This window comes from Lactuca virosa, chromosome 5 (assembly GCF_052849685.1).
Source record: "Lactuca virosa cultivar CGN04683 chromosome 5, Lactuca_virosa_CGN04683_v6, whole genome shotgun sequence".
Classification (NCBI taxonomy): domain Eukaryota; kingdom Viridiplantae; phylum Streptophyta; class Magnoliopsida; order Asterales; family Asteraceae; genus Lactuca; species Lactuca virosa.
The window spans coordinates 97,104,581-97,176,669 of record NC_136430.1 but is presented as its reverse complement, the minus strand read 5'-3'; the positions used below and the strand labels follow the sequence as shown (position 1 = coordinate 97,176,669).

General features: G+C 34.6%; 6 protein-coding genes across 6 annotated transcripts; 3 read left to right on the top strand and 3 right to left on the bottom strand.

Moving 5' to 3' along the window:
• Positions 1-5,394: 5,394 nt before the first annotated feature.
• RRA3 (Nucleotide-diphospho-sugar transferase family protein) lies at positions 5,395-8,272 on the bottom strand. Its single transcript, XM_079051593.1, has 2 exons — positions 7,832-8,272; positions 5,395-6,700 (listed from the first exon to the last, which is right to left on the bottom strand). The coding sequence occupies exons 1-2, from the start codon at positions 8,024-8,026 to the stop codon at positions 5,576-5,578; spliced, it is 1,320 nt and encodes a 439-aa protein (XP_078907719.1). The 5' UTR covers positions 8,027-8,272; the 3' UTR covers positions 5,395-5,575.
• Positions 8,273-29,530: 21,258 nt separating this feature from the next.
• Positions 29,531-30,517, top strand: LOC145111505 (uncharacterized). The gene has a single exon (XM_079047771.1). It carries the CDS (start codon positions 29,531-29,533, stop codon positions 30,515-30,517), a length of 987 nt encoding a protein of 328 aa, XP_078903897.1.
• A 17-nt stretch (positions 30,518-30,534) lies between these two features.
• Positions 30,535-31,278, top strand: LOC145111504 (uncharacterized). The gene has a single exon (XM_079047770.1). It carries the CDS (start codon positions 30,535-30,537, stop codon positions 31,276-31,278), a length of 744 nt encoding a protein of 247 aa, XP_078903896.1.
• Positions 31,279-31,338: 60 nt separating this feature from the next.
• Positions 31,339-31,971, top strand: LOC145111503 (uncharacterized). The gene is made up of 2 exons (XM_079047769.1): positions 31,339-31,444; positions 31,517-31,971. Exons 1-2 carry the CDS (start codon positions 31,339-31,341, stop codon positions 31,969-31,971), a joined length of 561 nt encoding a protein of 186 aa, XP_078903895.1.
• Positions 31,972-33,860: 1,889 nt separating this feature from the next.
• On the bottom strand, positions 33,861-34,941 carry LOC145111502 (uncharacterized). The gene is made up of 2 exons (XM_079047767.1): positions 34,860-34,941; positions 33,861-34,171 (listed from the first exon to the last, which is right to left on the bottom strand). Exons 1-2 carry the CDS (start codon positions 34,939-34,941, stop codon positions 33,861-33,863), a joined length of 393 nt encoding a protein of 130 aa, XP_078903893.1.
• Positions 34,942-35,015: 74 nt separating this feature from the next.
• LOC145111501 (uncharacterized) lies at positions 35,016-38,303 on the bottom strand. Its single transcript, XM_079047766.1, has 5 exons — positions 38,253-38,303; positions 36,198-36,249; positions 35,728-36,040; positions 35,165-35,354; positions 35,016-35,072 (listed from the first exon to the last, which is right to left on the bottom strand). Exons 1-5 carry the CDS (start codon positions 38,301-38,303, stop codon positions 35,016-35,018), a joined length of 663 nt encoding a protein of 220 aa, XP_078903892.1.
• Between the last annotated feature and the right edge of the window lie 33,786 nt (positions 38,304-72,089).

Here is a 72,089-nt window from a genome sequence, read left to right as displayed (position 1 = left end):
CCTCTTCATAGTTCGAATTGTGGGAACAGGGCACATAAAATATTATGGCAGAAGGCTGATAAAGTATCACGTATTTATGTGAGACATTATGCATCGTGTCCAATACGCTTCGGATATAGGATCGATTGCATATGCTATAATATTTGACCATTCTAATATTTTCCAAATGCCTAGGGCATTAAGAGGGAAAAAGGACTAGAAATGGTTTTGACTAAAATAATTAAACAACTATCAAAGGACGATCTGAGGTTCGCTGAGGATTTGTCGCTTGTGAGTAGTTAGAAGTAGAGTACTGGATGGACTATATTGACATTATTATGAATAGATAAGATTCTATTAAGAATGAGTTGTCATATGGCAAATATGGAAATGTTTCCATTAATGGGAGTTGGATATTAAGAAATATGTCTAGATTAGAAACTTTTATGCAAGAAGGATGAATGTGAGACCTCACGTCTATGAAATTGTCTTGTAACAATTTCTGATAGAATACCTTATAATTTCATTAGCCGGGTCTTGGTGACTTTTGTGCTATGACATTACGAAAGAATCATTGCATAAAATGTTAGAATCTAACATATTCTAAAAGTGGCAAGAATTTGGATTGGGGATTGTGAAATGAGTTTCATTGGAAAAGTTTTTCAATTAATCTATTTCACAAAATATGGACCATAGGAAACCAAAGTGTGCATGCTTGGAGCATGGGACAATTGTGGTTATAATTCGAGTAATAAGTTGATTTTCTGGAACAGTAAGCAATGAATAATGAGTAATCAATATGGTGTTTAAATAAAAGTGTTTTTTATTTACGCTCAAAAGTTTTGGGACCATATAGGATTAATATTATTATTGCGTTTCACTTTGCATGTTATGACTTCCAGAATAACTAGGTTATTCGAACCTCCACAATCGGTCATACGTTGGAAGTAGGTATGAAGGAAGACTGTCATGAATCTGTCTGTAGATTGTCTAAAGTGTTTAGACATAACACAAGTTTGCTGCAGAGTTCATGAGTGCTTTGATAGGATTAAAGTATTGGATTAAACCCACGCTCACTCGAATCACTTCATGGTTTTATCACGAATGATTGGTGAGACGATAACATTGTATATTCTTGAAACCGAGACGTGTGAGTTGTTATTTGCTGGTCGGTTGCACATTGATGATAAGTAAACGCACCAGTAACTTGGTGTTATAAAACTTATTGTTGTGTGTGATTCGATTAGTAGGTGCAAGCAAGCATTTGAGTCAAAGTTTATCCATTCCTTTTACCCAAGGTGGGATAAAAGCGATGTCTGTGGGCCCCTCGATGATTTAGTGATGACAAAGGAAAGTGCTTGGCCGGGCCAGGACTGATTTGATTTGTTCAATTAGTCAGTCGTCATAAATCGGAAATCGGGAAACGACACATAGACTGAGAGAATGATTTCAATCCATGTCTCATGTCTATACGATATCTTGAGAATGGAGGAATATATAATCCCTAATCTAAAGGACATGCGTATCTGATAAGATCAGAGTTGACAACGACTTTTGGAAGCTACGATTGCTGATCAGGTTCTGAAGTCATACGCAAAATAGTTATTAGACTTATCCAAGTGGGAGACTGTTGGATTAGTGTCTAAGTCCATAACTATTTTGGTATGTACTTGACCCGATTATGAGCATGGTCCTTTTGGGTTGCCTTCACCATAGCAATATGTAGGATGAATTAAGGAGAGAAAGGTTTAATTATGATTTATTAATATATTATAAGAATAATATATTAAAGGAGAAATCATATATTTTAATTAATATTAGTCAAGAATTAATTAAGAATTAATTTTGTGGCTAAAAGATATTAATTAAATTAAGGGGACTGATATTGTAATTATAAGATAGTTACAAAGTTGGGCTTAGGATCCATTAGATGGCAATGGACGAATTCTATATGGAGGACCATAAAGAAATCGTCCAAGGGCTTTCTGGAATGGTCCATTGGACTGCTTAGGGCTTAAGCAGTCAGATTAGGGTTTCCTAGTTGCAAACCCTAATAGCCTACATGTATATATAGGACCCCTATGCCCCAAAAACGTGAACAAGTGTTCCTCTAGGGTTTCCAGCCGTTTTTGGTGCATCCTCTCTCCTCCCTCTTCATCCAAGTTGCTTAGTGGTGTTTGTGACTCCATTAGAGGTGCAGCATTTGAGGCACTAAGCTTTCTGAAGTCAATCAAAGCAAGGATTGATTGTTATTGCTATATAACAATCAAAGGTAATTACTAAACCCTTATTTCAGTTCTTATTTGATAGATCTAGGGTTTGTAAGTCTTGGATTCATTGCATGTACAATAGAGAAACCTATATCCAAGCATTAGGGTTTGTATGAGCACATAGGATTGTTCTTATGCATAAAACCCATCAATTTTGACGTTTAATAATAGCATATTTGAAATTCTACCTTTATAAATTTACTACAAAACCAAATTACAACTTATTATTTTATTTTAATATGTATCTTTAACTATTTATAAATTTACTAAATTATTAATTTTAATTGTTAAAAATTTTCATTGGATATAATATTTTAATATGTACTCCTTGTCAAAAGTTTTGTCAATAAAATATTAACTATAATTTATTTTTCTTAATAATTGTTTATATATTATAATTTCTAACTAAATAATTTTTGAGTTTCTTTTATAGATTTGGCTAATATATATATATATATATATATATATATATATATATATATATATATATATATATATATATATTTCAAAATATATTGCCTTATGCATATATGCTTAGCGATTGAAAGTATCAGACGGATGTGTTTCTTAGGGTATATATACACAATTAATCTATTAAACTCATTTATAATTATTCTATTTTTATAAAACTGTATTAAATATTTTCAATGATGAATTAGACTATATAAAATCTAATAAAAACATATTTATAAATCTAATTTAATTATGAAATATTTAATATTGGAAAGAAGTTCTTTTTTCCTATTGAAAAGTTTAATAATCACCAAAATTTATATCCAACATAACATTTTACTATGGTAGAATTCTATATATTAATGTTTATACAAGATGTTCAATGTTCAAACCAACCACGACTTGTCTAAAATATTCTTATTGTTCCGTGATTAAGCTCTCATATATGCTTTTAGGCGGCAACTAATGTGGTATGGTTTATCAATTTCAATCTATTAAATGTCAACATGCATGTTATCTCACTCAACAATCTCACCGAACTACGCATTGTAGATGATTTTACTACATTTAGTATTATCGTTTAAAAAACCGTTTAATTGTAATGTAATCTTCTCGTTACCCAACATCGTATAATTAAAGGCAAATTAAATGGAGATTGTGTTTCTTGTTTTTTGCATTAAGATTATTTTGTCTATTAATTAAGACAATTAAAAACGAATAATGTTAAGGAGATGAATTATCAAAAGGAATATCAACGCGTCGGAGATTGGAAATACATTGAAAAGTTGTGTTGTGGGAAGCATGTCTTAAGCTTGCTTTCCTAAGCTAGGACAAGTAATAGTTATGTGTTTATATATACGAAAGGTTGATAAACAAGGCAAAAGGTTCACAATCATACGCTTCAGGACACATGATATAGGAAAACTTGAAGGATGATTAAACTTAGTCGTTATAGGGAACATGTGGCTGACTGCAAATTTAGCCAGGTTCGAATGTTGAAGGAAAACTTGTCTTATGCTGAAATAATCAAAGGGTAGAAGGAGAAAACATAGAGAAAGTAGTAGGTACAGAGACGGAGCGTAGTGAAATGTATATATGATAATCATATATAACTAATATTGCCTATTATATACATATATCTTGTGCAATACCAAGTACATTTATATTGAATGTTGATGCAAATTAAGATAAAAGGTGCTTATAATGTTTAAAATTGTTGATTTGCATAATTAGATCGTTGCCGGTGAAAAAGAGTTAAACTGGAGCCGATTGATGGATTGCAAGAAAGGATTTCTTGAAGATAAATCAAGTGCTAAATAAATTTCCGCACCGCAGTTCACCATAAGTACTCAACGCTTTAAGGTGTAGTTACTTGAGGAATATGTGAGAACAGAAATAAAAAAAATGAAATTTCATTAATATTGACTTAGGGGGTGTTTGGGATTGCTTTTAAACATCAAAAGTCCTTTTTGTAGAAGGCCTTTTTGTAAAAGGACTTTTTGTAAAATAAGCTCTTTAAAAAGTGTTTGGATTAGCAAAAGGACTTTTAACTTAATTTTTACATGTAAAATCATAAAAAGTCACAAAAAGTCAGATTTTTGTGACTTTTTAAAACCCCTCATTTTACTCTCTTCAAAAAGTCATTTTAAAAAGAACTTTTCTATTACCCAAACATCTTTTTGACTTTTTGAAAAAGTTAAAAGTCAAAAGTCATTCTAAAAGCTATCCCAAACACCTCTTGATATAAAAATATTCTTGTTGTTTCCGGTTGTCTTCTTAAAAAAAGGATTTTATTGTGTATTTACGATCCAAACTTGTTTCATATAATTTTGAAGACTAGTTAAAAAATTAGATGCTAACTGATAAAAAAAAATAACGTTTGGTAACACTAACTAATAAGGCAATTGAAATATATAAAATTACATAAAAAAGAATATAGAAGATTGAGTTATTTTATAATTAATAAAAGTTATTAAAAAACTCTCTCGATAGCTCATTGAAAAAGTAGTTTGAATAGATTAAAAAAAAATAGTTTTTAAGCAACTTTTTTTAAGCAACTTTTTGATTTGCCAAACACAACAATCTAAAAAAATCCAAAAAATAAATTAGCTTATAAAAAAGATATAGCATGTCAAACATAACTTTAAAGAGTTCCCAGCTGTTTATTAAATATTTAGAATAAAAGAAATACAAATTCTTGGTTTACTTGTTTGTATTTACATAAATTTTTTCTAAATTCTTGGTTTATATCCAAGGTCAAGTAATGTTAGGCTAGCTTATCTTCAAATTTCATACTAGTCTAGTTTTTGTTTTATTTAAATTTGTTGAAGGATATTGTATTATATAAAAAAAAAATCTAAAATAGTATTAATTATATTCTCAACATAGCACAATCATGGAATGAATCCAAAACACTCCCCAACTGAAATTCCAACAATTATACAAATGAATGGAATTGAATTCAACTCCCAACAACACCATAGCCCATTTGTACCTATGTCATGCATTGGTCTGTAAATTGGTCTGTAAATGAGGCAAATATCAATGGAACAAAAAATTGCAATCTTTTGTCCATTCAAAAAGGTGAAAAAACCATATATATGCAAAGGATGTAAATACCATTAATAACCCTACAACACTTATCCAGTCTCATACAGCCCCACGTAACAAACACAACCTCAAGAAAAACGGATAAAAAACAAAAACGATCATTACTCCAAACAAGAAAAAGAAACATCATTACTTACTAAGGTTAACAAGTATTAAGTATTGAAAAGATTCATCATAGTTCATCATAATACACATACATATTCTTTCAAAATCATTATAAAATTTACCTAATATGGTAAAGTCAAACCATCCTCTTTTCCCATTTACCAATCAGACCCATCAGGAAAGGGCTCAAGTGCATCTTGTTTCCCATTAAAATAAAACTCAAAAACCGCTTTCATCCTCGGTAATTTATCCGGATGATAATTCACATGAACAATAACCGGTTTCAACTTCTTCAAATTCTCATCTTTCCTCACTTCCTTAAACATCACCTTACTATTCATAAACATATACCTATCCATAGTCCTCTTCGAAGCATAAAGACCAATATACCCTGGATGCGAAGGAAAAAACAATTCCTCATTAAAAACTGCTTGATCCCACGCAGGTGGTGGTTTAGAGAGCCTCTCAGCCACACGATCCAACAATTCAATGGCTGGGATCGTTGGCCTCAAATAAAAAAACCCCGAATTATAAACCCAAATTCTCATTGTATGCGCGTATCTAGCCCACCCCATTGAAGGCTCATCAAACACATCGTTATACCCATAAGCTGTAAAGTTATCATGCCCATCTGACATGGACTCCACGTCAGCATCCCGGTAGATGAAATTGAAAGGGTTTTGTATGTAAACGATGTCCACGTCAGATAAAAGAACGCTGTACCCGAGTTGTAGGAATTCCCGTAAGATTCTGAATTTTAGACCGGAAACGGCGTGATTCCCACCGGATTTAGCAACGGAATCGATTCCTTCGTCTGGGTCACGTTTGTAGAACGCGACGTCGTTTTCTTTGCAAAAGTCGACGATTCCGTCGTCGAGAGCGACAACGAGGTAATTGGGGATTCCGGCTTTCTTGATGCTGGAAACGGAGACTTCTAACATGGATTTGACGTTGGAATTGGCTAATGCGACTATGACTTCTTTTTCGGTTGTGAGTTTTTCAAGGATTTTGGCGAGTCTAGGGTTTATGGTGGCGTCCGGGAGGATTGTAGGGTTTATTGTTGTGCCTTTTACTGTTCCAAATGGACCGGGTTTTTGTGGGTTGGATACGGTTGCAATTTGTTGATCGGAATCGGATTGACCGTTTTTTTGTTCAGATGCTTGTAATTTCACGGTTAAGTCCCTGACTTGTTTCTTTAATTCATCGTTTTTGTTGGATAGATCTGTTATTTCTGATTTTAGTTTGTTGATTTCTTCTGTTGATTCACATGAAGTTGATTCGATCTGAAAAAGGAAGAGGAAGAGGGTTTGTATATTAGGTTATGTAATTGGATTATAAAGTATAAACAGCTTATGCTTTTTTTGTAATAATTGAATAGGGGATGAATGAAAATTGAAAAACAATGTCAGATTTCTTTGTTGTTCAAATTAACAAGTAACATTAAGTAAGAAGCAAGTTTTTAGTTTTATTGTTGAACAGGGGATAATTTGAAAACAATGTCAATTTCTTCTTGTGGTTTTATACTCATACAAAGTATACAGATTTCATATTAAAGAACAAAACTGACTAACAAGCAAAACAATTATCATGCAACTAATCTGTAACATATTAAAAGTAAGTCTAAAAATATGGAGTTTGTTTACACTAGTAATGTTAATGATGTGTAATCACTTTAAAATGTAAAGGAACTTATTTAGGATGCTTAATTTCATGTTTAACTAAAAAAGGCCAAAAACAACCATTGAAGGCTTCATTACATTAAGTAAGTCTAAAAATGTGGATTTTGTTTACACTAGTAATGATAATGATCTGTAATCGCTTTAAAATATAAAGGAACTTATTTAGGATGCTTAATTTCATGTTTAACTAAAATAAGGCCAAAAACAACCATTGAAGGCTTCATTACATGTTCTCTTCCCCAATTCACCAACCCTAGTTGCCCTATATGGTAATGGAAAACATATACAATTACACCCTAACAAGAAAGCTAAATTTTGATTCTTGATGTCAGACAGAAGACCTTTCGTCTTAAACACAAATGAATAATGTTATTTATGAAAACGAATTTCCATTTGTAGTATTTGTAGTTAGACATTTCTAAGATCCAGATTAGTTTTACACTGAATAGGAACATGTTGCATTTCAAGTCAATGTGTATCTATTTTATATACAGGAAGGGAGTACACGAAGCTCTTGATTAAATAGATTCAATCCATTCACGGAATTCAAGAGAAACGCTTGATCCGATAAAAAGTCAAAGACTGGTTTTGCACAAAAAAAAAAGTCAACCAATTCTTCAAGTCAAGAAATTGTATTCCTAAGCAACCCATTCAAGCAAGCAAAATAAATACTGAAGATGGAGTAATTTCGTTTAACAATAGAACAGGAGTGACTATGAGTTCAGGAAATTGAACCTTTGGATTCGATTTGGAAAGACGGCGACTCCGAAAATGAGAAGTGGGATTAGATATATCGGAGAAGAGACCATGAGGGTATAATACTGCAAAGATGCATCCCAGTAGAACTCCGATAACAATCGCAACGGCGATTCTAGATCCACGAATCGATTGCGACGCGTTCGTTCCTCTACGACCCACAGGACCCGCCATTGTTCACAGCTTCGGATCTGTGGAGACTTTTGCCTCTCCAAATACAACGTACGACGGCGAAGCTTCGCCAAATGCTTCTAATGACAAAAGGATTATGGGGGAAATGCGAGCGAAACCCTAACAATGGTTTTGACGATTGTTCATCATGGGTTGTGTGCTAGAAATGTTGTACAGAAGGGGAAAGGGATTCGCTGTAGAGTAGATACAAGTTGAATGCCAGACGTGGTTGACTGTTCGTGCTTGGTAAGTTCTGAATCACGATTTAGAATTGTTTTTTTTTTAATCTTTATTTTTATTAATCCAATATTATATCCTTTGTAGTAAATCTTAGTTTAAAATATAATTTTATTTTATATCTATTAAAATTATTATCTTGATTAATTTCAATAAATTAAAATTAAAAATGACTAGCTATTTAATTTCTAGTAAGCAATTCGGCACTTGTTATAGTTTAAAAGATGTAAACTATAAAAAAAATATTATTAATATCGCACCAATGGTAATTCAAGCACGGTAAACTTGTAAATAAATAAACTTTGTTGTAAACATTTTATATTAAAAAATAATAAAAATTACTAATTTCAAGAAATATATAATGCGTTTAAGATTATTTACAGTAAAAACTAAGCATATTTAATACTATTTATTGTTCCCAAAAAATGCATTATACGTAATTTCTATTTTTGTTTGAAGAGTTTGGAGTTTGGTTTTAAGATAATCTATTAACGAAACAAAAAAAATAAAGCGTGTTCAATATATTTGTGATTTTTCAAGATATGTTAAGTACAAATTACAAAGTTATCGAGATAATTTTTTTAATTATGTGTAATATGGAACAAAAATACATAATTCTTTATACAAAACGTTAATAAACAATGTTTTAAAAATCAGTTTGAACCGGCCGGTCAAACCGGTTGTACCGGTATTCGGGGGTGAGAACGGTTCAACTATCACTGGTTTTACGTCGATTTCTGGACGATATTGAACCGGCCGGTTGAACCGGACAAAATAAACCGCTTGAACCGGTTAAACCGAATAAAAACACACGGAAAAAACCATTTGCATAATAAATTTTTATAAATTTTTTCGAATCTATGGAGTTTTCTCTAAATAAAAACATATTGTATATATTATAAAGTTTTTTTTTTGATGTGTTTGTATTCATCTAAAACTATATTTTGTTTCGGTATTATACTTTTTTTTTGACATATATGAATTAATGTAAAACACTGAAACTTATGGTTATGTGTTATTTTAATGCACTTTGAGTGATCCATACCTTATTTTTATGTATATATTTTTAATGTTTGAACTTGTAAACGTCAAATTCATGATTTATATATGTATCTATCTATAGGAAACTAGGAAAAATATGAAAATTATAGAAACCGATTGATCCGGCGGTCAAAGCGGTTGAACCGGAAACCGGTCACCATACGCCCATACCGGTTCAACTAAAAAGCTGGTTTTTAAAACATTGTTAACAAAAGCTCACTACAAGAAAATTTTGATTTAACTACGGAAAAATTCCGTAGCAAAAGCTGAAATTTCGTAGCTAAACCTAAATAACTATGAAAGTTGCTACAGAATTTGCCAATGAGATTCCATAGCAAGATTTCTTGTAGCAAAATGTTTAACTACGGAATTATAGTTCCATAGCAATTTTGCTACGGCCGTTGTTACGCCGTATATCCGTAGCAATTCAACTACTATACACTTCCATCATAATTCCGTAACAATGAATTCTGTAGCGAATTCTGTAGCTATTTTGTTCCGTAGCAAATTCCGTAGCCATTTTTCCGTAGCAAATTCCGTAGTCATTTGTTCCGTAACAAATTTCGTAGTCATTTGTTCCGTAGCAAATTCCGTAGTCATTTGTTCCGTAGCAAATTACGTAGCCATTTTTCCGTAGCAAATTCCGTAGCCATTCGTTCCGTAGCAAATTCCATAGCCATTCGGTCCATTACAAATTTCGTAGCTATTTGTTCCGTAGCAAATTTCGTAGTCATTAGTTTCATAGCAATAGGTTCCGGTGCAAATTTAGTATGATAAAAATATTCAACAAAATCCATTTTTCCAATCATAATATTCATAAAAATATATAAAATATAAATTTAATGGTTACATCAGTTTTATAGATATATTACATCATCGAAAATTCTTCTACAAGGTTGCATAATCATTAATATTAAATATTAATAAGAAATACAGTCACACAATTTAGATTTGAACCACCACGAACACATAAACAACCATATATGCTCAATCAAAATGGCAAAACCTGCAAAATCAAATTTACAATCAACTTGATTAAAATTCAATCTGTTGTACAAATTCCCAATTTTTGACCAACTAAAAATATAAAATCTGAAAATGAACTCAAATTAAAAACAACTTGATTAATATACTCATTTATTAGACACAAGAAACAAAATGAATCACCTTTTAAGCACCATCAAATGCAACATTAGCATGGTTGTCTTTTCTCTTCCCAAGCTGCCACATGATACCAAAAAAGATATGAAACTGTTACATGATACCAAAATGATTGGAAATAAAGTTGAAAACAAATGATAATACAATTATCATAGACACCTAAATAGTGAATATTAACTTATTTCTATAACCATGTTTTAAATCCCAAAAGTGTACATCCTCTGAAATGTCCCTATAATCAGATATAATGCTCTTACATGTTCCTTCAAATCTGTCAAAACCAATACAACTAAATAAGATTAAAGATAACAAGGGTTAAGAAATGGCAACCTACTTTCATTTATTTCTTTGTTATAACATCCTGCTTTTATTTCATCCTATTACAAACTCATAAAAATCTACCCAACTGTATACAAAGTAATTTTCATTGATATTATTTGGTAGTTTTTTCCAAGTATAATGTTCTGATAAGAAAAACTTGAAAGTACAATTCTATAATAAGTAAATAAATGGAAGTGCATTGACACCAAAAAACTTAAGTAAAATAAAATTTAAAATTTACCAAAATTTATTCTTCATATAATATGTATGTTTGTGTGAAATGATCAGTCATTTGCAGCCTACAAGGGTAGTGGAGGTCAAAAAATATAAAATAACAATAATAATAATACAAAAGTCAAAAGTCAAAAAATATAGATTATTAGATAGATGTAGGTACAGATGATTGGGTAGATGATGTAGGTAAGGATGACTGGTTGGATGATGTAGGTATGGATGATGTATGTGTTGATGTGTAACGCCCGTAGATCCGGGCTAGTCAATTTAGAGATAATAGGGGTCGAAAACGACTTTTTGACAAAAGATTATTTAGAATAAATAATCTTAACCAAGTTGTAGAATACGTCTCAAGGGTTTCGTACATATAAAACACGTTGAAATCCGAGTTATAACGAAGAAGTTATGGTCCGTCGAAGTTTTACGGCAAAACCGGCACGACACCGAGAGACATAAATAGTGAATTTACGATGGAGGACTTTTTAGCCTTATAAATCTAAACAAAAGTTGTAGTATACGTTAAACCGAGAACATACAAAAAACGAACGCCCAAATCTGACTTCGTATGAGGAAGTTATGAATTTTCTAAGATTTGGCTTAACAGTGCACAACCCGAAACTCGAATTTTAGATCGAGCGGTTTTTGGCCTACGCGACCTAAATGAGAATTGAATATCTCATTAATAGGAACTCAACGGTAAAAGACAGACGAAAACAGAGTCTGTATGTAGAAGTTATGAATTTTACGCGGACATTTAACAGTATAATCTCCTCGTACTGTTAAATTTAAGATCGGTCGAGATTTAGCCGACGGAGTCAAAATGAAAGTTGTAGATCTTATTTTTACCTACGCGTGGATATAAAGAACGTAAAAAACGGAGATCGTATGTGAAAGTTACGGATTTTAGAAGTCAGAAGTGTGCTGTGCGAAAATGGGTGATGTGGCACAATCTTGGCCATTGCTTTCTCCCCAAGTCTTGCCACTTGATGGTGACATGTGGCACCAAGTTCAGCCATTTTTCACCCTATAAATAGAACCTCTCTCACCCTCATTTTCTTCACACCTTTCCCATTCTTTCTTCTCTTTACTCTCTCTCTAGAACCTCTCTCTAGCCCCAAAACCCCCCGAAAAGCCTAGGGAACCTCCCTAGCACGAGGCGGAAGCCCCGGAGTGCTCGACGGCTCCGAGAAGAAGAGTTTTTCGGCTCGGGAACGCTGCTCCAAGCAAAGCCCGATTTTCTATAAAACCTGTTGTAAGTGAGCTACACCTACGCTATTTTTAATATAGCTTTTATTTAATTATAGTAACGTTATTAGGAACTTATAATAAGTACTTGGGCTATTATCATGGGTTATATAAGTATTTTTTAACGCTTATATAATAGTAATAATAGCTAGACTATTAATTAGTCTCGGCGAATAATATACTAAACTCTAATGGTAATAATACTAGGTTTCGTCGAAGGAAATTATTTTTAAGAAACGAAGCGCTGTCTGAGTTCGGAATCACCACCTTTTCAAGCGAGTGCATGGTCCCCTTCATCTTACACATAGATATGAAGTATTTAATATAAATTACGTGCTATGTGTGCATATTGTCTGAATACTTGCTGTCTATGCTGGGTGAAATATTTTTATACACGTTTTAAATGATTTAAATTGTATATGTATTTTATATCTATAAAACATGTTGGGTAAAACATGGGTAGATGTAATAGTTGCTGTGTGACCAAATAAAATAATGAGAGGCCTCGATATAGATGTTATTGATGATCCAGTCATCTAGCGGAGTATAGATGACGACCACAGACTATTCTAGACAGTCCAGTGGAACGCTACCAGGCTCGCAACCTGTAGGTGTTGATATGAAGTCACATTACACTGAGATTAAGGAGATATAAATCACTAGTGATAATGAATGTAAGTTCTGTTTATGCTTATGTTTCTGTATTGACGATGACATCCCAAATGTTTTAAAATGAATAAAAATACTTTTCTTCGGAAATGCATTGATAACGTATTTATCATGTTTTACTGGGAACAAATTCCGCAACATTTTTATTAAAAGAGGTACTCTGATTTTTATAAAGCATAAACAAAATCGGTCTTTTCTGGCCGTGAAAATGGGGATGTCACAGTTGGTATCAGAGCATTAGTTTAAGCGAACTAGGAATATGGATTTATTTCTAGACTTAAACTTAGAATGCTAAGCAAGGATTGTGAGGAGTGTGTCTAATAAAATTTAGGTAAAGCACCTGAATAGACACAAGCACTAGCTAATTTAGGAAAAATGCCTAACATACTTTTATGTGCTAAATGATTTATGATATGCATTGTATGATCGGATCTATGGTCTGTTGCCGACCGGATCTAGAAACTTTATGTGTTCAGATTTCTAAACGTTTAATTACGGTATTAGAACTAGCATATAACTTTTCGGAGAAATAGGGAGAATTACACGTCGATCGTAAATAAAATCTTTCCTATCTTAATTCTCATCATTGCACACCGAACGTCTGATTTGGTATATAGATCGAAATGGCAAGAACCCGTAGTGGAGCCGGGAATGCAAATGGGAACAGGAATCAACCACCAGTGATTGAACAAATACCTGTTGTAGCAGATGCTCCTGAGCCAATTACAATGGCCGGAGTACAAGCCATGATACGGGCTATGTTGGCTGAACAACGGGAAGAGATGAGGCAAATGTTGCATGAAAATAGGGACGAACCTACAATGCCAGTTGAACAGCCCGAATTGAACGATGGGCAGTCAGAAGGAGGGAACTACAGTGGGACCGTTGGTCAAGCCAACCCACCAATAGTTCGACAAAACAACCAATATGACAGAGTCGAGAGGAATGGATGCAAGTACAAGGATTTTCTGACTTGCAATCCATCGACTTTCACTGGAAAGGAAGATCCGATCGGAGTCATGGATTGGATCTCGGAGATGAAGTTAGCTTTCATGACGTGTGGTTGCAGAGGCAAGTTACAGACCACCTTTGCAGTACGTCAATTCCGAGGAGGTGTTGTGCGCTGGTGGAATACCCTGGGGAAGACTCTGAGCCCCAATGAGCCCCTGCAACTGACATGGGCAGAGTTTTTGGTGCAGTTCAAACGCAAGTACTGCTCAGCCCAAAACCTGCTCGAGCTAGAGAACCAGTTCCTGACCTTGAAGAAAGGAAGCATGTCAATTGATGAATACACCAACAACTTCACAGATAAGATGGAGTTCGCCTTGCGTCTTGTTCCGGATGAGCTGACGAAAATCGACAAGTACGCAAAGGGACTTCCATGGGAGTACGCGGTGCCAGTGCGTCAGGCACCTACTCTGGAGGCAGCTATCTGGGCTGCCAAGTCTGTGGATGATATGATTAAGGGAAGAGCTGCCAACAAGATTGAGGTTGGCAAAAAGAGGAAGTTTGAGGGGTCTACGAGGCCCAATAAGAAGATCAAGTCTGGTTCAAAGGAGTTTAGCGGAGGAGGAAACAAAGTAAAATGGTACGAGAAGTGCAAGAAGAAGCACTTCGGGAAATGTAGCGAGGAAGTGACTTGCTACAAGTGTGGGAAGACCGTACATTACGCCAACGAGTGCACCGCCAGCAAAAGGGTGTGTTATGAATGTCGTGAAGAAGGGCATGTTGCTAAGGATTGCCCAAAGAAGAAAGAGGCGACAAGACCAAACATTCCACCGAAACCGAAGGCAAGAGCGTTCCATATGATCATTGACGAAGAAGATGGAAATAAAAGGGATCAGGAATGAGGATCTATGAAGTAGTCGTGTAAATAGTACCACATGGTGTAGCCTATTAGAGACATAGTATAGGTTGAACTTGAACACCTATGTAATCGTTTCAAGGAATAATATAAAACCTTCGTTTTGTTATCTAATGTGTCAAGTTGATTATGTGATTTTCTTGTATGGTAACTTGGGTGAATTGCAAGACAATACTTGGGACGAGTATGAGTAGGTGTGAAAGGTAGTAGAGGCCTATACTACCGGAAGCACAGGACTCACGCTTGGATCAGGGAAAGTCACAAGGTTACCAAGAAGCTAGTAATTGATACCGTTTTATTCAAATATGTCGTTACCATCGTTTCGGTAATGACTAAGAGGATGATTTTTATTCCGACCCTAGTGGTCATATCGAATTGATTCCTACAACGATAAGTATGTTACGTAGTTCAGAGAACCAAGTTTGATGTAGCATCTAACTTAAGTCGGAAGATTGAAATAAAATATAATCAAAGCGATCGGTAGAGGTATCGCGATAGTTTCTTGTAGCTAGAAATGCTACCTTTTAAGATGTGATTAGAACATGAAAAAATGGATAGTCTGTTCTGGAAGACTCTAAGAGACCTGAGTCTAAGCGTGGGAACATACGATGATAAGTCATTAGAATATGACACATCGGTCCATTTTAGTAATAAAATAACTTATCTTAAGTTTGTTAAGAAGAAGAAGCAGTCTCTAGTAAGGATCGAGATTGTGACTTGAAGGTCATAATTTGGAGTCTAATGTGAGATAGGGAGCAAGTGCAAGATCGAGCACCGCCTGCAATCAGGAAGTCTTAGAGTTAGATATTCGTTCGAAGAAACATCAAAGTTACGGTTATTACTTAGGATGAAGAGATAACGTATGGAGTCATCATGTGAGCCCTGTTTCGTTGATTATTCCGGGACATAATCATCCTAAGGGGGAGATAATTGTAACGCTCGTAGATCCGGGCTAGTCAATTTAGAGATAATAGGGGTCGAAAACGACTTTTTGACAAAAGATTATTTAGAATAAATAATCTTAACCAAGTTGTAGAATACGTCTCAAGGGTTTCGTACATATAAAGAACGTTGAAATCTGAGTTATAACGAAGAAGTTATGGTCCGTCGAAGTTTTACGGCAAAACCGGCACGACACCAGGAGACATAAATAGTGAATTTACGATGGAGGACTTTTTAGCCTTATAAATCTAAACAAAAGTTGTAGTATACGTTAAACCGAGAACATACAAAAAACGAACGCCCAAATCTGACTTCATATGAGGAAGTTATGAATTTTCTAAGATTTGGCTTAACAGTGCACAACCCGAAACTCGAATTTTAGATCGAGCGGTTTTTGGCCTACGCGACCTAAATGAGAATTGAATATCTCATTAATAGGAACTCAACGGTAAAAGACAGACGAAAACAGAGTCCGTATGTAGAAGTTATGAATTTTACGCGGACATTTAACAGTATAATCTCCTCGTACTGTTAAATTTAAGATCGGTCGAGAATTAGCCGACGGAGTCAAAATGAAAGTTGTAAATCTTATTTTTACCTACGCGTGGATATAAAGAACGTAAAAACGGAGATCGTATGTGAAAGTTACGGATTTTAGAAGTCAGAAGTGTGCTGTGCGAAAATGGGTGATGTGGCACAATCTTGGCCATTGCTTTCTCCCCAAGTCTTGCCACTCGATGGTGACATGTGGCACCAAGTTCAGCCATTTTTCACCCTATAAATAGAACCTCTCCCACCCTCATTTTCTTCACACCTTTCCCATTCTTTCTTCTCTTTACTATCTCTCTAGAACCTCTCTCTAGCCCCGAAACCCCCCGAAAAGCCTAGGGAACCTCCCTAGCACGAGGCGGAAGCCCCAGAGTGCTCGACGGCTCCGAGAAGAAGAGCTTTTCTGCTCGGAAACGCTGCTCCAAGCAAAGCCCGGTTTTCTATAAAACCCGCTGTAAGTGAGCTACACATACGCTATTTTTAATATAGCTTTTATTTAATTATAGTAACGTTATTAGGAACTTATAATAAGTACTTGGGCTATTATCATGGGTTATATAAGTATTTTTTAACGCTTATATAATAGTAATAATAGCTAGACTATTAATTAGTCTCGGCGAATAATATACTAAACTCTAGTGGTAATAATACTAGGTTTCGTCGAAGGAAATTATTTTTAAGAAACGAAGCGCTGTCTGAGTTCGGAATCACCACCTTTTCAAGCGAGTGCATGGTCACTTTCATCTTACACATAGATATGAAGTATTTAATATAAATTACGTGTTATGTGTGCATATTGTCTGAATACTTGCTGTCTATGCTGGGTGAAATATTTTTATACACGTTTTAAATGATTTAAATTGTATATGTATTTTATATCTACAAAACGTGTTGGGTAAAACATGGGTAGATGTAATAGTTGCTGTGTGACCAAATAAAATAATGAGAGGCCTCGATATAGATGTTATTGATGATCCAGTCATCTAGCGGAGTATAGATGACGACCACGGACTATTCTAGACAGTCCAGTGGAACGCTAGCAGGCTCGCAACCTGTAGGTGTTTATTTGAACTGTGTGCTCACCAGCAGTACTCCATCCCCCACATGGTTGCCTTATTTGACATGAATTGCTGAGGAACCCCCGAAGCATGTGTTGTCACCCCGATGAAATTCTCTTAGACTAGGTCCCTTGTGTTAGATGTTTTAGGGACGTAAAGTGAGGATAACGGGAACGGGTAATTGGGTTTGTTTGGTTTGATAAAGTTAATAAACTTATTTATTGTGGGTTGAAAACTCTATGTACTCACCAGGTTTCCCAACCTGACCCACTCAGTTTATTTATATCACAGGTGTTGATATGAAGTCACATTACACTGAGATTAAGGAGATATAAATCACTAGTGATAATGAATGTAAGTTCTGTTTATGCTTATGTTTCTGTATTGACGGTGACATCCCAAATGTTTTAAAATGAATAAAAATACTTTTCTTCGGAAATGCATTGATAACGTATTTATCATGTTTTACTGGGAACAAATTCCGCAACATTTTTATTAAAAGAGGTACTCTGATTTTTATAAAGCATAAACAAAATCGGTCTTTTCTGGCCGTGAAAATGGGGATGTCACATGATGATGTGGCACCTATAGTACGAAAATGTGAGACAATCCAACTTAGACACATAGAAAACATATGTGCATCAATGATGGAAATAAGTAATAAAATAAAATTTTGGGAACATACTATTTCCAGACAGGTGGAAGCTTCTTGGTCTTCTTGTAGTAATGAGCAAGTCTGTAAATCCTGCTCCAACAAGAATCAACCTGAATTTGGAATCTTTGTCCTTCCTGTTCCTCTCCAAATGCTTTCTGATAGCAACTGCCTTCTTGATCAAATGGTATAAATCCTCTAGGATTTCAGGAGCAAGCCCTGCCATGTCATCAAATATTAATAACATCAACATATTAAAAAGCACAATAAGGATGAGATTAAGAGAATGCATACCATGTGCCTTGAGAATCCTGAGAATCTTACTCCCAATTACACTGTTCACTTATGCAAATCCATGAGAATCACGAAGGATAACACCAATATGTGATGGGGTTAGACCTTCTTTGCAAACTCACAGATACTGTCTTGAACCTGAAGAATTATGAAAGCAAAGAGTTGTAATCATATTTGGAATTTATAATTAAGCGCTCTCAAATAGGTTACTTAGATACACCAATCACAAAGACATACAGTGTTTTACAGTAAGACCGAAAAGATATGTTGAAGTTGTTGAAATGCACAACAAAAACATCTTCAGCCGATCCAAATTAAAAAAAAGCTGAATAATTGATATCAAGGTAATAGATCTACAGGCAAATAAGTAATTAAATTTGATTATAAAAATTGAGATTTATGCAAATTTTATAAAAAAATTGACCTTAGCATTTGTTTCCCATAGCTTTTGGAGGTTATGATCAAAGAACATTATAGACCAACCTGGTGTCACAACAACCAAGACTTGTTTTTGTACATGACCACATTGGAAAGTTCAGTCAACTACCCCTCTTGCCATGGCTACTCACATCTGCCCAAAGAAACACAAATTTTATTAGGTAACAAGTTTACTTCTGCAAGAACACGAGCCTCACTAAATCCTTCATCCACACACCTAGTGAGGTTCTAAAACCTGGATCAATATGAAAAAAGTAAGTACAAGAAGACAAAGAACATATTCAAAACTCCAATCTCAATAAAGGTGGTTATAAATATAACTACAAACATAGTAGTATAGTAGTACCCCTTGATTTTTAAGTTACAAATGCTAAAAGTTTATCTACTAATATAAGAGATAACAAAAGGCTATATAGCAAATAATAGCCATATTTCGTTTGGAGAAACTCTCAGTTAAAAATTAAAAATTAAAGTTTTTGAAAGTATGCTTGGAAGAAGACTATAGAGGTTTGGGATAAGAATATAACACCAAATCGTTCATACTTTGAAACTATTTGAGCATGAACCAATCTCTATGAGCTATCGAACGTGCTGGAATGACCTTCAATTGAAGCCCTAAATTCGATTCTACGAACTAGATAAACAATACCTGAATTTTGTGTCATAAGTAGCCACAAGAACCTCTTTCGTTCGATTGCCATTAAGTTCGGACACAATAGGTTCCCCCTCGTATTTAATCAGACATCCAATAGATGGCACCACGACTCCTTAAACGCAAAATCGCCTTCGCGCTATTGTCAAATAAAGACAAATTAGACGTAGTAATCATGTAATTTCAACTAGAAGTACAAATTACTAAAAAAAATAAGAAACTAAACAGATCTAGGGTTTTGAGGTCGATTAACACAGTGAATTGAGATAATCTGATTTACATGAAGGGAAAAGAAAATGGAAAAAGCAGAGAGCATCAGAATTGCTAAATCTCGCTTCCTCATGTTGATGACGATGCAATCGTTTACTAATATTCAAAATTTAATTGATCGATTTCTGAAAAAAGAGAAACAGAAGATCGATATGAGAGCGACGACAAATTGAGGGTGTAAGTGTAACGACGATCTGGAGCGGGTTGGGGCGATGTAGTTGAGACTTGAGAGCTGCGATTAAACTTCCTCCGACTCATTTATCTTGCCATCATAGCCCCTAATGTTTCCAAGATCTACATGAATACCCCCTTAGACTTGAAATAATGACATAATGTCAAGTATGATCCGAAATTTTGGGAGTAATTAAATTGACAACCTTAGTCGAAAAATTACATTGCATTATAAATAAAGCAATTTCATTTTGAATCGTCACAAACTTTTTTCACGTGTGAGATAAACCATTTCAAATATGATTTTCGGACTAGTCGTATACATATTTTTGTTAACATACATGTATTATTTATATCTCGCACAAAATGCAAACTCGTATAGTACAAAATAAAATAATTATTGTTAACCTTTTCGTAACTACTTCCGTAGTAGATTAGCAACAACTTTTTATTGTGTAGTGAATTTTTGTAGAAAAGTAGTTACGGATTTCAATTACGTAGCCAACTAGCTATGGATTTTAATTTCGTAGAAAATTTTGTAGCCAATTACCTACGGGTATTGATTTTGTAATAAGTTTTGTAGCAAACTAGCTACAACCAAGAATCCCGTAGCATATTTTATGGTAAAATAGTTACATATTTCGATTACGTAGCAACTTTCGGTAGCAATTCAGGATTTAGCCACTGAAATTCAACTCCGTAGCCATTTTCGTAGCAAAATAGCTACGGTCATCCATTCCGTAGCATATTCCGTAATGTAATAGCTACAAATTTTGATTTTGTTGCAATTTTACGTAGCTATTTATGATTTAGCTAGGAAATACAATTTTGTAGCTATTTAAGTTGCAAAAAAGCTACGACAATCCAGGGGCGGACCGTCATAGGGGCCGGGGGAGGCCATGGCCTCCCCACTTTTGGGTCTCCTAATACCCGTATATGCATAACCAAGTTGAAAAAAATAACTAGAATGACATATTTGCCCCCCGGTTTCCAGATCATGTCTATTAGTCTATATAAATAATATCTTAAAGCTATGCAATCTGGATAGGAATAACAAGTAACAAAATTTCCGGAAGATCAATAACAAAATCAAAACAACCTTGTTTCTGTAGAATTTATAAAATAAGGAAACTCAATATGACAATATCTATAAAAATCTATAAAAACCCCAAATTCTAATCAAATTTACATCAATTTAACCCTTTAACAAAACTGAAAAGTGAAAACCAAAATCCAAAATTTATTCCGGCCGTCGAAAAACTACGTCTCGAAACTCACCGGAAAAACTTCACCTGTTAAGGCTATTGCTGTCTTGTACTTTTTCCGGTCGCCAAATTGTTCGTACCGTACGCCCTCTCGCCTCTTTACTAGTCGTCGGAGCCTGGATTGAGACTTGACCGCCAACCGCCGTGCGCTTGAGTGCTAGCCTGCTGGAGCTTTCCGCCTTTCCCCAAGTTTTTTCTTCGTAGATCTCCATTCCATTCTCAGTTAAAGGTATTTAGCTTTTTGACTCTTCTTTTCTTTATAGGTAGGTCTATTTATTGCTTTTTCTCTGTTGTTAGTCAACAACATATAAATAAAATAGAAAAAGTAGAAAATGGTTCATGTTGATTATGACTACACATACATACAACTAGACAATAGTATTTATTGATTTAAGAGATTAATAATTATTACTTTATTATTTATTTTAAATGGTTTTTATTTAATTGTATTTAAGTTTTCTTGAACGGATGATATATATATATATATATATATATATATATATATATATATATATATATATATATATATATATATATATATATATATTGATGGGTTTTGAGCATTCTAACACTCCTAAGTGTACATGCAACCCTAAATACCTTGGATCTATGTTTTCTCTATTATACATGCAAATATGATTATCCAAGGTATTATCCTAAATAGCATACCAAAACATTGATACTAGGATACTAAAATAGATAGAATACATACCTTGTTGTTGTTGCTTGACTCCATGAAGCTTGAGAGCCTAGTGCCCCAAGTGTGACACCTCAAATGGTTCACACAACATCATCAACTCTTGGAATAACCATGAGAAGAAGACATACATGTTTAAATCGGCTAGCCCTCAAAATATGTATCACTAGTGCCAATTTCTTGAACTAAAGGGGTTCTTATATAGTGTGGCTATTAGGGTTACACCATGTAACTCATGACTTTACCCATTCCTTATGCTCCATGGGTTTTAACCTCCATGGAGTATCCATGGATCACCACATGGGTTAAACCCAACATAAAGGAATCTTGGATCATAAGCCCACATATATAAGAATGAATGATTTACACAATCAATCCCCATATATTTAATTAGTCTATTTTTGATCACTAAATTAAGTCCAAATTAATTCTTGATCAATACTAATTAAATAACATGATTTCATATTAATATATTAGAACTTATAATATATTAATATGTCACAAAATGTCTTTTCCTCATAAACGGTCTATCCAAATGTTCCGATGCCATGCAACCCAAATGGACCATGCCGAGTCGGGTCAAGTACATACCAATTATAGTTATGGACTTAGACACTAATCCAACATTCTCCCACTTGGATAAGTCTAAAACTATTATTGCGTATGACTTCAGGAACCAACTGGCAATCGTAGCTCTCAAAAGCCGCTGTCGAACTCTGACCTTGTAGATGAACTCTGACCTTTGTCAATGACTTGTCCATTAGATTAGGGATCATATATTCCTCCATTCTAGATATCATATGGACTGAGACATGGATTATAATCATTCTCTCTGTCCATTTTTTGTTTCCCGATTTCCGATTTATGACGATTGACTAATTGAACAAATCAAATCAGTCCAGGCCCCGCCGAGCACTTACATTTGTCATCACCAAATCATCGAGGGGCCCACATATATCGCTTTTATCCCGAAGGTAAAAGGAATGGATAAACTTCGACTCATATGGCTTGTTCTACTACTTGTTGAATCATACACAAAGGCACGTTTTATAACACCGAGTTACCGAATGCGTTTCGTGCAATCAACGTACAACCAACTCATAGTAACAACTCATATCTCTAGGTTTGAAGAATATAAGATATTATCGTCTCATGATCACTCGTGATAAAATCCATGAAGTGATTCCAATGAGCGCGGGTTGAATCCAATACTCAGAACTTATGAACACTCATGAGTGTTGTAGCCCCTTGTCCAACATCTTAGACCTCTACAAGCCAACCCATGACAGTCTTGATTCATATCTACTTCCAACATATGACCGACTGTGGATAGTTTGAATAACTTAGTCAATCAGGAAGAACGACCTAGTTATTCTGGAAGTCAAAACATGCAAAATGAAACACAATAATAATAGAATCTAATATGGTATCAAAACCTATGAACATAAATAAAACACCTTTTATTTATCACCATATGATTATACATTATTCATTGTATACTGTTTCAGCTATCAACTTTATTCTTGAATTTAAAACAATAGTTGTCCCATGCTCCAAGCATGTACACTATGTTTTCTAAACACTAGTCATGCCATACACCAAGTATGCATACTATGTTTGTCTATGATCTTCACTTTGTGAATTAGATCAATTGAACATAACTCCAATGATCCTCTTTCACAGTCCCAAATCCTTACTGCAAATGCAAGAATTCCAAATTCATGCCATTTACTGAAATCTGTTAGATTCTAAACTTATATGCATTGATCCTCCTGTAATGATTATGCACAGAGTCACAAGGACTTGACAACAAACATTACAGAGCATTCCAAGGAGATCAACTCCTTGGAAACATCCTTCTTGCATTAAGTTTCCTAATCTTACACAGATTGAATAATTTCCAACTTTGAAACATTTCCATATTCCATTTTGACTATCACTTCTGAACAAGAGTTGCCTCCTTACAGATTATGTCAATATGGTCCTTCCAGAATTAACACTATACTTCCAACTGTCCTTGAGCAACCAATCTTTGGTAAACCTTAGATTGTCCTCGACAATTGCTTAATCCTTTTAGTCATATCCAGTTCTAGACCTTTTCCCTTCTTAATGCCCCAGGCATTTGGAAAATTTTAGAAAGGATAAATATAGCACATGTAATCGATCCTATATCCGAAGCATATGGGACACGAGTCATGATGTCTCACATAAAGACTAAACCAGTCTTTTGCTATAACATTTCCATTTCTATTTGCCAAGTTCTCATAATTCAGATTATGAAAAGGGATGCCGTAATCATAATCGAATTTTAGAACGCAAATAATGGACCCATATATAGAATTTCCTTATGTTGAGTCATTCCAACATGAAATTCATATATATATCCTTGACTAAATACGACTTAAAACCTCAATCTAAGCTTTTAGAATTGAAATGAAGTATAATTTCCTCTCCCTTAATTATAGCAAAACAACTTTTTCAACCCCTGCAGCCTCACGAATTGAAACTTTTGTTTTCTATAATTAACATTGCTAACTTGCAATCTTTATCATAATTATCATGCTCCCACTAACATGATGATTATTAGCATAACACACATGCTCCCACTAGCTTTGACATGTAATCAGAAATCAGCTGGACTTCTAGAAATCAATACTTTATTGACTTTCTTACCAAAGTTCAGATTTCTGATACTAGATTGCTTTGATTAAACTTTATCAATATCATACACCTTATCTTAGATAGCTCACAGGTGTGTCTAAACAATTTTAAGAACTATGAAAAGGGATGCCGTAATCATAGTCTCGATTGTTTAGACCTTTACCACTTCTCACAAGTCCATGTTAGTGTGCTGGTTAACCACACACGCTCCACTAACGACTTTGAGAATGCAAATATCATAATTGCTATCTAGCTAAAATCTACTTAGTGAAAGTGTTTCCTCACCATCATTTTCATGAATCGGAGAGAAACCTTATGACACTTAGATTTTATGGTGTATGAGTTCCTATCCATATGAATTTTGTCAAAACCATAATCACAAGACAAGGTTACTGACAAATCCACACTTATATGGATTAAACTTGTGCAATCTTAAATTCTTGCCATTTGGCAGCTCAAGGGCCTGCCATTGCTTCCAAGTAGCTGTGCAACCAATTGAGAACTCTCAGAACTCCTATGCAAAGCCAACTTGAATAGGCACAGACATGTCGACACGATAGGTTATAAACCTCAAGTCGTGTGCTAGTGAAGAACTTCAGGTTTTATTCTTGATTAGTTCTTGAGACTTTCAAGAACTTTAAGACTCCCACTGTCCTCTTGACATATAAGACTTTCTTGTCAGATATTCAAGAGATAGTGTGGATTCTAATCAAGACAAACACTTCACACAATTGGCCTTAGTTGGTCTTTGTTTTATCCAAAACATCACAACTTACCAATTTCAAATGTACAAGAGTAGAAAACTTTTACTCTTACATTTGACAAGTGTTTTAAACCTTCTTTAAGACATGTCACTCAAGTTACAATCTTAGAGTATAACTCTAAGAATTGTTTTTGGAACGAAGTATAAATCATCTTCTTGATTTAACCACTTCAACAATTCATAGCTCCTCTTCTTAGCTACCAGAATGCACTTAGAGGATGAATTGTGATAAGGTCTCTTAATCATTAAGATGATTATATAACATGATACTAAAGTACTCTCCCATCTTTTCAGATTTGAGAAACTTTTATCTTTCTGCTAAGTTGATTCTTCTTATTCGCTCTGCCATACATTGAAACCTTTTCCAATGTCTCAGAATTACACTTAAGCTTGTAAGTATAACCATATTTACTGAATTTTAGTAAATAATGACGAATAGTCTTAACGATTATTTGTGGTGGGCTTGATCAGTGCACAAGAATGTGTACTCGATCCTTTACTTGACTCACACATCCATGTGAACAAGTAGTTAGTCTTAATTTTTCCAATGCTTGAAAGTTCTTATTCATCATGCTATACAACTTGCATGATTCCAAGTTTCTATCCAACTGAAACTTAGGTGATGAGAATCTTTCCTTATTTGGTAAATTTAGACACTACCACAAATGAAAGAATCAAATTCATATTTCCACTCTTGCTCTTAATGGAATCATATAAGCAACAAAAGTTTTCACAAATGCCATTGTAAGGATATTTTAAAATAAATAAAATCAAAAAAAAAAAAAATTTCTTTTATTTTAAAACTTTGCGGAAAAACTATCCTTACAATGCAAAAGCACATGAAAACTTTGTTGTTATTTATTCCTAAGCAATATATCATAACTCTTAAGAAGTAGCTCAAGAATCCGATCTTCAAACTATGCGATAGAAATCCATCTATGCCATCAGATTCGGCATATTCTTTCTTTAAGTTTCTTCACTTTTTCTTTGATTCTTAAAACATCAACATGTGACCCAGTCACATCATGTATCAAGAATCTCAGAATAGAAACTTAGCAGAGTTAGATAGTGGACTTTACCCGAAGTAGAGTCAAACTTATTGACTTTAATATCCTTAGGTAAATTTGGCAGCTTCGCAACCAATGCCCCTTTCTTTGGCAATAGACCCTTGATAATGGGACTATCTCAGACTTAGCCGTTCTCTTTACCATTTGGTCAACCGAGTTGACTATGGTCGATCCCTTTCCATTGGGAAGAGAGAGCTTTACTGGATATCCAATGTCATCATTGTCAATGTCCATAAAGTTTTAGGAAGTTGATCTTAGCAAATAGATAAGATCATTAAGGGTCTTGTCATAGTCTGTTTCATAGGAGTCCCAAAGGAACTCACTATGTGACTTAGAAAATAGTTGAGTCACCAACTTTCTCAAGACTTTGACACCCAACTCTCCCGGCTTGTCAATATCTGACGACATCTCCAAGATGTGATCACATATAGACCTTTGCTTGAGTGGCCTTAAACTTTTCAGGAACTTGTGGGTTAGGGAGAATAATTGGAGGAGGTGAAAGAAGTATGATTTCCATGGGACATCATCTTCATTTAGGAAAGCTTGTTTCAAGAGATTTGGGAAGATCATCTTTTGGGAGATATTCAAGAGAGTTGATTTAAAGTCCTTAATATAACACCCAATATGAAATATTAAGGCTAGGACCCAACAACCTATTTATAACTGGAAGAGGGATGCCGTAATCCAAGTTATAAAATAGTTGAAGGTAGGTAAATGACGATTTACCAATTTCCACCATGAAAAACGAAATATAATTAAGTTTTAATTGGATTTGAAACTCCTAGATCTTTTGAGATACATTGAACTTTCAATGGCATGTTTGAATCTCGATTGTGCCCTCTCAAGTTTGTGACCGGGATGCCGAGGATCACAAACAAGGTGTGAATAACCATGCAAATTGACTTGGTACCCTTAACTTTATCACCTAATCGATGTGCCGGTTAACCACACACGCTCCACCGATCTATAATAGAGTCAAGTTACCCTTTGCCTACCTTGTTAAATACGAGTTAGTGTGCCGGTTAACCACACACGCTCCACTAACCGACTTAAACAAAGTGCAAAGTGTAATTTCATGGATTAGCACCTTATTCACTTTTTCCTAAGTAACTAAGATTGGGTATTTATAAAAGGTTTAGTTACTTAGTATTTATCATTAATACTTTTAATGAAGGGAGAATTATAGTCCTTTCCTATCCGTTCGGCTAACGACCCTCCACCAGTCAAGGAAGCGGTGGGTGAGAGTGGACACCCATTAAACTGCCATTTTATAGGCAGTAACCTTATACCCCCCTTATAGACCGGCTTCGTGAATGAGGCCTACTAACGGTAAGATTGGCTTTATCTTATACATATCTATATAATTAAAATTATAATAATAGTATAAGGGTTTGAATTTTAACTTTTAAAATTCTAAGGGCTAACTTGGAATTAAAGTATTCATAAGTGAAAACTTTTCAAATTCCAAAAGTTGAGGGCAAGTTTTGAAACTATTCAAAACTAATTAATTCCATAACTTATGTGTTTAAAGTAGTTTTAATTAAAAAACTCTTCAAGTTCCATAACTTGAGGACAAGTTATGGAAGACTTTAAACTAATAAAAGAATGTAACTTCTCTTTCTTTTGTAATTTATGGAATTAATTAAGGTTACACATTTTATCACTTAATGAAGTGACTCTTGAACCTCCATAACTTGAGGACAAGACTCTTCATTTTTGTAACCATTGCCAACTTTTATGAGTTTTATGAAACTTAAATGTGACTTTTCATATAACTTGAGGACAAGTTACAAAAACACATTTTAGAATCAAATCTTAGATTAAAATGGATTGAAAACACATAATCAATTAACTTTTCTATTAATCTAAGCAACTCATAAGATCAAGATAATTCAAATCAAACTTTTTCATGTAATTAGCCTAATTACTAAACTAATACAAAACATGAATCTATTGACAATTATCTTTGAAATTGGATTAGTATGAACATTACCACATCAAAAACAAGTTTATAAGTTCAAAAACATCTTAGGGTAATGTTTCTAGTCCATTTCTAGCCAAAAACCTCGAAAATATGCTGTCTGGGGCTTCTACTCGTCGAGTGTATCAACCTACTCGCCGAGTAGGATGATTTTCTTCATGGACTCGGCGAGTTCATCAGTGGACTCGGCGAGTCCAGTGCCCAGAATGCCCGAAATTCGACTCTTTCAGCATTTTTCAGCAATTTGCATCAAGTATAATTGAAAACAAGCCTAGGCTCTGATACCACTGATGGGTTTTGAGCATTCTAACACTCCTAAGTGTACATGCAATCCTAAATACCTTGGATCTATGTTTTCTCTATTATACATGCAAATATGATTATCCAAGGTATTATCCTAAATAGCATACCAAAACATTGATACTAGGATACTAAAATAGATATAATACATACCTTGTTGTTGTTGCTTGACTCCATGAAGCTTGAGAGCCTAGTGCCCCAAGTGTGACACCTCAAATGGTTCACACAACATCATGAACTCTTGGAATAACCATGAGAAGAAGACATACATGTTCAAATCGGCTAGCCCTCAAAATATGTATCACTAGTGCCAATTTCTTGAACTAAAGGGGTTCTTATATAGTGTGGCTATTAGGGTTACACCATGTAACTCATGACTTTACCCATTCCTTATGCTCCATGGGTTTTAACCTCCATGGAGTATCCATGGATCACCACATGGGTTAAACCCAACATAAAGGAATCTTGGATCATAAGCCCACATATATAAGAATGAATGATTTACACAATCAATCCCCATATATTTAATTAGTCTATTTTTGATCACTAAATTAAGTCCAAATTAATTCTTGATCAATACTAATTAAATAACATGATTTCATATTAATATATTAGAACTTATAATATATTAATATGTCACAAAATGTCTTTTCCTCATAAACGGTCTATCCAAATGTTCCGATGCCATGCAACCCAAATGGACCATGCCGAGTCGGGTCAAGTACATACCAATTATAGTTATGGACTTAGACACTAATCCAACATATATATATATATATATATATATATATATATATATATATATATAGTATTATCATATATTTGTGTGTATTTATATTTGTTATTATGATATGAAACAAATTAAAATTATATGCATTTTATATTATTTTTTGAAAATAAAATACTCTATTTGTATATATTTTATATTGTTATTTGTTAATTGTTAGTAAATTTGATTGTGTAGTTTATATCAACATGAAAAAACAATCTACTATTGATGGATTTTTCAAAAGGAAATACTCAAGTTCTACTCAAGATTCTGAAAACCTGCCGAAGATTGTTTTGGATGAAGATTCCCCCATGCCTAATGTTCATGAGAACCGTTTCAAAAAAACTCATCTTGAAAATAATGAAATTGATCTTAGTACATTAGAACGAGATCCTGGTTTGCGTAAGCAAATTTATGATTATCCTGTTAGTCAACGAGATACTATTATGCGAGCATATATTAATCTTGGTCCCTTTCAGCAAACACTTTCTGTATATCCGAAATCTGGACCTGAAACACATAAACGTAGTTTTCAAGTTTCTTGGTTTAAGTTATTTCCTTGGCTTGAATATTCGAAGAGCTTAGATGCTGCATTATGTTTTCCGTGTTTTCTATTCAACAAACCTTCTGGAATGGGACACTACGGCCAACGAGCATTTACTATAGATGGATTTCAGAACTGGAAGAAAGTTGGTGGAAAAAGTTGTGCCTTTTTGCAGCACATGGGCTCTGAGTGTACATCTTTTCACAATGTTGCACAAAAATCATGTGATGATTTGTTAAATGAGGCGCAAGATATACGGAATGTGTTTGAGACATTTACAGAAGAAGAGCGTAAAAATAATAGATTGAGATTGAAGGCTACTATTTATACAGTCCGTTTGTGTGCCTTTCAAGGAATTGCATATAGAGGCCACGATGAAGGACAAGATTCTATAAACAAAGGAAATTTTCGTGAAATATTGAAGGCACTTGGTGATTTTAACACAGAGTTGGAAGAATTGTTTCGTACTGCTCCTAAACATGCATTATATACATCACCATCAATTCAAAAAGAGATTTTAAACCTTATATCAACTAAGGTGAGGAAGATGATTTGTGAGGAGATTAATGGTGGAAAATTTTGTTTACTTGTTGATGAAGCACGCGATCAGTCTAATAAAGAACAAATGTCAATTGTTTTGAGATTTTAAATAAAGATGGCTTTATTATGGAGCGTTTCTTTGGGCTTGTTCATGTACCTAACACTACAGCAAAAACTCTTAAGAATGCAATTTATTCTGTATTGTCACGTAACAATCTTGATCTAAAGTCAATTCGTGGTCAAGGGTATGATGGTGCAAGCAATATGCGAGGTAATTTCAAGGGTTTGCAAGCATTGATTTCAAATGATTGTCCTTATGCATACTATGTTCATTGTTTTGCCCATCGATTACAATTAGCATTAGTGGCTGCTTCACAAGGAGTTGTTGCATTACAAAAGTTTTTTACTCGATTATCTTTTGTTATCAATGTTGTTGGTGCTTCCTCCAAGCGTACCAACCAACTTAGAGATGCACAAGCTGAGGAAATTGCATATAAGATTTCTATTGACGAGTTAGAGACAGGTAGAGGTCTTAATCAAATTGGTACATTACAACGAGCTGGTGATACTAGATGGAGTTATCACCTCAAATCAGTTTCAAGCTTAATCAAAATGTTTAGTCCAACTTGTGAGGTTTTACTTAAAATTATTAAGGATGGAACCGGTTCAATCAAAGGCGACGCAGATTCAGCATATGAGGCTATTACTACATTTGAGTTCATTTTTGTTCTTCATCTCGAGAAAGAAATAATGGAGATCACTGATTTGCTTTGTCAAGCTTTACAAAGACAATCTCAAGATATTTGTAATGCATTGAGGCTAGTTGCATCCACCAAATTGTTATTGCAAAAAATGAAAGATGAAAGATAGGATGGTTTACTCTCTCTTGTTATGTCATTTTGTCAGGAGCGCAACATTGATATCCCCGATATGTCTTCTCCATACTTTAGTAGAGGGGCTCGAGCACGTAACGAGGGTAGTGATCATACACTTGAACATCATTACCGAGTGGATATATTTTATGAAGCAATTAATTGTCAATTAATGGAAATAAATCATCGATTCAGTGATAGATCAACATAATTGCTTCGACTTTCAACAACTTTAGATCCTAAAAGTGTTAATGAGCCCTTTCGAAGTGGTGATGTAATTAAGTTAGTAGAGAAGTTTTATCCTGAAGATTTCAATGAACAAGAGAAAGTAGTTTTGAAGATACAACTTCAACATTATGAGATTGATGTCGTTCAACATGCAGATTATAAACTATTGACATCTGTGTCAAAATTGTGTCAATGGCTGATAAAGACTAGAAGAATAATGAACTTTCATCTTATTTATCGAGTAGCTAGTCTTGTACTTACTCTTCCCGTTTCTACTGCTACAACGGAGAAGTCATTTTCAGCAATGAACCTCATTAAAACAAAGTTACAGAATAAAATGGAAGACGAGTTTTTGAATGACTCATTGGTTTTGCACTTCGAACGAGAACTTGCTGAAAAGATTAGTTTAGAGACAGTTGTACAAGACTTTAAAAATGCAAAAGATCGCCGCGTTCCACTTTGATAAATGATGTAACATATTTATATTGTTTTTCTTTTTTACACTTTTGATATGTCATAAATTTGAACCAAATAAAATTTGTTTATATATTTAATTATGAAGTTTTGATTCCGGCCCCCCTTGTTGTAACGCTTGTGTTCCGCCCCTGCGACAATCTATTCCGTAGCATATTCCATAGTAGAATAGCTACGGATTTTGATTCCGTAGCAACTTTCCGTAGCTATTTAAGATTTTTCTTGTAGTGGCTTTTGTATTCTTGTAAGAGGATGGATATAAAAAATGTATTTAATATGCATGTGAAATAGTTTTATGTTATTTGGTAAATTTCAGTCGAAATATATATAGTTATTTATGATACTAGGATTTTGAGACATGCATTATATGTTGCCCTGTAAAGGATGTGATTTTATAATCTCAAATTGAGTTACTCGGTCAATCATTATTGTTTATACATAAAGATGTGCTATTTGAATTGTATTTTGTTTGTCATAATCAAAAGGAAAAATGTTAATGGTATGCAATTGATACAAATGCTCAACCCTAAAGCAAACTAGCAAAGCAGATAGTGGATACAGAGTGGAGAAGAAAAGAAGATTATTTAACAATATATATATATATATATATATATATATATATATATATATATATATATATTCATTTAATATATTAAACATTGCGGTTTTTCGGTTTTTATGGTGCAGTTTGATATTATAGAACTGCACCGCACCGAAAATTACGGTTTTTCTAAAGCTTAAAACCGTACCATCGGTTTATATTCGGTTTTGGTTTTTTGGTTTCAGTTTTTTGGTTATTTTGCGGTTTTTCGGTTTGTGGTTCGGTTTTTGCTCAACCCTTTTCTTATGTGATTATAAAAAGCTTTTTATAAGGAGGGATTTTTTCAATTGGGAGATCAAAGGTTCAGTCTCTATAAAAGACATGTGGTATTTACTATTTAAAAGTAGGTTAATTTGTCATTTAAAAAAAGAAAAAAAAACTTGATTTACATGTAGATATTGAAAAAATGAAGGGGCAAGACAAAAGCATTTGCAAAAGCTAGTACTAGTAAACGTGGTAACTTTCTAACAGTCTTTGATCGGGGGATGGAAGAGATTTTAGATGTCAACAATATACACATGCAAGGTTCAATAAATTGGAGTAATTGATCAAATAAAGAAATTTGCTAAAGATAAACGTTTGAGCATAAAACAAGCACGCCATGAGCATAATGATAAGAATATTAAGAACATTTATATATTTTTGCACAAATTAAAGAGCAAGAATACAAGATCGAATATAATCCCATTTTAGTCCACCGTGTTGGAGAATAAAATTTTAATTTTCTTTTTATTGACATGAATTTATTTTATAATCTTAGACATGTTTGAGTAAAAAATAAGACCCTTGAAGTTTTGTTTTTTTATGTTATAATCAATTATCGACGAAGACGTACGGAGGAATCGGTACTTGCTTATATTATAGAGTAGGAATTGAATGTGACTGTCTATTGGAGTTGTTACAAAAGATGGAACTAAAAGTGGCTAGATAGTAGATTCTGATGTTTGTGAATGTTATTTGCCTGCATCTATACTAAGAGCAGCAGATTTTAGATCCTTGTGCTTCCAAAATATAGAATTGACTGTAACAATCAAACAACCTTTGGTAACAATGACGGATTCAGGGTTTTAGTAAAGGGGTATCCCGAAAAAAAAATTATGTAATATACAATAAGAAAAAACATAAATACCGCAATTTCATTAGATATAAAGTTCATAACAAAGTTACATTTTAAAGTTCATCTTTTCGCTCTTTTATTTTACGAAAACGAGTAATTACATTTTCAGACGTATGATTCTCTGATGCTTCCTTTTCTACACTACATATCAAAGCACCATTCATAAATCGCCACTTATTCTATTACGCAAATCGGTCTTCAAGAACTTAATTGCAGAAAAACACCGTTCAATGGTTGCAGTTGCGACTGACAAAACCAAAGTTCGTTTTAATAATTTATAAACCAATGGAAAAGAGAGGTGTTTTCCAGTTTCCACCAACAAACGAGAGAGGTTTGCAATTCCCTTCAAGTTGAAAAATCTCTCATCATGGAGCAAAGAGTGATAATAGATATCAAGTTGCTCATTAAGTTGCGCCATTTCTGAATCGTCAAAATCGTTTTTGTATATCTTGCTTAGCTTTAACAACTTTGCTTTACCAAAACTAGAAAATTAGTCACAAGGACTTAAAGTCGCCCTGTTCTCTATCAACTCCGTTCCAACTTCACTAAATCTATCCCTAAATTCTTGAATTTGAATATCCAAAATCGTGTTAAAAATCACAACTTCAAAAATGATGTTGATTAGTCTTATTGGTCCTATGCTTTCGTGGGGTAACATAATATTCCGACATGTCCACAATTCCAATACTATGTTTTTTCACAAAAGACACATACCTTCTTCCAAATTTGTGGAAACTCATATTTTCTAAAAACTAGCAATGTTTTCTTTGTCCCTTTTACTAACGAAGCCGCTTCCAAAATATCTTGATCTTTTTTTTAAGATGATTTGACAAGGTATCTGTGAGGCATAAAATTTCTAACATAAAGTATAAAAGAAACAAGAAATCAAGTGTCTTGAAATATGACAAAATACCATTTGCTTGATTACGGGTAGATAAAGTAGACACATCCTCTTTGACATATTTAAGGACCGCAACAACTTTTGCAAGCAAATTCAACAAACTTACAATTGTTCTAAAATGTGAACCTCATCTAGTATCTCTGGCTTGAACAAGAGAAATCTCTTGATTCAACCCTCTTCCTGTTTCAGTTTCACCAATACCAATTTCAGCTGCCATTCTTTCTTTTTGCATCTCTCGTATCATATATTATCTCTTACAAGACCCACAAACGACAGTAACCACCATAGCTAGTTGTTTAAAGAATTCTTCAACATCATCATGTTTCTTTGCAACCACCATAACCACTAATTGAAGTTGGCGTGCAAAACAATGTATATAATGTGCGGATATGTTTTCATTTAAAATCAAAGATTTCAAACCGTTGAATGCACCACGTATATTAATTGCTCTTCATAACCTTGCCCCCTCACCTATATATTTGAAAAAATTAATAAAAAAAAGATAAGAAATAAAAATAAATTTAATATCGTATTAAAGGAATAAATATTTTATGATTTCTCACCTGAGCCATACTCAAGTTGTTGTTGAAAAATACGATATCGATGACAGCTTTAAGAGTCAAAGAAGATGTATGCAACACGTGAACAACTCCAATAGATCTTTCCTTTACAATCTCAAGTCTATCAACATATCTCAAAACTATAGACATTTGTTCTTTTTTGGAAACATCACTAGACTCATCAACTAATATACTGAACACATATTTACCAATTTCATCACAAATAAACTTGATTATCTCTTTTGAAAAACAATTGACAATATCTTTTTGAATCGTAGGAGAAGTCAACTTTTCATTTTTAGAGCATTTTCTAAAGTAACTTTAAAGCTGCTCATTATCTTTTCTAATCAAAGAATTATTAGACTTTTTCCGTGTCATCATGTCCACGAAATGATAATTCATTTTTCAATAAAAATCTACAAGTACAGATTGTAGCACATAATTGGATTTCATAATTACTTTTATCAAGTTTCGTGGCTTATGCAAGACTTCACCAATAGATTGGTTTTTTCTCAATAGCAAATGACACTTTTCTTCGGCCTTATGGTGAGAACTTTGAATCTTACCCATATGTTTCCAGAATGATTTTTTTACTCCAATTGTCAAAACCTTCGGTTATAAATGCATCTTTTCCACATTGTTCTCCTACCATATCTCTAAACAAGTAGCAATAAAAACAATATGCCTTCTTCTTTTTAATGTTATACTCTAACCATGGAAAATCCATAAACCATTCCACAACAAAACGTCGTTGCTTCTTATCAAATAAGGTAAATTCAAAATTATGCCTATTTGGTTGAGAAATTCCTTTAACCAAATATGCCCTCCTTATTTCATCACTTTGATTAGGATTATAAGATGTAATCTTTGGCCTCTCCCCTGGTTCCGAAGGAAGATCATTCAAATCAAAAGATTGTGACACTTTTGGTTTTTGAGTATGTTCATTAGATTGTGGTTCTTATGGTTTTGGCGTAGGTTGATTAGGTTGTGGAACTTGTGCACTTTCATTAGCCCTATTTTTTTTAAGTTCCTTCACCATTGTTGTCTCCAACATCTAATTGTCTTTTGAAAAATTTGCTAATAGCAACCTACAATCAAATTATATCATTCAACAATCAACTATAAATGTGATTTCACGTTTCAAAATTTAACAACAAATAGCAACCTACAATCAAAGTATATCAACAATCAACAATAATCCTATAACTTGATTTCATGTTTGAACAACAAATAGCAACCTACAATCAAATTATCAAAATATATGAACTATAAACTCGATTTCAAGTTTCAACAACAAATAATCACTAATTATTAACCCTAAGTCTCTACTTTAACAATCCTAATTGGTAATTTCTGTTTTTCAACACAATGACAAAAAACCGAATTTCAATTAACCAAAAAATAATCACATAACTTCTACTTACTTGCTTCATTATAGAACCACTTTGATCAATAATCACCCACCACCGCCCACCGTGGGATTTTTCCGGAAAATACCCATTGTCGATGATCGATCATCGGTAGAAGAAGGAAGGGCAGTAGCAGCAACAACGTGCATTGCAGGGGGAGAGTCAGAAGCGAAGTCGGGAGTCAGTGTCGAATCGTCGGTTGATTTCTTATTTCCGATTTTTATTGCATTTTGGGCTAAAGTTTGTGTTAATTATTAAATTAAACTAATTTTGTGTTGGACACTTGAAATTGGGCTTAATAAATTTGGACTACTTCATGGACTAGGTTGTATATGCATTTACCATTTAGAAAAAACCTAAAAAAAATTTAGGATATCCCAAATTTTTTTTTTTTTGGGTTTAAAGGTAATATAAACAAAAAATTTTCTGAAAAATATATAGTACTAAATTTTTAGGGGACTCCTAGGATATCTCAGACTCTATGGTGGATCCGCTAATGGATATTTACTTACAACAACAAATTCAGGATCTAGCCACTTGGTCCCGCTTTGATCATTTATTTTATTTATTTATTATTTTTTTTTCAAATCTTGTAAGCATAATGTATATGATTAATACGAAAAAAAATATAAAAAGAAAGATTCAATAGAGCACTTTAATGAAACATAACAAAGATATGTTGAAGAAGATATATTATTGGTCCCATATTGAATCTCAAAAGTAAACAATATATAACAATGTTTTATATTTTAGTTCATACAATGTGAAAGCCTGAAAGGGGCACAAAGTATAATCATATCCAAATTTGAAATTTGTTAGGTGTACAACATACAACATTAATAAAACCTTCGTCACTTTCTAAATAGAAGCTTTAGAGCATAAAACATGCCGGTTTGTTGGAATCCTCTCTAACAAATAAAAGTTTTTTTTGCTACTTTTCACACTCTCATTCAATTTGCCAATTATCATTTTATGATTATTTTGAATTAAATTTTTTTCCACATGTCATTTTATTAGTTTTTCTATTTTATTAAATAAAATTTTAATGTAATCATTGCAATAAATGTGGTAATAAATTAATATCAATTTCATTAATGAACTTACATTTTAATTTCAAAACTCCCAAAATTAAAGCCCATTATATTCTTTTATTTATTTAAATTATTTGTTTAAATTTAAAAGATAAAAAATATTTTCATTATAATAATTCATTATTTTTCTTATTTTCTTATAAATTCAAAGTTCTCAAATATTTCGACCTTTATATTTATTTTTTTTTAAATTAACCCATGTAATACATGAGTCTCACAACTAGTCTCTTAATATGCACCCAAATATATTTACCCAATTGGACAACTTATATGTTAACAAAAGAAATAATTATGTAGCTTATAACACGTTCATGGGAACTTGTTCATAAAAATTAAAAGCATACACTCCAAACCTGTTTTACATGATTCCAATGCTAAAGTTTGTAATTTGAAATATTTTGAGTGGATCTTGTTCATAAAATGGAGGACATAACATTTTTTCTTTATATCTCCAATAATGAATTTGAAAGATGATAAATATCATGAAAGGTATAAAAAATCAGTTGTTAGCAGAAAATATGTAGGTATTTTGCAATTTGTAAAGAAAATGTAATAAATTTTGTTTTGAAATAGTAAATTAGGTATACTTACCAGTAGAAAGTCAACCAAAAAGAAATATACCTCATATGAGATAAGAGCCATCGTTCTATCATCATTAAAAGTTGAGATTTCTATTATCAATCTACCAAATGCTCAACATTAGAGTAAAAAACCAATGACCCAAAAAGTAATTGTAAACTCCTATATTTGTGATGTGTTTAGGAGCATGTTGACACATGTTTATCTAATAGTCTCATCCACTGTAAATAATTAAAAAAGAGAAAATAAAAGAAATGAGAATTCCAAATATCATATCAACATATATGTAGGGGTAACAAATATTATAAACTACATCTGGCATAATGATCCTCCAATGGTGACAAAACAATAAGAAAAATTATTGACTACAAGAATAATGATCATACATGATTTTCCTAAGAATTATCTTCAATTGGCATTTCAAAGTAAATCTTGAACAAATTAATGGTAATATATAACATAATAAGACCATGTGTGGCTAGGAGAAATCCCATGAGAATTATGGAATGGAATGCAAAAATGAATGCCTTTCCAACACATTTTCTTGCTTCAAGGGGAGTAGTTGATGGGAATTCTAGGTTGCAATGACAATGTACTTGTGGAATTTTACTTAATACTTAAGGGTACATGTAACCTAAATTGGATCTATGTCTTTTTCATATCTAATAGCACCATACTTATAAAATACACAAACTAAACCCTATGAATCAAAATTCATGGTCAAGAACACATACCTTTTGTAGATCCCAATCAAGCTAATCGAAGTCTTGTAGTCTCCTTGGAAAACCTAGCTCTAATAGTGTACGAGCCTGTAATGGTTCAAACCCAAAACACAAGAAACCTTAGGATTGAAGGAGAGATGGGAGAGAGGAGGAGAGTTTTCTTCTCCCCCTTTAGGTATGAGAGATCCACGAAATCTTGGTGCCAATGGTCCTATTTATAGTTTAGGTAACTTAGGGACAAAACAAAATTTGAATGAGTTAATAATAGATTTAATCCCAATCCAAATCCTCCCTTTATCTACTATCAGGAGGCTTTTGGAAACCCTAAAAGAGCTCCTAAAACCGTCCATATATGGTAGGTTCTAGAATTACTTCTTTTGTTCAACTATAAAACAATTACAATTCACCTCTTTGACCTTTAAATAATTCCAATTAATCCCGAATTAATTGCAGATTAATTTTGATTAATAATTAACTAATTTCATCTATGTCGAATTAATTTTTTATTCATATAATAAATTAGCAATTTCTAATTAATATATTAATCACATAATATATTAACAAATCATTTTATCTCTCTCCTTTGATCAGTCCAAGTCATTTCCTAGTTACGAGGGCAACCCAAAAAGGACTTACATTTATTCATCAACATTATACCAATTTAGTTAGGACCTTAGACATTTAATCTAATAGTCTCCCACTTGGATAAGTCGCTAACTACAATTACAAGTACAACCCCGAATAACCAGTAAAGAGTGTTTTCCAACGACAATGCCAAACTCTGATTAGACGTTGGTCCTAAGATAAATGATCAGCTATCCCTTCGTTCTACAAGATATTGTATGGACATGAGACATGGATTAGAATCAATCTCATTATCCAAGATTCTATTTCTTGATTTCCCCGATTTATGACGACTGAATTTAGATTACTAATTGAAAACATCAATTTATTCCGGGCTCGGCCGATCACTTCAGATGTCAACAACATATCATCGACGGGCCCAAAGATATCGCTTTCCGTTTTAAGGAAAAAGGAACGACTAAACTTCGACTATATAATCATCAATTTCACTCACCAAATCATGCATGAAATTACACTTTATAACACCCAGTTACAAAATGTGTCGGAGTAAGCCAATGCACAAATGATTTGTAAAACATGACTTATATATCTCCGTCTGAAGAACAGAAGATATTATCGTCTCTGAATTACTCATGATTGAATCCATGAAGTAATCTCTAAGCGCGGGTTTAACCAATACTCAAAATACCTATTTTCTAAGTACTCATAAATAGTGCAACAATCCCTATGCAATGTCCAATCCCTATGGGCAGTCTACAATCAATTCATGATAGACTTAAATCAATACTTACTCCCAGAAGTATGATTGACTGTGGCATTACGAATAAATTATTATTTAGGAAGTAACACGAAAAGTGAAACACAATAACAAACTAATTGTTCTATGACTTCCCACTCTTTGAATATAAATAATTCCCTATTAATTAATCACCATAACAATTACAAATTTATCTATTGTATAAATGTTTCGAACAATCGACTTAACAACTAAAATTGTCAACAATGTTCATGCCAATGCTCTTAGGATGCATATCATGTATTTACTTATTGTAAATGAATCATCTAAAAGATATTAATTTCACAACTAGATCTACATCCTCAACATTTTCTTCAAATTGTAACATCCCAAAAATCACAATAAATTTTAACCTTTCAAAAACAACCCATTTCTTCCATAAAGTGTTTACAAAACCAATGTTTCAAAAGTATTACTCAAATTCAGAGTATCCCAATATCCAATGTCATAAAAACAAGAAGATGTGCATAATCACGCCTTCAGCTTATCTGGACCGCTCTCCAGGCCTTCGGCCTGACTGGTCCGCCTTGCAAGCCTTCAGTCTATCCGGACCACCCTGGGTGTCTTGGCCTTCAGTCTCAGCCGGTCCGCCATCACATATCTGTTGGGTTATGAGCATAACATCATTCCTATGGTGTACATGCAACCCTAATTGCTTGGATCTAGGTTTTTCTAATTTGAACATACAACATTGAATACCAAAGCATAAACCCTAAAACTAGCATACCAAATCCGAAAATCACATATGATTCGGGTTTAGATCTTACCTCTCTTGTTATGTAGTAATAACAAGATTAATCCTTCTTGATCTTGACTTCCGAAAGCCTAGTGCCCCAAGTGTTGCACCTCTAATGGAGTGACAAACACTCTATGCAAAGGATGATGTAGGAGAGAGGATGAAATCGACCAGGGACTCTTAGAAAACCATAGGGCCGAATTCCACAAGAGAAGGGGTCCTTATATAGTTGTGTGGGCTGCTAGGGTTTCTGGTGGAAACCCTAATTCTCTGCTTAGGCCTTAAGCAATCCATGAACCCTTCTAGAAGGCCCCTTGGAGGAAATCCTTATGGTCTTCCCATAGATTTCGTCCAATCCCTTCTATTAGGAATCCATAGCCCAACTTGCAACTATCTGATAATTACAATATCAGTCCCCTTTATTTAATCAGTCTCTTTTGATCACCAAATTAATTCCAAATTAATTTCCGATTAATACTAATTAAATAATATGATTTTCAAATAATATATTAATCTTGTAATATATTAATAAAACCATTTTGAGTACCAATTTATTATTCACATAATAAATTCTACTCTCTCTCCTCTTGTCATCCTATCAAGTTGCATGAGTGAAGGCAACCCAAAAGGACCATGCTCATAATCAAATCAAGTACATACCATAATAGTTATGGGATTAGACAACTAATCCAACAGTCTCCCACTTGGATAAGTCTAATAACTATTATTGCGTACGACTTCAGAATCTGATTAGAAATCGTAGCTTTCAAAAGCCGTTGTCGAACTCTGATCTTATCAGCAACACGACCTTTAGATAAGGGATCATATATTCCTCCATTCTAGATATCGTATAGACATGAGACATGGATTATAATCATTCTCTCTGTCTATGTGTTGTTTCCCGATTTTTGATTTATGACGACTGACAATAGACTTCAGTTGAACACATCAACTTAGTCCAAGCTTGGCCAATCACTTAGGGTTATCATCACTAAATCATCGAGGGACCCACAGATATCACTTTTATCCTACTTTGGGTAAAAGGAACGAATAAACTTCGACTCATATGCTTGCACTATTTACTCATCAAATCACACACAATAATATGTTTTATAACATCAAGTTACTGATGTGTTTACGTATTATCAATGCGCAACCGACTTGTAAACAACAACTATATGCCTCCGTTTCAAGAATATAAGATATTATCGTCTCACAATCACTCGTGACAAAATCCATGAAGATATTCATGTGAGCGTGGGTTTAATCCAATACTCAAATCTTATTTCAGGAGCACTCATGAACACTGTAGCAGACTTTTGCTATGTCTAAACACTTTAGACAATCTACAGTCGGATTCATGACAGTCTTACCTCATTACCTACTTCCAAAGTGTGATTGACTGTGGATGTTTGAATAACCTAGTTATTCTGGAAGTTAAAACATGCGAAGTGAAACACAAGAATAATCGAATCCAATATGGTCTCAAAACTTTTGAGTATAAATAAAACACCTTTTATTTAATCACCATATTTATTACACATTATTCATTGTATAATGTTTCGGATAATCAACTTAATGCTTGAATTATAACAATAGTTGTCCCATGCTCCAAGCATGCACACTATGTTTGCCTACGGTCCTTACTTTGTGAAATAGATCAATTGAACACATTTCCAATGATGCTCATTTCATAATTCCCACTCCTTATCACAAGTGTAAAATTCTTGCCACTATTAGAATATATTAGATTCTAACATTTTATGCAATGATCCTTTTGTAATGTCACAGTACCAAAATCACCATGACTTTGTCAATGAATTTACAAAGTGTTCTATTGGAGATTGTTACAAGACAATTTCACGAAAGCGAAGTCTCAAATTCAAAGTACATTCCTTTGAACATCCTTCTTGCATAAAGGTTTCTAATCTACATAGATTCTTTAATATCCAACTCCCATTATGGAAACATTTCCATATTTTCCATATGACAACTCATTCTTAATAGAATCCTATCTATTCATAATAATGTCAACATGCTCCATCCATTACTATACTTCCAACTGACCACAAGTGACCAATCCTTGGCGAACCTTAGATTGTACTTGACAGTTGTTTAACTTACTTTAGTCATATCCGATTCTTGTCCTTTTCCCTCTTAATGCCCTAGGCATCTGGAATAGAAAGAACGGTCAAATATTACAACATATGTAATCGATCCTATACTCGAAGCGCATGGGATACGATTCATAATGTCTTACATAATGACGTGATACTTTACCAGTCTCTTGCTATAATATGCCATATATAGAATTTCTTTATGTTGAACCTTTTCAACATAACATTCATATATGTTCTTTGACTAAATTTGATTAAAATTTCTCGATCTAATCTTTAAGATTTGAAATGAAGTATAATATTCTTTCCCTTAATTATAGCAAAACACCTTTTCAACCTCTACAACTTTGCGAATTGAAACTTTTGTTTTCTATAATTAATATTGCTAACTTGCAACATTTAACATAATAATCATGCTCCCACTAACATGATAATTATATCCTTACCAGCATAACACTTATGCTCCCACTAGCTTTGACATGTACTCAGAAAACAGCTGGACTTCTAGAAATCAATACTTATTGACTTTCTTACCAAAGTTCATATTTCTGATATGTGATGCTTCGATAAGACTTTATCTAAGCTTATACACCTTTTATTAGAAAGCTCATATGTGTGTCTAAACTATTTTAGAACTTATATCAATAAGTTCCAAATATTCAAACTAATCGCCAAATCTCATAATTCGAACTATGAAGAGGGATGCCGTAATCATAATAGAATTTGAGAATGCAATTTACACAATCGCTATCTCCTTAAAATCTTCCTAGTGAAAGCGTTTCCTCACAATCATTTTCATGAAATGGAGAGAAACCTTGCCACTTAGATTTTATGGTGTATGTGTTCCTATCCATGTGAATTTGTTAGAACCATAATCATAAGACAAAGTTTGTGACAAATCCAAACTCATATGGATTGAACTTGTTCAATATTTATTATTTTTATTTTATTTATTTATTTATTTTTTTTGCCATGTGGCAGCACAAGGGTCTACCATGTCTTCCAAGCAGTTAAGCAGTTCACCCATACAGATCAATGAACTTTCATTGATTAAGGTGCTTTGCCTTTATTCATTCAAATGAGAAGTCTTAGTACTCATATGCATAGTTAACTTAACTGGAATGGCACAGAAACAAGAATATGTCAAAACGATATGTTACAAACCTCAAGTCGTGTGCTAGTGATAAAATTAGGTTTATTCTTGATTCACATCTTGAAACTATTCAAGACTGTTAAGACTCCCACTGACCTCTTGACATATAAGATTCTATTGTCAAGAAACATTCCTTGACAAACAAACATTCAAGAGTTAGTGCGGGTTCTTATCAAAACAAACACTTTTCACATAATTGGTCTTAGTTGGTCTTTGTCTTATCCAATACATCACAACTTACCAATTTCAACAGTGCAGGAGTAAGAAACTTTTCTACTCCTCATTTGATGAGTGTTATAAACCTTCTTAAGTTATGTCACTCAAGTCACAATCTTGGAGTATGACTCTAAGACTCGATTTTGGAACGAAGTATGATTCACCTTCTTATTTAACCATTTCAACAATTAACGATTCCTCTGCTTAGCCATACAAGTGTACTAAGATGTCCTTGGAGGATCAACTGTGACATGGTTTCATAATCACTAAGATAATCATAAAACACGATACTAAAGTACTCTCCCTTCTTTTCAGATTAGAGAAACTTTGATCATTCTGCCTAATTTGATTCTTCTTATTCGTTCTGCTATACATTGAAACTTTTCCAATGATTCAGAATTATACTTAATCTTGTAAGCATAACCATATTTACTAAGCTTTAGTAAATCATGACGAATAGTCTTATCGTTCTTTGTGGTGGACCTGACCAGTGCACAAACAAGAGTACCCGATCCCCTAGTCCTTCACTTGACTCACATATACATATGAACAAGGAATTAGTCTTAATTTCCCAAAGATGAAGGTTCTCATTCATCATACAATACAAGTTGCATGATTCCAAGTTTCTATTCAATTGAAACTTGGGTGATGAGAATCTTTCATTATTTGGTAAATTTAGACACTACCACAAACGAAAGAATCAAATCCATATTGCTAAAAATATATAAACACCAATTTTCACAAATGCCATTGCAAGGAAATATAAAATACGATAAAATTCAAAATTTTATTTATTTATAGAATGCGGATAAACTTGTCCTTACAATGCAATTACAACTGAAAAACTATGTTACTACATATTTATAAGCAATCTATCATAACTCCTAAGCAGCAGCTCAAAATTCTGAACATCGAACTATGCGGTCGAAATCCATCTCTTCGCGATCACAATCAGCTTACTCTTCTTTCAAGCTTCCTTTCTCTTCCTTGATCCTACAAAACATCAAAATGCAATCTTATCACATCATATATTAAGAATCTATAAGTAGGAACTTAATAGAGTTAGATAGTGAACTTACCTGAAGCAGAGTCATACATTTTGACTTTACCATCTCTTAGATCTTTCAGGTAGTCAGGGCAGCTTCGCAACCAATACCCCTTCTCTTGGCAGTAGAAGCAAACATACTCTTTTGGAATAGCACATGGGATAATCTCAGATTTAGCCTTTCTCTTTACCATCCGGTCAAACGGTTTGACCATGGCCAATCCCTCTCCATTTGGAAGAGAAGACTTTTCTGGACTTCCAATGTTGCCATTTTCAATGTCCATGGAAGTTTGGGAAGTTGATCTACCAGTCAAATTTGCTTTACCAGTGCGCCAAATCATTGCTGATTCAGCAACAATTAGCAAATAAGTCAAATCAATGAGGGTCACGCCGTGGTCCATCATATAGTAATCATTAATGAACTTACTGTTGGATAAGGTGTCTAAGTCCATAACTTATTTGATATATACTTGACCCGACCCGGCATGGTCCATTTGGGTTGCACTTCACCCAAACTGTTTATGGATAATTTTATGAGAATTGTATACATACGATTTATTAATATATTATAAGTTATAATATATTAATATAAAGTCATGTTATTTAATTAGTTTTAATCTTGAATTAATTATGAATTAATTTAGTGATTAAAAGGAAGACTAATTAAATCATGGGCTATTATATTTATATGGTGTGGGCTAATGCTCATTTGTTAATGGGCTAAGCTTATATGGAAGTCCATGGATGATCTATGGAGCTTTTAACCTATGGATCCTTGGAAAAGGAAAAGACATGGGTTATTAGGGTTTCACCCTAACCATGCACACTATATAAACAAGCTCATGTTGCATGAAATAACACCCTAATGTGTGTGTAATAGTGGTGGCCAAAATCAAGAGTTAGTATACTCTCTCATACATTTTCCAAGTTTGTGGTGATTTGTGATTTCCATTTGAGGCATTCACATTATTGGTGCTTGGCTCTCAAACTCCAAGGAATCAACAATCAACAAAAGGTATGTAATTCATCTAGTCCTTTTATGTTTAAAAGTACCCCATGCCATGCTAGATAGGTTATAAGCCTTGGAAAATAATATTTTGCATGTACCTTAGACAAACATAGATCCAAGGTTTATTAGGGTTGCATGTACACTTAGGAAGTGTTAGAATGCCCAAAACCCAACAGTGGTATCAGAGACTAGGCTTGTTTGTTTGATACTTGATGCAAAATGGTGATAAAAGGTCAATTTTTTTGCTGTCTGACTGATGAACTCGTCGAGTCCATGGGGGGACTCGCCGAGTTCATGTGTAAACTCATCCTACTCGCCGAGTAGGTTCGTGCACTCGGCGAGTAGGAGCCTCAGAATGCAGATTTTCGACTTTCGCTGCTGGAAATGGACTAGAAACATTACCCTAAACTGTTTTGGTGTTTTAAAACTTGTTTTAGTTGGTGTAATGGTAGTTCTAATCCATTTACAATAGCTTATATCAAAATTTCATGCTTTGTATGTGTTCATATAATTCTTGAAACTTTGATGATCATGTTCATGTTCTTATGAATTTAGAAGATGATAGGAATTATTTGCTGAATTGTTTAGGATTAATTCTTGATCATTTATGTGTTTTAATGGAGTCCATAATTTGTCCTCAAGTTATGGATATCCAAAGGTCACTTCTTTTAAACACACACTTAAAACACATAAGTTACATAAAATGAAGAGTCTTCATTTTTATGAACCTTTAATTCATAAGTTATGAAATGAAAAGTTTTGGATAGTTACAAAACTTGCCCTCAAGTTTTGGAATTTGTAAAGTTTCACACACTTTAATAAACTTTAATTCCAAACCCTTAGAGTTTTAAAAGTTAAAATTCAACCCTTATACTATTTATAACATTAATGGTTAATTATTATATATATGTATAAGATCAAGTCGTTTTACCGTTAGTAGGCCTCATTCACGAAGCCGGTCTATAAGGGGGGTATAAGGTTGTTGCCTATAAAATGGCAACTTAATGGGTGTCCATTCTCACCCACCGCTTCCTTGATCGGTGGATGGTCGTTAGCCGAACGGGTAGGACAATGACTTTAAATTCTCATTAAAAGTATAATGAATATTATAAAGTAACTAAACCTTTTATAAATTCCCAATCTTAGTTACTTTAGGAAAATGTGAATATGGTGCTAACCCATGAAATTCACACTTTGTACCTTACCAAGTCGTTGGTGGAGCGTGTGTGGTTAACCGGCACACTAACTTGGACTAGTAAGGATCACGAAGGGTGACTTAATGTTTATCATAGATCGGTGGAGCGTGTGTGGTTAACCGGCACATCGATTAGGTGATAATATTAAGGGTACCAAGTGAGTTTGCATGGTTATTCACACATTGTTTTGTGATCCTCGGCATCCCAGTCACAAAACCTGAAGGGCACAATCGAGATTGAAACATGCCATTGAAAAGTTCAATGAATCTCAAAAGATCTAGGAGTTTCAAATCCAATTAAAACCTAATAAATATTTCGTTTTTCATGGTGGAAATTGGTGAATCGTCATTCACCTACCTTCAAATATTTTATAGGTTGGATTACGGCATCCCTCTTCCAAGTTATAAAATATTGTGTTGGGTCCTAGCCTTAATATTTCATATTGGGTGTTATATTAAGGACTTGAATCAACTAACTTGATTTTCTCGCATTGTAGATGTCTGGTTCAGACAACTATGATCTTCCCAAATCGCTTGAAACAAGCTTTCCTCTTGAAGATGATGTCCCTCAACATCATGCTTCACTCCCCCCACCTCCTCCATTTATTCTCCCTGACCCACAAGCCCAAAGACTTGAAAGGTTCAAGATCACTCAAGCTCTACTAGAAATGAAACATAAAGATGGAAGACCTGTGTGCACTCATGTCTTAGGAATGAAGTCACACATAGACAGGTTGAGAATGTTGGGTGCTGTTATTTCAAGGAAGTTCGCTGTTGACTGGGTTCTTCAGTCACTTCCTGAGTCGTATGGTGAGTTTATTAAAGACTACCATATGACAGATCCTGACATAACCCTAATAGATTTTTCTTATTTGCTTGTTGCTGCTGAATCAACAATGATTTGGCGCAATGGTCAAGCAAACATTGATGGAAAATCTATTTCTCAAACTTCCATGGACATGGACAATGGTAACATTGGAAGTCCAGAAAAGCTTTCTCGTCCCAATGGAAGGGGATCGGCCTTGGTCAACCCGGTTGACCAAAAGGTAAAGGGAAAGGCTAAGTCTGTGATTGTCTTGTGTACCATTCCCAAAGAGTCTATATGTTTTTATTGTCATGAGAAGGGACATTGGAAGCGAAGCTGCCCTGAATACCTGAAATATTTGAAAGCAAGTAGAGACAAAATGTTTGACTCGGCTTCAGGTAAGTCCACTATCTAACTTTGTTAAAGTTCCTAATTGTTGATTCTTATTACATGATGTGACTAGGTTTCATCTTGATGTTTAGCAGGATCGAGCAAAAGGAAGGTTAAAAGAAGAGTGTGTTGAATCTGATCACGAAGATGGATTTCTATCGCATGGTTCGAGGATCGGATTTTTGAGCCACTACTTAAAAGTTATGATAGATTGCTAAGAAATATGTAATAGCATAGTTTCCATTTAAAGTTGCATTGTAAGGAATATTTTTCCGCATTTTAATAAAGAAATAAAAGTTTTGTTTAGTTTATTTTATATTATATCCCCTTACAATGGCATTTATGGAAAATTGATGTTTGTATGTTTCTAGCAATATTGGAAATATGAGTTTGATTCTCTCATATGTGGTAGTGTCTGAATTTATCAAATGAGGAAAGGTTCTCATCACCCAAGCTTCAGTTAGACAGAAACTTGGAATCATACAAGTTGTATTGTATGATGAATGAGAATTTTCATCTTTGCAAAATTGAGACTAATTCATTGATCACATGCATATGTGAGTCAATTGAAGGACTAAGGAATTAGGTATACTGGGTGTGTGCTGGTCAAGGTCCACCACAAAGATCAATTCGTCATGATTTACTAAAGATTAGTAAATATGGTTATACTTATAAGGTTAAGTATAATTCTGTAACATTGGAAAAGTTTCAATGTATGGCAGAACGGATGAGAAGAATCAAATTTGGCAGAAAGATAAAAGTTTCTCAAATCTGAAAAGATGGGAGAGTACTTTAGTATCATGTTTTTATGATCATCTTAATGATTATGAAACCATATCACAAATTCATACTCTAAGGACATCTTAGTGCATTGTTATGACTAAGATGAGGGGTCATGAATTGTTGGAATGGTTAAAATCAAGAAGATGGATCATACATGTTTTTATGATCATCTTAATGATTATGAAACCATATCACAAATTCATACTCTAAGGACATCTTAGTGCATTGTTATGACTAAGATGAGGGGTCGTGAATTGTTGGAATGGTTAAAATCAAGAAGATGGATCATACTTCGTTCCAAAAACAACTCTTAGAGTCATACTCCAAGATTGTAACATTGAGTGACATAAAGTAAGGTTTAAAACACTTATCAAATGTAGTGTAAAATGTTTTCTACTCCTGTACATTTGAAATTGGTAAGTTGTGATGTCTTGGATAAGACAAAGACCAACTAAGACCAATTGTGTGAAGTGTTTATCTTGATAAGAGTCCGCACTATTCCTTGAATATTTGTTTTGTCAAGGAATGGTCCTTGACTAGGGAAACTTATATGTCAAGAGGACAGTGGGAGTCTTTAAGATCCTGAAAGGATTTCAAGATATCAAGAGTAAAACCTGAGTTTTATCACTAGCACACGACTTAAGGTTTGCAACCTATTAAGTTGACATAATTCTTGTTTCTGTGTCTGTTCCTATTAAGTTGACTATGCATATGAGTTTTGTTAGTTCTAAACTGTGTGCATAACAGCTTGGAAGCATTGGTGGGCCTTGTGCTACCAGATGACAAGAAATTAAGATTGAACAAGTTCAATCCATGTAAGGCTGAATTTGTTACTAACCTTGTCTTGTGATTATGGTTTTGACAAATTCACATGGATAGGAACTCATACACCATAAAATCTAAGTGTCATAAGGTTTCTCTCCGATTCATGAAAATGATGGTGAGGAAATGCTTTCACTAAGAAGATTTTAAGTAGATAGCAATTGTGATGTTTGCATTCTCAAAGTCCTTAGTGGAGCGTGTGTGGTTAACCGGCACACTAACATGGACTTGTGAGAAATGGCAAAGGTCTAAACAATTAAGACTATGATTACGACATCCCTTTTCATAGTTCTGGAAATTGTTTAGACACACATGTGAGCTATCTAAGAAAGGGTGTACGAATCTAAATTTCAGAAGTCCAGCTGATTTCTGGAAATATGTCAGAGCTAGTGGGAGCATAAGTGTTATGCTGATAATCATCATGTTAGTGGGAGCATGATTATTATGTTTAGTGTTGCAAGTTAGCAATGTTAATTATAGAAAAACAAAAGTTTCAATTCGTAAAGTTGTAGGGGTTGAAAAAGTTGTTTTGCTATAATTAAGGGAGAGGAAATTATACTTCATTTCAATTCTAAAAGCTTAGATTGAGTTTTAATCATCTTTAGTCAAGGATATATATATATGAATTTTATGTTGGAATGGTTCAACATAAGGAAATTCTATATATATTGCGTTCTCAAATTCGATTATGATTACAACATCCCTCTTCATAGTCGATTTTTGAAAACATGGAAAATAAAAAAATATTGTAGCAAAAGACTGATCCAGTATCAGGTCTTTATGTGAGACATCGTGAATCGTGTCCCATATGCTTCGGGTATAGGATCGGTCACATGTGCTATAGTATTCATCCTTTCTAAATTTTCCAAATGCTCAGAGCATTAAGAAGGGAAAAGTCTAGAATTGGATAAGACTAAAATGATTAAGCAATTGTCGAGGACTATCTAAGGCTCACCAAAGATTGGTTGCTCAGGGACAGTTGGAAGTATAGTGTTAAATTTTGGAAGGACCATATGGATATATTCTGAAAAGAGGTAGCTCTTGTTCAGATATGATAATCAAAATAGGAATATAGAAATTTTCCATATTGGGAGTTGGATATTAAGAATCTATGAGAAAGTTAGAAACTTTTATGCAAGAAGGATGTTCAAAGCAATGTACTTTGAATATGAGAGTTCGTTTCCATAGAGTTGATCTCCTTTGGAATCCTCTGTAATGACTGATGACAAGGTTTTGGTGACCTTGTGCATAATCATTACGAGAGGATCAGTGCATATAAGTTTAAAATCTAACAGTTTTTTTTTGGTAAATGGTAGGAATTAGGAATTCTTACATTTACAATAAGGATTTGGGATTGTGAAATGAGCATCATTGGAATCATGTTCAATTGATCTATTTCACAAAGTAAAGATCATAGACAAACATAGTGTGCATACTTGGAGTATGGCATAACTATTGTTTAGAAAAACAAAGTGTACATGCTAGGAGCATGGGACGACTGTTGTTTTTGTTCAAGTATTAAGTTGATTATTTGAAACATTATACAATGAATAATGTGTAATCAATATGGTGATAAATAAAAGGTGGTTTTATTTATATTCAAAAGGGTTCTGAGACCATATTGGATTCGATTATTATTGTGTTTCACTTTGCATGTTTTGACTTCCAGAATAGCTAGGTTATTCTTTCCGAATGACTAAGTTATTTAATCACTCCACAGTCGTTCATATGTTGGAAGTAGGTATGAATTAAGACTGTCATGAATTGAGTTTGTAGATGGCTAAACGTGTTTAGACATAACAATTGTTGCTACAACATTCATGAGTACTCATAAGTTATGAGTATTGGAATTAACCCACGCTCACTTTTATCACTTCATGGAATTTATCTCGAGTGATCGTGAGACGGTAATATCATATAAGTCTTCAAACCTAGAGATATGAGTTGTTACCTATGAGTTGGTTGTGCATTGATTGCACGTAAACGCATCAGTAACTTGATGTTATAAAACGTGCCTTTGTGTATAATTCAACAAGTAGTAGAAACAAGTATATGAGTCGAAGTTTATCTGTTCCTTCTAGTCCTTGGAGGATTAGAAGCGATGATTTTGTTTTGACCTATGTACCGGGCCCGGTCAGAACCTAATTGATGTGTTCAATTTAGTTCTTTGTCAAACAAATCGGAAATCAGGAAACAAACTGCTGGACAATAAGTACGACGTTGTTCCATGTATTAGTCCGGCTGATATCATGAGAACAGAGGATTATATGATCACTTATCTAAAATGGCACTTCATAGTTCAACAGAGTTTTCGAGAGCTACGATTGCTGGTTGGTTCCTGAAGTAACATACGCAAATACAGTTATTAGACTTATCCAAGTGGGAGACTGTTGGATAAGGTGTCTAAGTCCATAACTTATTTGGTATATACTTGACCCGACCTGGCATGGTCCATTTGGGTTGCACTTCAGCCAAACTGTTTATGGATAATTTTATGAGAATTGTATACATACGATTTATTAATATATTATAAGTTATAATATATTAATATAAAGTCTTGTTATTTAATTAGTTTTAATCTTGAATTAATTATGAATTAATTTAGTGATTAAAAGGAAGACTAATTAAATCATGGGCTATTATATTTATATGGTGTGGGCTAATGCTCATTTGTTAATGGGCTAAGCTTATATGGAAGTCCATGGATGATCCATGGAGCTTTTAACCCATGGATCCTTGGAAAAGGAAAATACATGGGTTATTAGGGTTTCACCCTAACCATGCACACTATATAAACAAGCTCATGTTGCATGAAATAACACCCTAGTGTGTGTGTAATAGTGGTGGCCAAAATCAAGAGTTAGTATACTCTCTCATACATTTTCCAAGTTTGTGGTGATTTGTGATTTCCATTTGAGGCATTCACATTATTGGTGCTTGGCTCTCAAACTCCAAGGAATCAACAATCAACAAAAGGTATGTAATTCATCTAGTCCTTTTATGCTTAAAAGTACACCATGCCATGCTAGATAGGTTATAAACCTTGGAAAATAATATTTTGCATGTACCTTAGACAAACATAGATCCAAGGTTTATTAGGGTTGCATATACACTTAGGAAGTGTTAGAATGCCCAAAACCCAACACTTACTATATGAGTCAGGAAGTGATTGAATAATCAAGTCAATAACCAACTTCCTTGAAACAACTACACCCAACATTCCCAATCTATCAATATGCAACTTCATATCCAAGACATGAGCACATACATACTTTCCATCTTCGTGTTTGCTTGCCAATAGGGCTTGAGTGACCTTGAACTTTTCAAGTCTTCGAACACGTGGGCCAGGGAGAATTATTGGAGGAGGTGGAGGAAGAGAAGCACGATTTCCATTTCCATGATCCAATCGTGGAATATCATCTTCATGTGGAAAGCTTTTTCCAAAGGATTCGAGAAGACCATAGTTAGAATTTCACATCTACAAAATGGGAGAAATTCAAGTTAGTTGATTCAATCCTTAATATAACACCCAAATGAAATATTAAGGCTAGGACCCAACACAATATTCTACAATTCAGAAGAGGGATGCCGTAATCCAATTGCAGAATATTTGAAGGTAGGTAAATTACGATTTACCAATTTCCACCATGAAAAACAAAAATGAAAATTAGGTTTTAAATGAATTGAAACTCCTAGATCTTTTGAGATTCATTGAACTTTTCAATGGCATGTTTAATCTCGATTATGCCCTTCAAGTTTGTGACTGGGATGCCGAGGAGCACAAACAAGGTGTGAATAACCCTGCAAATTAGCTTGGTACTCTCGAAGACGTATATCACTAAATCAATGTGTCGGTTAACCACACACGCTCCATTGATCTATGATAATCTACGAGCTACCCTTTGCCATCCTTCATTGGTCCCATATTAGTGTGCCGGTTATCCACACACGCTCCACTAACGACCAACGAGGTGCAATGTGCAATTTCATGGATTAGCACCAAATTCACATTTTTCCTAAAGTAACTAAGATTTGGGAATTTATAAACGTGTTTAGTTACTTCGTACTTCATTATACTTATAATGGAAGGTTGTGTCCTATCCTACCCGTTCGGCTAATGACCCTCCACTAGTCAAGGGTCCGGTGGGTAAGAGTGGATACCCAATGGCGGTCATTTTACAGACCGCTTCCTTAAACACCCCTTATAGACCAGTTTCGTGAATGAGGCCTACTAACGGTAAGATTGGCATTTACTTATATATATATATATATAATATATTAGACTTTTAATTTGATATAGTATAAGGGTGTATTTTATACTTTTAAAATACTAAGTTGTTTAATCTATTAATAAATTAGACTTTTAATTTGATTAACTTAAACCATATAATTATGGATTTATTAATTATCTCTTTTAATTAAACACTTAATTAATTTAATAAAACCATAAGGGTGTAATTTGAACTTTTCAGAGTATTAGGTTTTAGAATTTAATATTTCAAAATTAATACCTTTAAGTTAAATTTTAAATTCCAAAACTTGAGGACAAATTTTGAAACTTTTCAAAATATTAGGGTTTAACTATTTAAATTTCAAAAACTAAAAATTTTAAGTTCAAATTTAAACTATAAAACCTAAAGGGTGTAATTTGAAACTTTTCAAACTTACTAGGTTAAATATTTGAATCAAAATAATCCAATATTATCCATATTTAACCAAATCCACCAATTTTGATAATGATATCCATAACAATCATAAAAAATCAAATTTAGGCAAGAAAAACGAGTTTTGGTAAATATCCAAATCAAAATCTGGCCAAAAAATCGAAAATCCCGGCACCAGAGCACTCAACTCGTCGAGTCCACTATGGAACTCGTCGAGTTCATGCAACTCGTCGAGTCAGCCACTTTTACATTTTTATGCTTCTAAATGCTCCAAAATGTCTGAAAGGACAACTTGAATGGATCTAGAGCATGCCATACTCAAGGACAACATTGATTGGGGACAAAAGCACATAATAACACCACATAAGCTAGATTTAACCAAATGAGCATCATGGTATGAACTTTATACCTTCTAGAGATGTAGGAGAGTGCACAGCTTCCAAATCCAAGGTTGGTCCAAGCTTCTAAGTTGTTCTCTCTTCCTTCCTCTTCCTCTATGAACACCAAAACACCCATAAATGGCTCAAGAATTCTAAAAAAATGAATTAGGATTTGGAAGGGTCAAATTTAGGGCTGGAGGCTGATGAAAGAAGGATGACTTGGGACTTAAGGATGCTCAAATAGGGTCTAAACCCTAAAAATTAAGGTTTGCACCCTGACCATGTATGCCCAACGTTCCAAATGTACACCCATCGTACTCTATAAAACCCATGTACATCCAACGTACAAACCCCACTTCCAAAAATTATGAAAATGCCACTAAGGGCCAAAATGCAATCAATTCTCATATTAAGGGGTTAAAAGGTAAATACTTGAAAATCGAGATGTTACAATTCTCCCCCATTTAAATCAGACTTTGTCCTCGAAGTCCGCTGCTGCAACTAACTCAGGGTAGTGCTCCCGCATCTCCACCTCGGGCCACTCGGACGGTCCTCCACGGAACTTGATCCAAACTAAAAGTTGGCTCATTCAGGAGACTGCCTTCCCATACTATCCTTAACCCAATCTTAACGAAACTTACGCACCCCGACCAATAACGAATCCTTGACCTACTAACTTTTACCACTGAAGAAAACCATCACAATTCTCCCAAAATCTGGAAATCCAATACCTAGAATGACTCTCAAGCAAGAAAAACTATCTCGGAACGCAATTATTACGACTTTTCTTTACAATCCGAACCACACGGAACCCTTCCGACCCTAAATTATCTTGCTGATACCACTAGGAAATAGGATTCATGACCATTCACTGTTATTGAACCCTTCATCCAAAAACAAGGCGACTCTCAACACGAGCCTCATTTAGATAACCGCTATAGAAAAATATGTACAACACCAACATATTCCACAAATTCCTATCTATAAGACCTAACTTCTAGCAAGAACCACAGAGTTGGGGACTCTCAAAAAATACAACCACTAAAACAATTCCATCAATATGCTTCTCGGGATCAGGAACCCATCAGTCCTAAACTTATGAACCCAAATTCCAGGACTGATATTCATCTATTCGCTGAACCTACCACTCATGTTTGACTAAGAACACCACCAAACACACGTAACAAAGTACACAAAACACACTGATCGCGAATTTCAACCAATCCCAAAACCAGAAGTTGTACCAAAAACCTTAAATACACCCTTGATTCCCTGACACGTCATTACCAACCCACTACTCCTACGAGCAAAGATGATCAATCTAAAAAATTTCATGCTGAATCCAAACCCTTATCAGCTCAGGTGTACCGCCTCCTGGAAAATCACTCGATACAGTCACAATGAACTTCATGAATTGAGGTTCCAAAATCGATACCCATCATTGTTGACCAACTTCAAAAGAAAAAACAGCTCGCAAACAAACGGGATTTATAATGCAAACACTCCGCATGAGACTTCTGATGTACAACTGATATTCCCATCAATCCTTAACTGCCCATAGGTTCCACACCAATACCACGGGGGTTTAAAGATACTCGACCTCATTCTACCGCCTTGCCGGAACCCAAATGAATGTCCCTCTCAACACTAATTAAACACAACAATTCCATACGCTTTTATCATGCACAATTCCTTTCATAGTACGGGCTGCTACCAACATAGAATCCGACGAAACATGGTCACACACGACCCGAAAATGGGATAAATGGTCGCACTCTTGTTCCAATTTAAAGGCTATGACCCCAAATAAGCACCATGCATATAATTCGAACCAAGTATTCCACTGCTATCTTGTCCAGCCCACACATTCCCCCTAACGATGATATCCAATGAACTTACCATAATACATACCATTAGGGAACCCACAACCTTACCCAAGGTTGAAGTACTAGAAGCTCTAATGAGATGATGAACCTCAATCATTAACAGAAAACATTCTCATGAATGATCAAAACAAGATCCTATACCTCGATTGAGACTGAACAGACCCCATTAATACGTAACTAGCTCGAAAAGACTTCCAAGGTGACCTATAAATGCTACCAAAACTTGAGCCTGGTATGAACAAAAATTCCACACCACAATAGAGGGTGAACATACCTAGAAACCAAAGAAAATGTAAAACATACGAAACTTGACGATAGGTTGACACATCCATTGAAATTCAACTGACAGAACACTATCTTTCGAAGAACCTCCTCTTGATGATGAACGAAACGGCCAATGATAGAGGACACATTGGCAATTGATCCAATGAACTAAAAACCACACGGAGCTGAACGTACCCAACTCTAAAACTGATTTCCCAATTGACAACTGCCCAATCTAGACTATAAATAGCAATCCATACAACGAGCTGACAAATCCCTCAAGAACCAATACTCAACCTGAGTGATCCTAGCAGCTCCTCATCTTTTCATTGACATCCCAAAAGGAACCAATGACTGCAATGAGCTCCTTTACCAACTAATTTCGTATGAGAGACAAATCATGTATCTCCTGAACATATACATCTTATAGCCACTTACTCTACACCCCTGACTTGACCAAATATTGAACCGAAATCCCACGTACCTGCATCGCAGATCCCTATGAATCATTCTTCCAACACCACAAAGTCGAACATATCGATGATCCTCCAATAAGAATACCTAGTTCTCCCCCACTTAGGGTTCGAAATACCACCCACTATTGTTATAACACAACCATATCTCAAACCGGCTCAACCAAGTACAAACCATCCCCGACTCTCGGAGTGTATAACACACGCAGAATGATCTTCCAAATAAGGATCAAGAAAACCCTAATAGATTCTGAGTCTCAGATGAAGGCGTCAGAAACTTCCAACCATAACCACTTCTAACATTGAGAACCCTGTGCAGGTGCACAAGAAATAATTATGACAGTCCATCCATAACACCAACCTCCTATCTAGAAACAAATGGACCCTCACACTCCTTTCCTGAAATCTCCACTATCATTTCAATGCGAGAAACATTCATAAATATTAAAGGCATCATTCTCATAGTCGGGGTACGTCAGAGACAACAAAAGTTGTCGCCCCCGATTCGCCTGAAACCATCAGCTAGCACCTGAACTACCTATACCCCAAGATGTGGACCCTTGGTCTCATCACGGGGCATCCATACCACAAAATCCTCCTTCACAATCCAACGAGGTCAGACTTCCGCCAAACACCGCAACCAACTAGCCCCATGTTGGGTTTACATCCAAACTCTGAAAGTCACAAGCCTGCTCACTCCTTCTCAGAACTCGGAACACTGAAAAGTCAGAACCCTTACCGTAGATAGTGACATCCCAATCCATTTGTCAACCACTTAGCTTCCCGCTGCAATCCTTAAGCCGATGATAACAATCGTTTCCGTATTGAGTCATGCGACTCAATTACACGGCCTCGAGCAAGGCCATCGAGACTTCAAACCAATAAACTCACCTAGTTTTACACCATTCAAACCCAAACTGACATGGACACCTAAGCCTAACAATCACCAGACTCATCCTCAGCCTGAACAACCATGACTAAAAGATCGACAGGTATGGAACCACTTCGCGAATCATGATGTCAACCATGCTATCTTCCCCAACCAGCCCTTAGAATCCCCAAAATTTTCCTCGATTCGAGTATGGATCCTGTGCTTCCAGTAGTACGGGCCCAATACTACCTTCAAAACCTATCCATACCTTCCTCAAGAATCATCCCGAGTCTTCTAAGTCATCTACTCAGAATAATAATCCCAATACCTGCTCAACAACATAATACCCACACTAAAGCACTTCCTAGACTCTCCTAGGATTCCCCACCTCCCATGCCATCAGTTGCTAAAGAACCCATATGAGTGTCAGTTAACCACTTCATGAATACTATTACATGCAACAAAACTTAAATAATATTTCGAATAAAATACCTAACCCTACAACGGTTAGACTCAGACAAGAGCTGTGCATTAGGACCAAATCCCTCACTCTAAGATTATTTAACCATCGTACATGTAATTTAACATATTCATTTGATAGTTAACTCACATCAATATGAGTCAAACAAAGCACAAATAAAGTAACATTCAAACAGATTCAACTGGAACTAAGACACAATAAAACAAATTAGGAAGATCCTTATACGAAATTCCTGACCACTAGGCCCAAGAATCTAGGATACACCCTCATCCTGTCCTCACTCTATTAAGAGTGGCTAAGCATTCCTCATGCTATCCTGCTATGAACTGCACCCACTCATGAAACTTCCTGTCCTCACTCTATTAAGAGTGGCCCAAGTCACTCGTGTATACTAATCATACATAATGCTGGATCCCACAGAAAATCGAATACTTGATTCTACCCTAAGCCCTTAATCAGATAAGAACAGGAAATAAAGCTAAGTCAAAAATTCTCACGCTATAGAATCTTTGTTATGTACAACTTTGATGCACACACTAAGCGAATACAGTAATGATGTCAATTTCATCTAGCATATAAGAAGTCCTCCTATGCTATCAGACGTCATACATAAGGCAACTCTATCATGCAATTCCTGAAGATCCCAAGCCTATCGCTACCATGCAATTCTATCATAATCATCATAAACAAGTCACATCATGGTAACTTGGGGTAAAATTTCTTGCTCCACCTGATCGTACACATCTCATCCTTCCTTAGTTAATTTTTGTAAATAATTTGAATTAAGTTTAAAAATAACTTGAAAACCTTCACAGATCCTTAGTTTGAATCTGGATTCACATAAATGTTCATCCAATTTGCTTAAACTAGGGCTCCGATACCAACTTGTAACATCCTAAAAATCACAATAAATTTTAACTTTTAAAAAACAACCCATTTCTTCGATAAAGTGTTTACAAAACAATTGTTTAAAAAGTATTATTCAAAATTAGAGTATCCCAAGATCCAATGTCATAAAAATAGGAAGATGTGCACAATCACACCTTTGCTTTCCCACGATCCTTTGAAGTACCTGAAACAATAAACGAAACTGTAAGCACGAAGCCTAGTGAGTTTCCCCAAAGTACCACCACACGACATAACAACAACAACATGCATACATGAGCCTTCAGCATGACCGGACCGCCTCGCATGCCTACAGACAGTCTGGACCACTCTTAGAGCCTTCAGCATGACTGGACCGCCTCACCGGGCCTTCAGCCTATCTGAACCACTCTCCGGGCCTTCGGCCTGACTGGTCCGCCTCGCAGGACTTCAATCTATCCCTGGGTGTCTTGGCCTTCAGTCTCAGCCGGTCCACCTAAACCCAGTAAACCATCACATATCAACATACACCATAACAATCAATAGATAGCACATATAGGTAGTCATACAGATCCAACAGATCCCTACATCATAGCGGCATCCTATATACCAGGATACAAATCTAACAGATCAGTACAACATAGCAACATCCTATTTACCAGGATACATATCTAACAGATCACTACATCATAACAACATACAGTAAACCAGGATACAAATCTAATAGATCACTACAACATAGCAACATACAGTAAACCAGGATACAAATCTAATGGGCCAACCTTGGAGCCTTCGACCTATAAATATAGTGAGTAAAATTCACCTCTTAGTCCAATTTAATAGCTGAACATGTCCCTGCTCCGAATATCAGCTCTACCCGTCTCCTATACATCAAATAGTGACCAATCTCAAACACAACTTAAAATACCCAAAATACCGTTAAGGTCAAACTTGGTCAAATCCTGGTCAAATTCAAAAGTCAAACTTGGTCAACACAACTGAGTACACCCAACGTACTCAGCTTGTATGCCTAGCGTACATGAGTGTTGACCCAATTACGGACTGGTTGACGTAGTACGCTCGGCGTACTGGCTTACGCCCAACTTACGCTGCATGCACTCAATTCTTCCATTAAGAGCTTATTCCTTAAGCTCTTTTGCTTAAATTCCAGATCAAACCCTAAACTAACGGCCTTAACCATAAAGTTTCCAACTTTATGGTCCTGCATGGCTAATAAGTGCCCAACAACAAAAACCCTAACTACTTAACCCATTAAGACCTTGAAACTCATGCTTGGAAGGAACTAACAATCAAGATTACATTTTTATGCTTCTAAATGCTCTAAAACGTCTGAAAGGACAACTTGAATGGATCTAGAGCATGCCATACTCAAGGACAACTTTGATTATGGACAAAAGCACATAATAACACCACATAAGCTAGATTTAACCAAATGAGCATCAAGGTATGAAATTTATACCTTCCAGAGGTGTAGAAGGGTGCAAAGCTTCCAGATCCAAGGTTGTTCCAAGCTTCTAAGTTGTTCTCTCTTCCTTCCTCTTCCTCTATGAACACCAAAACACCCATAAATGGATCAAGAATGCTAAAAAATGAATTAGGGTTTGGAAGGGTCGAATTTACGGCTGGAGGCTGATGAAAGAAGGATGACTTGGGACTTAAGGATGCTTAAATAGGGTCCAAACCCTAAAAATTAGGGTCACCCTGACCACGTATGCCCAACGTACCAAATGTACACCCAACATACTCCACAAACAGCATGTACACCCAACGTACACACCCTACTTAAAAAAATTACGAAAATGTCACTAAGGGCTAAAATGTAATCAATTCTCATACTAAGGGGTTAAAAGGTAAATACTTGAAAATCAAGATCTTACATGAATGTAGTGGAATTTTATCCTTCTATGCATTGAACTTCTATGATCTCAAGAATCCTTAGTCAATATGATTGCACTTTCATAGAATGTTTCTAATGGCAATTTGTTAGTTAAAACAAATCCAAGGTGAACTATGTAGTTTTCTAGTCCATGTACGCTCCTTGGACACTTCACTTGCACTAATGTGGTCTTACCCACCTTATCGAATCTACCACCATTTCCTATATGAAACCTCTCATGCTATGACTCAAAATTATCTCTAAAATTCATGTCACTATAATTCTTCCCATTCATGTTCTCTACTATCTACAAGAAACCATTCCTTGGTATCTTTCAATACCTATTATTGACAGTTGCCTAGCGATTCAGTCAAACAAAATTTCTGATACAATCTCACGATGCTCAAACATCTAAGACACCAGAATATGAACAAGTCATAACATTCATGATCAATCCTATATCTAAAGCATATGAGACTCTACTCATCTTGCCAGTTTCATTACGAGAATAAAACTTTTGAGATTCACTCAAGTTCTTGCTATAATTCATATGAACAATCCCTTTCTTGGAATTTTCTATGTTGAAACCTTTCAACACATTGAGCTTTAAATGAATCCTATTAAATTTCAATATATACTTTAAGATCCAAATACCAAGTATCAATATCGTTTCCTTGTGTCCGTCATAGAAAAACAATTCTCGAGCTTTTGCACTTTGCAACTAAGAGACAATGTTTCCTATGAGTGGTATTGACATCAACATGCAATATCAGGAAGAAAATGACAATCCCACTAGCTTGACATGTAGTCAAGACTCATCTAGGTTTCTAGAAAGACAACACTCTTTTACTGTCTCATGTAAAAATAGATTCCTGCTACATGATGCTTGTCTAAATCTATGAATAGATTTCTCAAGCCTACACACCTTATTTAGATACTTTGTATCTTTAAATCCATTCAGAATATGTCATACACCCTTTGAAAGTTTTTTATTGAAGAAAGTCATTTAAACATCCATTTTTCCATATCTTATATCAAAGAAGGTAACAATGGTAACAAATAACCAAATAGACCTTTCTCAGTTACCAGTGAGAATGTTTCCTCATTATTAATTTCTTGACTTCTGAGCGAAAACCATTTCTACCATAATAGCATTGAATATGTATATATTCCTTTCCATGATAGTCTTCACACTGAAGATCTAATTACAACCCTTTGTCACAAGACTAGGCATTGGATCAACCAATTTCATAATTAGTTATCCTTCGTGGACAAAATTTTGCTATCCTTAGACTCTTCCAATTGTAGCCATATGACCCACCATTTCTTCCTAGTAGCTATTAGGCTTATCCAAATCGATCAATGTTTTATCACTAATCACCGTATCTCCTTCCATAGTTAGATGGTACTCATAAAATTTGGGAAGTGCTCTAACTCTAGTATGTCTTGCAAAAAGGTAATGCAATCTCATTTAACTCAACTGGTTTATCAACCTCAGGTTGAGAGCTAGTACCAACTATAGTTTCTGACATTTTCATATTTGTTCATATATTTATGCTTTATTTTAATACATTTATGGTGAATTTTAGTTAATAATGAATATATTTGGTACTTATAATGTTTAAATTCTATTTTATAGCTAAAAAGGACAATCTTGAAGAAAAGAGCCAAAACGAGACAAAAGTTGGAATTTTGAGGGTTGAAGTTCTAAATACGGAGCATCACTGCGAATGGATGCGATCCTAGGAGCATCGCTTCGATAGGATGCGAACGGAAGGATAACATGATGCGATCCAATGCGAAAGCATCATTGCTACAATAAGAAGAGACTGCGAACGGAACCGTAATGAGCATCATTGCAACTAGATGCGGAAAAAAGAATCGATGAGACAGGAGGATCTAAACAAATGTGAGATCAGAGCGAGAGGTGATAGGTGTTGGGGTACAAAGTTATTCATGATTGACTTTGTAAATGATTGACTTTTGTAGACCCACTTGCATGTAGTGTATTAGCCTTTTGACATGAGATAGAGAGTGAGAGAGAGACATGTAAACGCCTCTATATAAGGTGGGTTTAGTCCACTTGTAGAGGTGTGCTTGAGAGGTGTAAAAGTTGAGTGTGTAAGTGTGTGTTATTTATGTAGACTAGATCTATGTCCTTTTTTGTAACACAATACATAATCAATACATCTCTTGAACACCCAAATCACCATGTTCATTGTGCAATCTTTAATTCCGCATGCCAAACCATGTTCTTAAGTCACTACAATTGGTATCAGAGCGGGTCTTCGAAGATCAACGTGAATTTTGAAGAACGATTCTCGGTTTGGCAAAATTTGTCACAATAGGAGCATTTTTGGTGAGTCTCTCTCTATGATCTCTCTTACTTTCATTGAATTCGTACATTGTGTTTTTGATTGTTTGATCGTTTTGTCTCGGTTGGATCGAATTTGTTTCAAGCCTAATTGTAGATCCAATCTATTTTCTTTCATAGATCAATTTCAAATCAGTTATTAAATTCATTCGATATTTTTGTTAACTGATTGAATATCATTTGAGCATATATTCTTTTATCGTTCACTATTCATTGCAAGCCCAAACAAAAATTTTGTATACTATTCATCAAATTCCAAGCCCAAACTTCTTGAAATTGTTACTGTTTAATTTTGAGCCCAAAATTGATTTCACATCTGTTCATCAAACACGATTTAGCCCAAAATTTTTAAGTTTGTCACTGTTCATCTTTGGCCCAATCCTCTTCTCTAAACTGGTCACAAATCCGAGTTCTTATAATCTTTCCTCGTTGATCGACTTCTAGACTCTTCGGTTCTTAATCAAGATATTCGTTGATTAATTCTTAGATTTTAAAATTGAAACTGAATCTTGATTGATGTCTTGAAGACGAACATTAGAATGTTATCAATCTGGGTTCTTGTACTCAGGATCTTCAACGGATGAATCTGTTTCATCTGTTTCGATTTCAATTGAATGAGAAGATTTGGAATTAACTGGTTTGATGTCGATAAATGTTGTTGGGAAGATTTAGAGTCGATCTTCGAAGACAGGACTTGGAATCGTTAGTCGGATGTGGTTTTTGATCGATTGTTGGTCAAAATTGACTTGAATAAGTCAATATTCAAAGACTGGAATTGGAATTCGTTAACTTGGATTCGTTGGTTATGTGAATCGAGTTTGCAAATTTGACTTTGAATGATAATGAAGAAAATGGAAGGGATTGTTGAAGGCTGTATTGGTGTTAGTCGAGAAGTCGATGTAGGTTTGTTGAATGAAATCGAGGGTTCGTGATAATGAAGAACGGGAATCGAAAAGTGATATAGATGTTTGGAGTTATGATGATTTCGAAAGTTTTGGATTATGATATCAAGGCTTGAATCAAAAACGAAGATTTTGATTCTTCGCTAAATCGACGACGATTTTGGTTTCAATCAAACAGACGAAGCCTTGAAGTTTTTGAAGTTGATGTGTTTGTTCTTGATGATTGATAATTTGGATTTGGGAAGAACTGGGTTGATGTACGAAGTGTTTCTATATGTACATTGATTTTATAGTCAAATATTTGGAATTATGATTTGGACTGAGTTATGGAATTGATTTTGGGGCTAAAGCACGAATGTTCAGATTTCTTGACAATGAATTGCTGTTGAACGAACGAAAGTTTTTTTTATGATTTGGATCTGGATTCAGTGAGTCAATACAAATGGTTCAGACTTGATTCAGAGGCTTCGAATGCCTTCGTTTTCGTTAAAATGGTAGTGAAAATTTTTAGAATTGGCTATGGATTTGGTGCTCTGATTGAACGAAGGGGAGAGAGAAAATGGGCAAATGATTTCGTACGAAGGGTGATGAAATTTCGTACGAAGGGGTGAGAGAAAAATTTTCGTACGTTGAAAGGAAATTGGGAAGAAGAAAGCTTAAAAGTTTCGTAAATAGCCCTTGAAATTTTGACAATTTGATACTTTTTAGAAACTTCGTATGTTTTGAAGAAGAGGGCAAATGTTTCGTAATTGGCCCTTGAAGCTTCGAATGTTTGTTACATGTTAAATAATTTCGACAGTCGGGAGACAATTTCGTATGATTGTAAAGAAAAAGGAGGAAGTTTCAAAAACAGCCCCTAACTTTTCGAATGTTTGGCACCAATAGCTAAGTCTCATGTCTCTATACATCTTAATAGCGCCTAGATGGATCAAACAATTTGACTTGTGCGCTTCTTCCAAGAACATGTGCCTAACTCCACTAAAAACCAGAACTCACACTATGTCGCACTAAGTCAACAAACATCGACTATCTCTGAAAAATGATGGAATATGACCCATGGTCTTTTCTTTCCTCTAATTCTCTTCCTTTAACCCCTCAATATGCGCCTATTTGATCAAATCAAATAGTGGTGAAGTGATAATCTTCCTCAAGCATACGTCTCTGATAGGAGCATTAGTCGTCTTGCGACTCAAGGCATTGACCACTATGTTGGCTTTCCCAGGATGATACAGAATCTCAAAATCATAATCCTTCACCAAATCCAACCATCTACGTCACATAATATTTGATGGGTTTTGAGCATTCTAACACTTCCTAAGTGTACATGCAACCCTAATAACCTTGAATCTATGTTTTCTCTATATACATGCAAATTTCGTTTTCAAGGTTATTTCCTAACTAGCATGGCATAGGGATTACATAAAACATAATACTAGTAGAAATACATACCTTGTTGTTGCTTGGATTCCTTCAAGACTTTGTGAGCCTAGCACCCCAAATGTTGTGCCTCAAATGCTTCACACAACACCACAAAACTTGGAATAACTTGAGAGAATAATTATTACACTTGAAAATCGGTTATGCCCTCTCTAGAAACACTCTCGTCCCCATTTTGCATGTTATAGGGTTTCTTTTATAGTGTGTCATAATTAGGAGTTACAAATGTAAACCCTAATTGTCATGACTCTTCATTCCTCATGACCCCTGGGTTTGTAACTTCCATGGACTATCCATGGAGCTCCATATGGTTATAACCAAACCCATAAACCATGGATCATTAATCCACCATAAAAGAATTGATGATTGTTATAATCAACCCTATATATTTAATTAGTCTCACTTCGATCACCAAATTAATACTAGATTAATACTTGATCAATACTAATTAAATAATACTATTATTAATATATTAGAACTTATAATATATTCATAATCACAAGTGTACTTTCTCTTATTTTGTCTATCCAAGTATTGCAATGCCATGCAACCCAAATGGACCATGCCGGGTCGGGTCAAGTACATACCAAATAAAGTTATGGACTTAGACACTATATCCAACAGTCTCCCACTTCGATAAGTCTAATAACTATATTTGCAAATATGACTTCAAAATCCGACTAGCAATCGTAGCTCTTTCAAAGTCTCTCGGAACTGAGATGATGATGATACGCCATTTAAGATAAGTGATCATATAATCCTCTGTTCTCATGATATCAGCCGGACAAACACATGGAACTTGGTCTTACTTATTGTCCAGCATTTGTTTCTCGATCTCTGATTTGTTTCGACATAGAACTAAATTGAACACATCAATTAGGTTCTGACCGGGCCTGGTACATAAGTCAAAACCAAATCATCGAGGGGCCCAGATATTGCTTCTATTTCTAGAAGGAACAGATAAACTTCGACTGATATGCTTGTACTAACTACTTGTTGAATTATTCACAAAGGCATGTTTTATAACATCGAGTTACCAATGCGTTTTCGTACAATCAATGAATAACCAACTCATAGTCAACAAATCGTATCTCTAGGTTTGAAGATTTATATGATATTACCGTCTCACGATCACTCGAGATAAATTCCATGAAGTGATGCAAGTGAGCGTGGGTTGAACCCAATACTCAGCCCTTATGAGTACTCATGAATGTTGTAGCAACCATTGCATTGTCTAAAGCAGTTTAGAAAAATCATACAAGCCAAATTCATGACAGTCTTGATTCATATCTACTTCCAACATATGACTGACTGTGGATGGTTTGAATAATATGATATATACCATAACATAATTATTCTGGAAGTCAAAACATGCAAAGTGAAACACAAGAATAATACTAATCTTATATGGCCCCAACACTTTGAGTGTAAATAAAAACACCTTTTATTTAAGCACCATATTGATTACTCATTATTTATGTTTCGATTAATCAACTTTATGCTTGAATTAAAACATTAGTTGTCCCATGCTCCAAGCATGTACACTATGTTTTTCCAAACAACAATTATGCCATACTCCAAGTATGCATACTATGTATACATATAGATCAATTGACAATATTCCAATGATGCTCATTTCACAATTCCAATCCTCGTTGTAAATGCAAGAATACCAAACTCTTGCCATTTACTGTAATCTGTTAGATTCTAAACTTATATGCAATGATCCCCTTGTAATGACTATACACAGAAGTCACAAAGACTTGGCAACAGACATTACAAAGTATTCCAATGGAAAACAATTCCATGGAAATGAAGTCTCAAATTCAAAGTACATTCCTTTGAACATCCTTCTTAGCATTAAGTGCTTTAATCTTACACAGATTCAAAGAATAACTTCCACCTATGGAGACAATTCCATATTACCATTTTGACCATCACTTATGAACAAGAGTTGCCTCTTTTCAAAATATGTCAATATGGTCCTTACTCTATACTTCTAATTGTCCATGAGCAACCAATCTTTGGTAAACCTCAGATTGTCCTCGACAACTTTGCTTAATCATTTTAGTCATTTCCAGTTCTATTCCTTTTTCCATCTTAATGCCCTAGGCATTTGGAAAATTTAGAATGGATGAATATTATAGCACATGTAATCAAACCTATGCCCAAAGCATAGGGGACATGATTTATGCTATAATTTTTTTTTTATTTGCCATGTTTTCATAATTCGAACTATGAAGAGGGATGCCGTAATCATAATCGAATTTTGAGAACGCAACATATATAGAATTTCCTTATGTTGAACCATTCCAGCATAACATTCATATATATTCTTGACTAAAGTAGATTAAATTCTGAATCTAAGGTTGTAGAATTGGAGTGAAGTACAAAATCCTCTCCCTTAATTATAGCAAAACAACTTTTTCAAGGCGGATTGAAACTTTTGTTTTCTATAATTAACATCATCCTCCCACTAGCATAATGATTATTATCTTACTAGCATAACACTTATGCTCCCACTAGCTTTGACATGTATCCAGAGATCAGCTGGACTTTTAGAAACCAACACTTTATTGACTTTTCTACCAAAGTTCAGATTTCTGATACGCAATTTCTTTGATAAGACTTTATCAAAACCATACACCTTTCCTTAGATAGCTCACTTGTGTGTCTAAACAATTATGAAGAGGGATGCCGTAATCATAATGTTTAGACCTTTTGTCATTCTCACAATTGCTATCTACTCAAAATCTACTTAGTGAAAGAGTTTCCTTACCATCATTTTCATGAATCGAAGAGAAACCTTATGACACTTAGAATTTTATGGTGTATGTGTTCCTATCCATGTGAATTTGTCATAACCATAATCACAAGACAAGGTTAGTGACAAATCCAAACTCATATAGACTGAACTTGTTCAATCTTAATTTCTTGCCACCTGGTAGCACAATGCCCACCATTGCTTCCGGGTTGTTATGCAAACAATTGAGAACTCATAGAACTCACAAGCATAATCAACTTTTAACTGGAATAGACACAGAAATAAGAATATGTCAACGCGATAGGTTACAAACCTCAAGTCGTGGGATAGTGATTAACAAAACTCTTGATTAGTTTTTGAAACTATTTCAGAATCTTTTAGACTCCCACTGTCTTCTTGACATATAATACTTCTCTTTGTCAAGAACCATTTCTTGACAATACAAATATTCAAAAGCTAGTGCGGATTCTTATCAAGTTCAACACTTCTCACTATTGGTCTTAGCTGGTCTTTGTTTTATCCAAAACATCACAACTAACCAATCTCAAATGTACAAGAATAGGAAACATCTTACTCTACATTTGACAAGTGTTATGAACCTTCTAAAGACTATGTCACTCAAGTTACAATCTTGGAGTATTACTCCAGGATTTGTTTTTGGAACGAAGTATGAATTATCTTTTGATTTAACCATTTCAACAATTCACGATTCCTCTCCTTAGGCAACAAACACACTAAGGTGTCCTTAGAGGATCAATTGTGATATGGTTCCATAATCACTAAGATAATCATAAAACAAAATACACAAGTACTCTCCCATCTCTTTCAGATTGGAGAAACTTTTATCTTTCTGCCTTATTTGATTCTTCTTATTCATTCTACCATACATTGAAACTTTTCCAATGTTTCAGAATTACACTTAAACTCGTAAGCATAACCATATTTACTAAACTTTAGTAAATCATAACGAATAATCTTATCTACCTTTGTGGTGGACCTGACTGGTGCACAACTTAATGTACCCGATCCTTTAGTCCTTCGCTTGACTCACATGTGAATGTGAACAAGGAATTAGTCTTAATTTACCAAAGATGAAAATTCTCATTCATCACACAATACAACTTGCATGATTCCAAGTTTCTATCCAATTGAAACTTGGGTGATGAGAATCTTTCCTTATTTGGTAAATTATGACACTACCACTAATGAAAGAATCAAATCCATTTACCCATATTGCTTATCAATGGAAACATATAAGCAACAACCTTTTTAACAAATGCCATTGTAAGGATACTTAAAATAAAATCAAAACCATTTTCTTTTATTTTTAAAACTTTGCGGAAAACTTATCCTTACAATCCATATGGAAAACTTGTTGTTATCTATTCCTAAGAAATATATCATAACTTTTAAGTAACAACTCAAAATTCTGATCACCGAACCATGCGATCGAAATCCATCTTCACGATCAGAATCAGCATATACTTCCTTTAAGTTTCTTCACTCTTCTTTGATTCTTAAAACATCAATATGTGACCCAGTGACATCATGCAATAAGAATCTCAGAATAGAAACTTAATAAAGTTATATAATGGACTTTACCTAAAGCAGAGTCAAACATTTGACTTTACTATCCTTATGGACTTTTAGGTAAATTTGGCAGCTTCGCAACCAATGCCCTTCCTTTGGCAACAGAAACATATGGACTCTTTGGAAACGATACACAAACTTAGCCTTTCTCTTTACCATTTGGTCAACCGAGTTGACTATGGCCAATCCCTTTCAATTGGGAAGAAAAAGTATTTCTGGACCTCCAATGTTACCATTGTCAATGTCCATGGAAGTTTGGGAAGTTGATCTTCCAATTAAATTTTGCTTTACCAATGCTCCAAATCATTGCTGATTCAACATCATCAAGCAAATAGGTAAGATCATTAAGGGTCATGTCGTGATCTGTCATCAGGGAGTGACTGAAGAACCAAGTCAACAGCCAGCTACCTCGATACTTCGACACCCGGCTCTCCCGGCTTGTCAATATGGGACTTAATCTCCAAGACCTAAGCACATATAGACTTTGTTTGCCAATAGGGATTGAGTGACTTAGAACTTATCAAGTCTTGAAACTTGTGGGATAAGGAGATTTATTGGAGGAGGTGGAGGAAGTGAAGTATGATTTCCAGTCCCACTAATGCACAACAAAGGGATTGATCTTTCACCT

Excerpts from the sequence above, each read along its gene's own strand:
- LOC145111503 (XM_079047769.1), top strand. The coding sequence starts at position 31,339 with ATGTCTTCTCCATACTTTAGTAGAGGGGCTCGAGCACGTAACGAGGGT. Across the intron at positions 31,445-31,516 it reads ATTTTATGAAGCAATTAATT|ATCCTAAAAGTGTTAATGAG; the intron begins GTCAATTAATGG and ends CAACAACTTTAG.
- LOC145111505 (XM_079047771.1), top strand. The coding sequence starts at position 29,531 with ATGAAAAAACAATCTACTATTGATGGATTTTTCAAAAGGAAATACTCA.
- RRA3 (XM_079051593.1), bottom strand. The coding sequence starts at position 8,026 with ATGGCGGGTCCTGTGGGTCGTAGAGGAACGAACGCGTCGCAATCGATT. Across the intron at positions 6,701-7,831 it reads TTTCCAAATCGAATCCAAAG|ATCGAATCAACTTCATGTGA; the intron begins GTTCAATTTCCT and ends TTCCTTTTTCAG.
- LOC145111502 (XM_079047767.1), bottom strand. The coding sequence starts at position 34,941 with ATGGTGGTTGCAAAGAAACATGATGATGTTGAAGAATTCTTTAAACAA. Across the intron at positions 34,172-34,859 it reads TACTGTCGTTTGTGGGTCTT|CAAAGTTGTTAAAGCTAAGC; the intron begins GTAAGAGATAAT and ends GTTTTGGTAAAG.
- LOC145111504 (XM_079047770.1), top strand. The coding sequence starts at position 30,535 with ATGGAGCGTTTCTTTGGGCTTGTTCATGTACCTAACACTACAGCAAAA.
- LOC145111501 (XM_079047766.1), bottom strand. The coding sequence starts at position 38,303 with ATGGCTCTTATCTCATATGAGGTATATTTCTTTTTGGTTGACTTTCTA. Across the intron at positions 36,250-38,252 it reads TTTTGGTTGACTTTCTACTG|GTTGCTATTAGCAAATTTTT; the intron begins GTAAGTATACCT and ends ATTTGATTGTAG. Across the intron at positions 36,041-36,197 it reads AGATGTTGGAGACAACAATG|GGGAGAGGCCAAAGATTACA; the intron begins GTGAAGGAACTT and ends CTTCGGAACCAG.